General features: G+C 40.3%; 3 protein-coding genes and 2 long non-coding RNA genes across 8 annotated transcripts; 2 read left to right on the forward strand and 3 right to left on the reverse strand.

The window, feature by feature from the left end:
* Nucleotides 1-18,665: 18,665 nt before the first annotated feature.
* On the forward strand, nucleotides 18,666-24,701 carry LOC102722536 (leucine-rich repeat receptor-like serine/threonine-protein kinase BAM1). The gene is made up of 2 exons (XM_040529092.1): nucleotides 18,666-22,008; nucleotides 23,886-24,701. Exons 1-2 carry the CDS (start codon nucleotides 19,251-19,253, stop codon nucleotides 24,314-24,316), a joined length of 3,189 nt encoding a protein of 1,062 aa, XP_040385026.1. The 5' UTR covers nucleotides 18,666-19,250; the 3' UTR covers nucleotides 24,317-24,701.
* Nucleotides 24,702-26,090: 1,389 nt separating this feature from the next.
* Nucleotides 26,091-29,993, reverse strand: LOC102705473 (phosphoribosylamine--glycine ligase, chloroplastic-like). 2 transcript variants are annotated; one of them, XM_006662779.3, is made up of 5 exons: nucleotides 29,777-29,993; nucleotides 29,385-29,641; nucleotides 28,831-29,204; nucleotides 27,871-28,401; nucleotides 26,091-26,817 (listed from the first exon to the last, which is right to left on the reverse strand). In XM_006662779.3, exons 2-5 carry the CDS (start codon nucleotides 29,629-29,631, stop codon nucleotides 26,404-26,406), a joined length of 1,566 nt encoding a protein of 521 aa, XP_006662842.1. In that variant the 5' UTR covers nucleotides 29,632-29,641; nucleotides 29,777-29,993; the 3' UTR covers nucleotides 26,091-26,403. The 2 variants fall into 2 exon arrangements, with proteins under 2 accessions (XP_006662842.1, XP_015697757.1); XM_015842271.1 differs by lacking the exon at nucleotides 29,777-29,993 and having other exon boundaries at nucleotides 26,336-26,817; nucleotides 28,831-29,199; nucleotides 29,385-29,488.
* A 6,960-nt stretch (nucleotides 29,994-36,953) lies between these two features.
* On the forward strand, nucleotides 36,954-41,803 carry LOC107305337. 3 transcript variants are annotated; one of them, XR_001551497.1, is made up of 5 exons: nucleotides 36,954-37,120; nucleotides 38,863-38,970; nucleotides 39,512-39,555; nucleotides 41,377-41,606; nucleotides 41,712-41,803. It is a non-coding gene; the product is annotated as an uncharacterized LOC107305337 (long non-coding RNA). The 3 variants fall into 3 exon arrangements; XR_001551496.1 differs by having other exon boundaries at nucleotides 38,883-38,970; XR_001551498.1 differs by having other exon boundaries at nucleotides 38,907-38,970.
* Nucleotides 39,551-43,547, reverse strand: LOC102722812 (PHD finger protein At1g33420-like). The gene is made up of 5 exons (XM_040529023.1): nucleotides 42,956-43,547; nucleotides 41,698-41,818; nucleotides 41,356-41,574; nucleotides 40,601-41,239; nucleotides 39,551-40,515 (listed from the first exon to the last, which is right to left on the reverse strand). Exons 1-5 carry the CDS (start codon nucleotides 43,359-43,361, stop codon nucleotides 39,684-39,686), a joined length of 2,217 nt encoding a protein of 738 aa, XP_040384957.1. The 5' UTR covers nucleotides 43,362-43,547; the 3' UTR covers nucleotides 39,551-39,683.
* Nucleotides 43,548-45,045: 1,498 nt separating this feature from the next.
* On the reverse strand, nucleotides 45,046-47,576 carry LOC107305300. The gene is made up of 4 exons (XR_001551429.1): nucleotides 47,371-47,576; nucleotides 47,054-47,146; nucleotides 46,002-46,161; nucleotides 45,046-45,446 (listed from the first exon to the last, which is right to left on the reverse strand). It is a non-coding gene; the product is annotated as an uncharacterized LOC107305300 (long non-coding RNA).
* Nucleotides 47,577-55,616: the final 8,040 nt, after the last annotated feature.

Here is a 55,616-nt window from a genome sequence, read left to right on the forward strand (position 1 = left end):
TCTAAAGTGGTTTTCATATGCACTTGGTCTAAAGTGTTAAAGAGCTAGGCAGGTTTGTGTGTGCATGGATCAGAAGAAAAAGAAAATTATATACTTGACATTATTTTGCTTTAGCTTGCATTGCTCTTCACTTTAGATCTCCCTTTGTCCTTTCCCCTTTTGTCTTTTCTTTGCATGACTAGCTCACTTCCAAAGCTCCACTCTTTCTCAGCTGGTTTTACACCTAATAATTTCCATCTAATGAGCTCATGAAGTACACAGACCAGACATCATGCACAACAAAATAATTGAAAAAAGTCAGCATGGTCGATTTGATCTATTGAGTTGATCGAATAAAGCAAGCACTTACTGATGATCAATCAATCATGCATTTCCAAAAACTAATTTGATTATTCGGTTTCATTTCAGGCTGCAGATCGATCGAGATGCCCTATGTTCTTTACTTCACCTGGAAGTAATTCATGTGAATGAGCCCAGGAGTTTCTGCAGAGGAAAAGATAGAAGCATTGCATGCATGGCAGACTGAACAGTGCACATATACTGTCCATCTTTCGTTGTCTTGTTTGGCATCTATCTTTTGTTGTGTAGTCTACATTGATTTTGTGCATGGCAGGAAAAAAATTATTCATGCAATTTTTGTACTAAATGGTGCAAGAACAATGAGCATGTCCCCACAGACAGAAATTGCAGGAGAAATCCGGGAGATTTGCTCCTTCTGGGGAAGTCGAGTAGTGTAGCTATAGCAGACCAACTCCATTGCAGGGAAGGGTTTTTGGAATATATGTGACAAATGGAAGGATGTTTGCATAGTGGAGAAAATGCTAAAAACGGGTGAATATTTAACCTGATCTCTGTTCTTCATTTTTGGATTCTGAAACGGACAAGAATTCCCCATATATAATGGATATATAACGGATTAACGGTATAGGTAATCTTCCAAGATATGTCTTATTTACCGTCGAATTATATATATCTAGTTTAACCTCCAAAAATTTTACAATTTGTCCTTTGAGAAAACTTATTTTGAAACTGAACCACACGAAAACTTATTAAAAAATGAATCGAAACTCGGTGCTACTTATCGAGGCGCTGAGGTTGGGACCATCCATAGCATTGAGGTTGGTGCTACCATGAGCAGGTGAGGATATAGCTGGCAGCTGATGTGGAAAGCTCATCGCCAAGTCAGGTGGCGCTGAGATGGGAGACCTCATCACTCAAAATATGGTACATACTGCAACTAATATAAAAGTACTATAACCAAATGTGTACAGATACAAGTTTATGTAGAAAATCCCAAAGTTCGTTATCTTTCTTCTAGGTTCTTGTTAATTACTTTAATAAATTCACTACTAAATATTCAGGATTAAGAAATACTATACTTATATAACACTACCTTTTGTTTCACAACATTGCAAATTCATCCATTCAATCAAATCCATGTACTCCTAAAAATTTCATCACCACTTATTAACCTCGAAACAACTGCATCACATATATAACTCAAAATATTCATAAGAGAAACATTTATGGTCAGGGTTTAATTCATTCATCCCCTATGGTTAGCACCCCTATCAAAAAACAGGAGGAGTAGTAATTATCCAAAAACTCTTAACTAATTTAAGACCAGTAAGCTAGAGTTTGTAAAGATGTTCCATATGATCATCTCCACAATTAACTTGAAGGTGAACATACTATACTTCGTAATCACAAAAGAGAAGCGATTTTTCAAATTTCTGGAACTTGTGGTTAACTCTGATCTAAAGAGTCATTTTCAGATGCATTCATGCATGTTTACCCAATTAACCATCATCCAAAGCCATTTTAATTACGGAGCGTTATATAGATATGAACAGTATTTGAAAAGTTCGGGGTTACACATATATATGCATGCTCGGTGATATATAGCTATATATAAGTAAGAGATTTTTCATTCAAAGTTTTAAGGGTACATGGGTTTTTTTTTCCTTTGTACATAATTAATTGATTTAATAAAAAATGCATTTGTCTCTGACTGACCGGTGTACGTAATCAATTTCTCAAACCGTTAACCATATGTGTATATAATAATACGTACGTATATATGTGCTTCTAAAAAGAAAAAACTTTATGCGTACATCAAGCTAGCTTTAAGGATTATCAAACTGTACGTGGAGCCACACTTGGATCTGTCGTCACTTGATCAAAAATTACTTTCGTAAAAAAAAAATGATTGGCATGCATGGAGATAGCCGGGGTAATTACATATATAATTTGACAAAGCTTTGGGAGTTGGCATCACATGCCTAGACAGACCCACAGCAGAGAAAGCCCTCCAAAGGTTAAAAAAAAACAACCAAAAGATGGTAGGGACCGTGAATTAATGTTTATATGTGCATATATATGTGGCAGAGAGATGATGAAAAAGATGATTTACATGAAGTGTAGATCTGTCCTGGTTAATCTTATGCCATGTATATATTACGTGTGCATATGCATCCGAGATCGCCGTACGTGCAACCATCATGTCTTTAGCAAATTAAAGGTGCTAATTAACGTACTAATCACGCATATAAGATGTTTTGACCTATCTAAATTCAATCGATGGATCGATATATATGTTTTATATATGTGTGTCTAAATTTATTAGCATTCATATTATATATAATTAGCTTATTAATCGCATTGTTATTTAGTACGCCTTCGATCGGTATCATATTATATATATATAAGATGTTAATTTTGATCCTAGCTATCTCGATTCATCGATCTATATTTTATATATTCAAGTTTGTTAGCATCCATATAAATCCAGCGAACCAAATTACATTATAATATAAAACAAATATAATAAAAGAACCAATTATTTAAACGCTTAAACTAGCACGTAGTATCAATATATAGGCCATACATGCGCTGGTAAGTGTGTGAATGCATCATGGTTGCAGCCTTACAACTCAGAGAATTAAGATCTGATAGTGTGACCACCTATGTTTACTTTACTATACTAAATAGGTGAAAACTAGACGATCGATCGTCTGGCCTACAGCTCATATGTTATAAAACGGCGCATAAAATAACCAAAAAATAATAAACAGATAAAATTTTTATATCCATATTCCTTATGATATAAAAGTCAACGTAAAAATAATTAACATAAAAAATGAACAAGTTTTAAAATTCAAAATTTGGTAGCAGCTTATATATGTGAAGAAATTTTGATTTGCTTTTCATCATATAGCCAGCTTGGATCCTAATTCTTGATGATCTTGAGCCTAATCATTTCTAAATTGATCGGATCCTTGATCGGGATAATCATTTCTATCAGGTTTGGATCCAAATCTACGTACTATATACGAGACAGATTCTCCCTACTAGCCTAGCTACCATTCACATACTAAGCATTTTGCATGAACTCAAGCTCAACAACAAGATGAATGTGAGGAGACTGGCGGTAGTGAAGTGTTTGAGGGTTGCGGAACCAGATGGTAGACTTAGCGCGTGACCGGTGGTAGCGAGTTTGAGTAGGAACTAGGGTTTCTGGAGTATAAGTGACTGTCCATTCTCTTTTAGCAGTTTAAACTTTTGGGTTGAATAGACAGATGGATACAGCGTAATATTATTATTATTATTATTATTATTATTATTATTATCAAGAACTCGAGTTTGAATTGTAGTTGGTGCAATTAATATAAAAAATTGCTGACCACTTCTATTCTACCTAATGAAGCCTCCACGAGAGGAGAGTGTTGAAGTACAAATGAATTATTGATCACCTTCTCTCATCGGATTAATCTTTTGTGCTGAACTAACTAGCTAGCTGTTGATGTCAAAAATGTGATCTGACGTGTCAAGGCCTGGGAGTTAATCTTAGATAGCTTCAGTGCAGGACCTAAGTATTAAAAAAGGTGCGCGGGCGTGCCAGTCAGTTTGATCCTGCAACTGACAAGATAAACAGTAAAACAAATCGATCGTCTATCGAGCCGATAGGTAACTAAAAATCCAGTCGATCGAATGTTGATGCTGCAATGTTTAGCCGATAGGATAAACGATCGGCTATAAAAAGCTTGGATTGGCTAGAAACCTGATAAAAATATACTTTAATTAAATATTGGACCAACGTACTCCGCCAAGTTACTTATTAATCCTAGTTGATCGGACGAGCCCCTATAACCAGGTCGAACTAGACATACAGAGATTGGAATTAATTAGCCAAGATAGTATGCAGTCGAGCATAATATGATTATAGGAAACATGAAGATCGATGAGGCTAATAAATAAACCAACGAATTACTTAGAATAGATAATGAATCATATGTTACGATCGGCTAAAACCAATTTGCATGTAATTCTCATAAGCCGATGCAACATAAATAACTGTCGATCTAACTAAATCAAGCCGATTGGTATAGAAATAATGCAGTAAAGCAATCGGCTACTCTATTGATGTAAATATGATAAGCATGTAGATCGGCAGAAATCATCCGCTATAGATGGCGGACAAACAACCAAAATCTATAAAATACCTAGCCCAGATTGCTAAAAATAATCATAGAAGATCGGACCCGGCCAACCGAGATAGTTCAAGATTAAACCTAGCAATATCAGGATAGGTACTAAACAGATCTATATTGCTATCAAGTCAATGAGCCGATGACTGGCAACTTATCGGCTGGTACTCCAATAAAACGATAAACAAAATACATTGATCTGATATAAATCATCTGACAAACGCAATCTACTAGATCGGACCTAACCGAGACAGTACTAGATTGAATATGTCAAACAGCAAATATCAAACCCACGTAGATCGTCCAAAGTGGTCGACCAAATCAACTCAAGATACAAAAGTAACTCAAGTTGAAACTAATACGATAACTAGCAATCGCACGACCAAATTAGAAGATCGGACTGAACCAAGATAGTCCTAATCTAGCAGATGCGATTACCGTGGCACGGTGGAACAATGGACTTACCCCTCCGCCGGAGGTCGAAACGATTTAGCCCCGCGTCAGGTGCCAAGTTCTGCCGAGTTGAAACCTCGGAAGAGGGTGGCGATGCGCCGAAAGAAGTTGATCTAATTGATGTGTAGATGATCTACAATGACCCTGTGCATACATATTTATACCCTCGAGTAGACACTAGGCCGTGTTGGACACGATATACAACTCCTAGTAGATAAAAAGAAATAACAAACTCCTATTTAGATTCTATCTCTAACATACAAGTCCCGATCGGACTCTAACAACATTAGAGATAAAGGAAAAAAATCTAAACTAACTCTAATTAACAGATTGGAAATTAAATTACATGGACTCTGATTATTCCTGAATCTATCCATAACATTCAAGGCCTAATCGGACTCTATCTCTTATCTGATCCGGACTCCATCGACTGAATCTGAGTTGTATTCCGCCTGGTCTTCTATCCGATTGTCATGTTTCCTGTTCGATTCGGTCTCTAATCACAGTTTAATTTTCAACGGCAATTATCCAAATTCTGCCGTTAACACTAGTACAAACAACTCAATAGAGACCAGCAGCAGTAGGCTTTGGAACTGAAAGACTAAGCTCTAGCCTCTACGGTCAAAGGCTAGGGGTTTAAGAACGGGCAAGCTCGAGCTCTAACATGAGGGCGAGTTTAGGGACCGACCATAGCACTGGGCCATCGGTTGCATGTTCAAAGGGAGCCTTGTCTAGTACATGGGTAAATGTGTAATAAAGAGTAAGTCATTCTTATTGTGAGGGTAGCATTTAGATTGCTAGCCAAAAGCCTCTAGGACAAAAAATGATTCTGATTAATTATATCCTTTTTTAGGATGAAGAATATAATAGAACTCGTAATATGAAGGAGCTAATATATATTGTATAACACAATTTAGATCTCACATAATATTAACTACTTCCGTTGTACAAAAATATAAGGCGTATTTTAGAGGACCTCAAAGACCAAGGCGCAACCCGAGTTTACCAAAAGAACGCCCATTTAACTACTCATGCATGAATTCATTAATACAACTAATATTAATATGTCCGTGTGAATGAGAGACATCCATGCGTGCATCCTTTATGGCTTTGCAACACTCTGCAAACTATGTCGATCTCATCAGTGTCAGTATTCTGATTCGAAACCACTTAAATTTTCTACACTAATCAACCACGGCTTAATTTGGTATACTAGATAAATAGTTGAACATTGCATGTAGATATTTGATTTTATTTTACTTTATAAGTTAACTAGCGGATTTCCTTGTGCAATTTTGCATGTAGCTAGTTTTCTAATAGATGATTTGATTTGATATATAATTCTTAATTTTGTTTTAAATAAATACAACAAGATTTTGTATATGATAAGGCTTTAAAGTTAAAAGGTACTTTGGTATATCACTTTTAACTTCTACTATCTCTATTCCAAAATATAAGTTTTTCTAGGATTCAAAATTTGTACCACAATAAGTATTTCGACACTGATTCTCATGATTTCAATCATTCTAATGATTCTAGAGCCAATCATATACTTAAAAAGGAATCTAATTAATCAATTTAAAATTCGAAATTGACCACTAAAGTAACCAAAAAGAAATCTTTTGATATATGCTTAGTCTATGCTAAACAACTTTAAAAAGTTTATGTTTTGGAACGGAGGTAGTATGCCCATAGATGCAACTATATGACTATATAATTAATCTGCATCGTTATAATCTAGATCTACCACGAATCAATGATTTTGTGAAGTTAAGATCAGAAGCACATATCCTTGTTCAAGTTAAGATCACTCGGAATATCTAGGGAAGGATCACATATTTACTACTGGAAATGAATTAATAGCAAGCTAGATATATACTCCGATGAATAGAAAAGATCGATCACTGAAGGACTAAACCAAACCGGCCTACACCCACATGCAACAAGTGGATCCTGCCTGTGCAGTGCAGTGCAACGCAGTACGTACATGCAAAAGGTTAACCCTCTCTCTGCTCCAACTTTGAAGAGAGCCAAGAGCCAAGCAAGCATCGAGTTCAGAAAATTTCAGATCTTCAGACAAGGAAAGTGACGAGCTGCTGCAAAGCGGCTCCGGCCCCTTCTTCCTCCCTCCTCCCAGCTGGGACCAGATCGACCCAGCTACAAACTAAAGATCCAGAAGCACAGTTCCACACCTATCTACATCTTTTTGCTGATAGAGAGAAAGAGAAGAGAGAGAGCAAGAGAGAGAGAGAGAGAGCTATGGCTTTGCAAAAGCAGAAGAGCAGATGGAAAACTAAAGGGAAAGGATATATATATACGTACGTAGATACGAAGCCCATATGATACAAACGCACGCTTTCCGATGCAACGACGACATGGATGGCCAGCCCGCTCTTTACTACAACAATTTTTTTTTTCTTTCATTGTTTCGCTTTCCTTTTGATCAAGTGGTGGTCGACGGACGAGCTGCTGGCTAGGGCATCCAAACCTGCAAACCACCATTGATCTTTATCCTCTCTCCCACTGCTTTGTTGATGCATGGCCCTTTACCACTTCACTTTAGCATCCTTTGCTTTGGATTGATTAGCTAGCTAGGACACTTCATTAGCTGTAACTAAAATGGGTGTCTGGTGGCATGTACTAATAAGCTCATATATATGCAAGACAATTAAGTAGACAACCACATACCGGTCGATCTCTAGATATATATATATTATTGGTTGCTTTGATCTGCTCTCTGAATTCAAGAGAAGGGTTAGAAAGATGTTCAAATTTTAAATTTCACTGGGGATCAGAATGGCTGCATTTACAGCTTTTGTAGCTAAGTTTTGTTCTTGCTTGCTCACTAGCTAGCTCGATCACTCTATACTTGTGTCTTGCTTACGGAGTCGCTTTTGCACAAACCAAACGCTCCCTGGGATTCCCTTTTTGTTTTGTTTGAGTTCTGGACACTTTCGCAAGCATGCATATGCGCAAGATGAACTACATTCGTGCTGAAGCTGTCGGAAATTTCCTATAAAGATAGGGAAAAAAAGGCGTGCAAAGAGGTAGCGCATTACCTGTCGTTTGAATTCAACTCAGATCAATTTTGGTGAAAATCCAAATTGGTAAATGTGGAAAAATAAAATACTAGTACATCTTTATATATATGTTTAACCTTCATATTGACAAGGTTTATGCCTCCAAGATTTCTAAATTATATGTTTCAGAAAAAATGGGTGACTAATTAGGGTTTCGAGTTGGTGATCATGATAGGAGGGGCGATAAGGTGGCGCCGACACCATAGAAACACATAATCATAGATGAACAATGTGTAGAGTCATCAACTAGTACAAGTGGAGGAGTATTTTGGCTGAGAGGCACCATACATGACGGTAGATCCAACAATGAGATCTACTCCTACTATATATGCAGGAGGACAACACAAGGGCCACACCTCCTACAAAAGCTGAAGAAGGGGACGCCATGGGATGAAGCGATTTGATGTTTTGGCTATAAGCGGTGGTGAACAAGGAATTTGAGTGATGGGGATTTTCCACAAATTAATTTCATGCTAAATGGTATGCCAGCATATGTATAACACATGCTTAAAATGGAATAAAGCAAAGTAAAAGTGTTGTTGACTTTTGATATAGTTTATACAAGTTTAGTCTATGGACGTCGTGCATGCTTTTGTGTGCCAAAGTTAGAAAATCAATTTCAAGAAATTAAAAGCAACAAAAAAATGGCCAACCTTTAATTGTCTTCATTTTATTGCACTTGATCCATTGGTTTTTCTTTTTTTTTTCCTCCTTTAGCTAGCTACGTATGGATTGAGATACGTCGTAGTTAATAGCAACTACATGTAATTTGAGCCATCTATTTCTCAATCTAACAGCCCAAATCAATTGGTGTCGTACAAACATAATACTATAATAGTATCAATTTTTTTTTCAAGACTAGTATCAATTTGCAGTCACACTAGGCACGTACTACACCTGAAACCGATCCGCAACCGTACACAGGTACACTCCCTGATCATAAAATTGTCCTATTTTAGAATAATATGTATAATCAGCATAAGTTAACTTTGATTATAATTATTGTTTATGATATATATATATATAGCAAGACTAATGCGCGCACCTCTTAGGATAAGCTATTCTATTCACCCCTCTCTTCCTTGGCCTTTTAAGGCCCATCCCACATCCCACCCTACTCCCAAGGCTCAAAAAACACCCTCACCTTATTTAAAGGTTGGTCAAAGGGTTAACCCCATGGGTCAACCTTTTATGGGTCTCTCCTCATATCTATCTAAGCTCACCTCTCGCCTCACAGGAATTATGCAGTAATACGACGACAAAAATATAGTAACATGACAACTAATTAATTTGCAGTAACAACTTCGAAACATACCCATGAGAGATCTACTTTTTTAAACAATATGGTACAAAATTTCTTAAAAAATAATATATGAGGTGAGGAATAAAGTTGTTTAAAGTTCAAAATCTTAAGAAATATCTATAAGTGCAGAAACGATGTGCCTTCTATGTAGTAATAACACTATGTTGCTATAAAATATGTGTATTGTTACTGCACAATTACAGTAATGTCATGATATAAGCATAGTAACATCACGATATACGTGCAGTAACATGTGTGTTGCATAATTACAGTAACATCACGATAGAAATACAATAACATCACGATAGAAATATAGTAACATCATGACTGTATATTGTTGGTACAATACAACTAATGCATGTGAGAGAGCTAAAATATTGTATTCTCAATCTTTAGAGAGCAATATCACATGTGTTTTATATTATTTTTCAAAACCGTTTTCACTACATTAGTTAAAAAATATGATTTAGAAAACTAGATCCGTTATGACTATATTTTGATGTTGTTACTGTATTTTGTAAGACATGTTACTGTATTTTTACCGTCGTTTCAGATAGACGGGAGTTTACAAAGGTAGGGTGTGGAGGAAGATCAAAAGATGGGTTTAACCGGCGGGAGACAGAAAGTATAGACATTGTTAATTCTCATATGAATGATATAACTATATGTATATAGTTTGTACTTTCGGTTAAAAGAGAGCAGGAATATGTATGGAGGTGTTTATGCACCTTAGACATGAAGGAAGTAGCTACACCTGGTAATTGGATAGAGGCTTCCTATATATATATATATATATGAGAGAGAGAGGGGGGCAATGGCGTATCCAAGTTTTTAAAGCTAAAGCTTTCATAACATTATATTAATTGTGTAATTATATGTTTTAGTCTATATAAAATGTTGGTTAAAGTTGTGCATCATTGACTTTGGAAGTCAGAAACAATATTTCTTCAATTAAAGGGAGGAGTTGATAAGGCTAGCCATTGGAGTAGTTTGGTTTGAGGGCAACTTCGAATGGGACGTGCATATCTATGGTTTTAGGGTTAGTTTGGAGCACTTTGTGTTAGATGGTAGATTGAGTGTGTAAGGCTTAGCCATTAGGTTTTTTTGTTTGATTTGATGCATGCATGAGGCTGCATGGAATGAGAATGGTAAACCATTAAGTAGTAAAAAATATTTCAGTTAACACTAATCTTGCTAATAATTAACTCTAATCTTAACAATATGATTACTGATTAACAACAGAACAGGACTAATCAGATCGACCTACCTACCTTAAACCACAACAACAGTTACAAGAGAGTGTTAACAAATTAACAAGATGGAATATGATAATATTAACTCATAAATATGTGAGTTCAAATTCAACTTCTACAAGTTACTAGCATATTACTCATGTGTTATAATGGGATCTTATTAAAAATATCATTATCATGTTATTAAAGTAGAGTTATAAAAGTGATTTAATATATATGTCTTAATTATTTTTTGTTTCAAAAAATAGAAGGGAGATAGTGGTAGGGTAGGTGGCACATTCACCATGATCCATCACCTTATACCTTTTTACAGGAATATAGATAACAAAAGTAACAAATTTAATGTGCATACCAGTTTTAGTTTTATTTTTTCTTACATATAATTGTTAAATTTAAACTTAAATGTATGTCGAGTGATATAACTCATATTAATTAGGTGATACACAATAAAACTTGCGAATATCGAACCAAGTTCGAATCATCTCCCCATGCTAGGAGTACTACCATACACTAGTCTTCCTGTCTCCCTGCACCTGCTGCGTTCTTTATTCCTTTGTGCCTTGGCTCCAAGATATTCCACTCAGAGCAAGTTCAATAGTATAGTCAACTACTAGCTCCAATTCATCTATAGTCAATCTAGCTAATAGTCAATTCATACAATAGTTAACTACAAAATATTAGTACATGGTCCCACATGTCATACACACACTCTGTCTTGGAGTCCATATGCAGCTGGCTACAAATTAGTAACTTACATCTCTTCTCTCTCCCCTTTTATCTTTTTAAAATATATTTATAGTTGGCTTATAGCCTGCTATTGTACCTGCTCTCAAAACAACATCTGCCATCTGCCATGGAGATGCAGGCAGCCAAGCAATCACAAAGCCCAAATGATTCCCTTCTCTTCCCAAAGTTCTACATCGGAGCAGGTATAATAGCATGCTATAAGCTGGTTGTAAACATATTTTAATGAGATAAGAGAGGTGAGAGAAGAGCAGTGAGCTATAGATTTGTAGCCAACTGCAGCACGGACTATAAGACACAGTGTGTGTATAACAGGTGGGACATAGTAGTATATGTTTTGTAGATAACTATTGTAGGAATTAGCTATTAGATTAACTATAGATGAATTGGAGCTAGTAGTTGGCTATACTATTGAACTTGCTCTCAATGGAGTAAACTACTAGAGATAGGAGCCTCGGCAGTACTATAGAGAGTATGATACTGATACGTGAGCACTACCATAGAGGATCTGAACTCAAACTACTAGATCCCAGAATATAAATATTTTTATATTGTTCAATTAATAAGAAATAAATAAATTAAAAAAATAGAAAGGATTTTAAATAATAACTGATTGATAAGACAAGTAATAGTACTAATAGCATCATAAATTACTTACATTTTAGTATAAGATCCAAATCATATAAGTAGTTGCATCCAAATATAATGGCCAATCACCATCCTCTGAATTAGTCCTGAACATGACGACGTACAGAAGGTAGCCTGGAATCGACCAGGCCATCCATGGCATTGCTTGCTTGCTGCAAGCCGGCAATGGATCGGAACAGCCGCGCTCGCTGTACGCCCTGCGCCGGACACAATCATTCGCCCATGATATCGCGCCGCCGGCCCGCCCCCTCCCCCTCCCCCTCCGGCGCGACCACCGAGACGCCCTTGGACGTAGCGCTTGTTGCCACTCGCCGGCCGGCACCGGCAGGCATGCGCTCCGTTGGATGCATGGGTGGCTGTGTGGATGTCGTACCTCTCTCTCTCTCTCTCTCTCTCTCTGCAACGCGGGACCAATCGACCGATGCATCAGCTCAGAGTCTCAGACCACCAGAGATCAGATCATCATCGGCCGGCCTACTGCGAGCTGCAGCCACTGCTACGCCTACACCTACCCATGTCGTCGCAGTTACTGATGATGTAACGTAGTGCGGCAGTGGTCGCCGCCGGCCGGCCGGGCAGCCAGCCATTGGAGCTAGCTCCAGGTGATCAGGTCGACATGCATGGTGATCCTGCCAACACTCTGCTATAACATCAGCGTATCTCTCTCTCTCTATATATATATATATATTTATCGTTAAGATTGACCATGATCTGCATGCATATACATCTCCTCCTCCTGATCGCGACGCCTGACGGAATTTGTCGCTGTTTTCCTGTCACGGCACGCGCGCCATGGCGAGGCGCTGCACACACTGCATGCATGCGTGCAGAAGCAGAGAGCGAGCCGGGCAGAAACCCGACCACCTCAAAATTTCCACCGGCAACAGCCGCGCCGCGTGTTTGTGTGTACATAGTACTACTACTGCTACTGACCGGCCGGCCGGCTTGGGAGCTGTCCGAGAAAAGAGAAAGGGAAAGAAGAAAAGAAAAGCATGACAATGACACTGTGTGAAGAATTGTAGTAGCATATAGCTTCAGCAAAAAACACAGGAATATATGCATGTATGTGCAGCACCAAACGCCTGCATGCATTCGACTCTGTCAGGGGTTGTGTTATGCATCAATGTATGTATGTATGTATGTATGTATGTATGTATGTATGTATGTATGGTTGGTTGGTTTTTGTTTGAGAGGCATGCTTTGTTTGAGAGGCATGCCATTTAATTGGCAGCCATGACCGGCTCCTCTGACATCTTCATCTGAAACTTGACGCACACCAGCTTGGACCGTCGACATCGATCAGGCAGCGCATTGTATATGCATGCATGCCTGCAAACGATCAGTGCCTGTGGGTCATTGCAACCTAACCATCGACCGGGACAGACATGTATAAATGGTCAGCCAAATCGGACATGCATGCGCATTGCGACTAGGTTTCCAACGAATGCCGCTTCCGTTTCTGAAACATAACAATAGATTAGTATATGATTAATTAATTATTAATTATTAAAAAAATTAAATAAAATAATATTATTTTTTAAAACAACTTTTCTATAGAAATTTTTTTAAAAAAATACACCGTTTAGCAGTTCGGGAAGCGTGCGTGCAGAATACCAGAGGATAAGTTAACTTTAGGGGGGCAAACGAACGCGGCCAATGATGTGGCTGGTGGCCACAGGTCGTCTGAGGCCTTGTTTAGTTTGCAAAAACATCAAATCAAGTTTTTGGACACTCATTTGAAGTATTAAACGTACTCTAATTATAAAACAAATTTTAGATTCCGCCTGAAAACTGCGAGACGAATATTTTAAGTCTAATTAATCCATTATTAGTACATGTTGGTTACTGTAGCACTTATGGCTAATCACGTCCTAATTAGGCTTAAAAGATTTGTTTTACGATTTTCCGCATAACTGTGTAATTAGTTTTAATGTTCATGTAAATTTAATGCTTCATTTAAGTGCCCAAAGATTCGATGTGATGTTTTAGAGAAAAGTTTTTATAAACTAAACAAGGCCTGAGCTTACATGGGGAGGTCATGGTGTTGCGAGGGTCAGCGGAGCTATGTTGAAGTACTAGTATCTCATATGTGTTTCAGTTTTTTAAAATATGATAGTCATATAATTTTTTTTCTTCACTCCAAGGGCGGAGCTAGAGCAAAATAGAGGGGATGACACTTATTTATTTTTCAGTACTTTGAATTATATTTAGACTGCTACAGATTTCTAAATTTGGATTGAAAGAATACATATGTGGTGAAAATTGATAAACTATAGCCAATTTTTTTCAATTAGTAATTTTACCATTCTTGAGAAGATATCAGTAGGTACCACTGTTTTTTATATAAAATTTGGTACCTCTTGATAGCTTAGATACTAAAAGTTATCAAATTTTACATAGAAAACAATACTAACTCATTGTACCTTCACGAGAATAGAAAAAATGCTCTTTTTCAGTACATGCAGCTCCGCCCTGCTTGGCTCCCATTGTGACCATAAGTGGTATGCTACTGGCTTTATGGTCTGAGACTGCTAGTTAAGTCTACTAGGCTTGACGATGCTCTTACCAATCGTGGTTGTAAGCCCACTATATAAACTCATAGTTATCGATCCCTTACAGAGAGCGACAAGATTGCTCTTCCCCGATGGTAAGCCTGGTGACCACTGTTATTAAGCAAACTCAAGAAAGATTGGACATATTTTGCATAAATTTATTTTTTTATCTTAGTTGATATATGGTGTGATTTATATAACTACACCTCAGCTGGCCTGGTTAGCCCGATTGCTGTGGTAACCAACATTAGAGTAAGGGCAATAATATAGCCAGCAAGGCAATTGTAAGACTCTTTGTAGTCTTTTCTCAGCTCACCTATATAGTAGTCAGTTCTTTATCATTAATACATGTCAGTTATCTCTCTCACATATTTACTTATTCTTATGCCCGAGCTAGTTGTAAGCTTATAACCCGTTTCTTCTCTCATCTCTTCTTCACCTCACCATTTAGCCAGCTTATATCCTACTATTATACTTGCTCTTAAGAGTATGGATGGATGTAGGAGGCAGGGATGGATTTAACATCGGGGCTAGGTGGGCTTCAGCCCCCCTACCCGATTTGCGCCATTGAAGCCCCCTTAGCACCCCTCTCTAACAAAATTTTAGCATTACTGAATAGAAAGAATGGCTAGAAGCAGACATCGGTGTTCATGTGTCTCTAGTTCTCTTTTATCTAGCTTCTCCTAATATTTTTTCTGGATCCGCCACTGACAAGAGGGACAGTTAGGGCTGGTACCTACACGTGAGCCCTAATACCCATTCAAATTACACTTTAAATTTTGATAAAGTAGATCTTCTTCTTCCTTTTGTTAGTAATGGGCATGAAAGCCAATAACTGAAGAGTGCAGATTGGACTCGAAATGACCAAAACAAAACTCAAAGTGACCAATCTCTTAGTCATCAGCCGCTAGATCAGCCTCGTGTTATGCACGACTAAACCCTTTTTGTTTAGCTAATCGATTGAAGTAACCAGATAGACCAAAACTATATTGTCACCACGCATCGGCCCGTAAAACCAGCTCACGTCCAACCCTATCCGTTAAGGTGATATTTAATAATTGTCGCTCTTAGATATAGCAATTAATCTATATGTCTATGACATGTGAGTTATGGGTGATAAATCGTTAAATAAGCTATTGTAGCCAATGGCAAATAACTAAAAGCCCCACTGTCATTTAGTTGTCCATCTCAATCCTACACCATCAAAACTCTACGGGTCTATATTCATAAAGATGCTAATAAATCTAAACATATATATATATAAATTATATTTATTTATTAATGGATAAATATAGTTAAAAAAGAGTTATAATATAAAATAATGTGAGTAGAAGTCACCTCTTGTTCCTTGGCAGATCGGTTGTTGTGGAAAGAGGATCGGAGAATGACACCCTACTTGAGCAACAGGAGGATTGGGGAGAGGTATGCAGGATTGGAGAGCATGACAACTTGGCTAGTATCAACGCTAGTCAACTTTGTGGAAAACAAAAGAACAATCCCACAAATTGCATATGGTTGATTGTTTGACTTATTCAGAGAAAAAGTCAAATGATATATTAAAAATAAATTGTAAATAATATTTTTATATATGTTTTCTTCGTGATCTCAAGCTAAGGCTGAAAATTAAACTATGATTAGAAAACTCTAAATCTCTTCTAATTTTAAAGTTAAAATTTTAAATTTTGGCTTATAAGCAAGTAGAAGTGAAAATGGGGATTTATGTGAATTGTTGGTCAAGGTTTTCTTTTTAAAATGTTCAATTAGTAAATACACAAGATCGAAAGACCAGGCCAGATATTGAATACCCACTCTACCTAGGCCTGCCAATGGATTTGGATCCAATCTAAATCCACTCCAATCCATCTTTTACTAGCTAGTCTACCAAACCAATCCACCCCAATTATTTTTCATTAGGATCCAATCCAAACCAATTCAACTTCAATTATAGTCCAACCCGCACCAAACCATTTAGTTAAAATAGATTCAAGCCACTCTAGTAAAATGGATGCACACATTTGGTATGTATAAACTCGGACCTAAAATTTTTAAACTCGCGTTCGCACTATAAAAATTTATCAAATTTGACTAAAATTTGGTGGGATGATTTATTATGTATAAGAGCAACTTTGTGCAAATTTTAATCAATTTCTACATGTGGGTCTCATGTATGTCTATTCTCTTATCCATTAGCTACCCAATTAAAGGATACATTTGCCCTCCACAGGTAAATCCATTTAAAACCTAAAATCACCTAACCAAATCTAGCCCATACTAATCCATCTTTCTCTATGACCCAACCCAGCCCAATCCATTTGAAGTAACAATCCATTTGCACCCAACCAAAGACGATCCAAATTAAAATCCAACCAATTTAATCCATTTCCATCCAACCCATTAGCAGGCCTAACCCTACCCTTTTGTAATCAAGTATCTTATAACATTGGCTACCAAGGATGGTGTAAGTTCATAAGAATTTTGTAAACACACCACAAAATTTAGAAGAAAAAAAAATCACGTGTTTCGGAAGAGCCCTAATGCCTGACCAATCTTTTTCACATCCTCATTTCTAAAAGCAACATCTTGTGTTCACAGTTTTGATACAGTAGCACTATATTACAAGTAATCGCACCTACAACATTAACCTAAGACCAAATAATCATGATCAACCTTTTGCCGAACAAACTAAAACAAATCCAGAACCGGGGAGCACAGGTCGCAGCATCCTCGGACCAATCAGCTACCCCCTCCCGGCTCAAAGGTGAAGAGATCGATGGATGGATCGACATGATCTCCCCTTTGCGAGCTCCCTGCATCCATCTGCATCAATCATCCGCGGATTGATTGCTGATCCGTGATCAGAGAGACAGAGAGCCGCCACCACCACTGCACTGCACTGCGCGTATATATCGCGCCTGCTGCTTCGCCTTATTTGAGCCGGGGATCACCAAAGAAAGCGGTCTTCGTCGCCCGTGCCGGTGACGACGGCCGGTCAAGCCCCGCCTTTTGCTTCCGGCGACCCCCGCCATGCCACTTCACATTACATCCATAGGCTCCTCCTCTTTAGGCTGTTCGACAAAAAAAACCAAATGACATATTTACAAACAAAAAATAATTTATGAATAGAATTTGTGTTCTAAATCATCTAAATGTAAAGGTTGAAAATAAATGATGATATAAATCAGCTTTAAATTTATGTTTAAAAATTTAAATTTTGTTTTATAAGTATAAACAGAATCAAAAAGAAGAGTCTCCTCTCTGTCTCTGCGGTCTGGACTGGACATGTCCCAGCTGAGCTGGGTGGTGTGGCTTTGAACGCTTTTGTTTGCCACCTCACTTGCCTGCTGCGTTTTTTTGCATTCTGAAGCCTTGAACCCCATCCCTTGCTTGGCATCTAGCTCACTGCCTTTCTTTTTTTTTCTTCCCCTGTTTTTTTTCAAAAAAAAAACCAATTGATTGGATTCTTTTTTCCCCTGTTGAGAGCAACCCTTTTCATTCAGCATGATATTCCTTTGTTATTCACATTGGTTGCATGCCAACAGAATTGTCTAAACTGATCCCTGCTGCACCAACAAGATGAAGCAGGTGTTTGGTTATCGGCCACACATTATCGCCATATACTAACAAAAGTTGTCACATTTATCTACGTCGAGGTTAGCAAATTTTTAGCCATACTTAGTTTGTTGGAAATGAATTTTGTATAACTGTGGATGCAAACAAATAGGCTAAATTGGTTAAATTTGCCGAACTTTTAGGAGCCAAAGTGTAACTAGCAACCAAACAACCTTTTGTACCATTAGTTCCTGCGTTGTATACTTGTTTTTGCAGGACAAGAATGTACAGCAAATTGTAAACCAAATCTGAAATGGTTGATGGGAGGATATGGCCAAAACAGCTATGTTCTGTCCTCATATCATAAGCAACCAAAATGATCTTGTGCACTTACAATATTGAAACCACACATGCACTTATGCACATACTCAAATGAAGCAACAAACAAACACATTGATTTGCTGCCTCTTTTACTCATTGCCTAAATTCAGAGGGCAATGTACTTTGATGGAGACCGGAGTGCACCCCTCTTTTCCTGTCGGGGGCCGTTCGCCATGTTGGTCATGATTGAACAAAAACCCTTTCCAAATCGCCCCTCCACAACCAGTTGCACAATTTGAAATATAAAAAACACAGTTTGAAATCATTCAGTTTAAAAACGCTCAAAGAAATATTCAAAGCTACAAATACAATACAATACAATGCAATGCCCACTACAACAACAGTTTGCATGCATCCCTCTGGTCCAAAAGAAAAGCAAAAGCAAGGAGAAGAGAGATAAAGAACAAGGAAGCAGAGTGAGAGAGAGAAGAAAAGAACACAAATACAAACAGATGAACTGAGCCCAATGCACTGTAGGATAGTACTAGACACCCTTCCGCCACAAGGCATATATAGCTCAAAAGACAAAGCAGTTCTTGAGAACATATTCCTTAACCTCTTCCCATCTTCAGTGTGAAGCTTCATCTTCTCACCTCCATGATTTTCCTCTGAAGCTTCTCAAGATTCTTTCATGCCTTTACCCTTGTCTATCTATACATCCATCTCGATCTCACCCAGAGGCAGATAAGATAGCTCCAAATCTCCAGTGCCATTGCCAATGGCGGCAGCAGCAGCGGTGGTGGTGGTGGTGGTTGTGGTGTACATTTGATTAGCTTATCACCTCGGCTCATCCATCACCAATGGCGTCGTTAAGGATGAGGTCGTGTCGTCCTGCTCGTCCCGTGTCGCTTGTCCTGTTCTTGCTCGTCGTGTTGCTGCATTGCGCGTTCTTGCCCACCAATGGCGACGATGGCGGCGGCGGTGGCGGGGACGACGCGCTGCATGGCGACGCGCTGGCGTTGGTGAGGCTCAAGGCGACGCTGCGGTGCCACCCTCACGCGCTGCGTGACTGGTCGGTCGGCAATGTCGCCGCCGTGTGCGCGTGGAACGGGGTGCGGTGCGCCGGCGGCCGGGTGGTGGCGGTTGACATTGCCAACATGAATGTATCCACCGGCGTGCCGGTGGCGGTGGCGGTGGCGGGGCTTGACGCGCTGGCCAACCTCTCGCTCGCCGGGAACGGCATCGTGGGCGCAGTGACCGCGTCGGCGATGCCGGCGCTCCGGTTCGTCAATGTCTCCGGCAACCAGCTCGGCGGCGGCCTTGACGACTGGGACTTCGCGTCGCTGCCCAGCCTCGAGGTGTTCGACGCCTACGACAACAATTTCTCCTCCCCGCTCCCGGCCGGCGTCGTGGCGCTGCGGCGGCTCCGGTACCTCGACCTCGGCGGCAACTTCTTCACCGGCGAGATACCCGCGGCGTACGGCGGGATGGCGGCGCTGGAGTACCTGTCCCTCAACGGCAACAACCTGCAGGGCGCCATCCCGCCGGAGCTCGGCAACCTGACCAGCCTCAGGGAGCTCTACCTCGGGTACTACAACGTGTTCGACGGCGGCATCCCGCCGGAGTTCGGCCGCCTCCGCAACCTCACCATGCTGGACATCTCCAACTGCGGCCTCGGCGGCCGCATTCCGCCAGAGCTCGGCGCGCTCGCCGCCCTCGACACGCTGTTCCTCCACACCAACCAGCTGTCCGGCTACATCCCGCCGGAGCTCGGCAACCTCACGGCGCTCACCGCGCTCGACCTGTCCAACAACGCGCTCACCGGCGAGGTCCCCGGCTCGCTCGCCGCGCTCACCTCGCTCCGGTTGCTCAACCTCTTCCTCAACCGCCTCCACGGCCCCGTCCCCGACTTCGTCGCCGCGCTGCCGCGGCTGGAGACGGTGCAGCTCTTCATGAACAACTTCACCGGCCGCGTCCCCGCGGGCCTCGGCGCCAACGCGGCGCTCCGGCTGGTCGACCTGTCGTCGAACAGGCTGACCGGCATGGTGCCGGAGATGCTGTGCGCGTCAGGCGAGCTCCACACCGCCATCCTCATGAACAACTTCCTCTTCGGCCCCATCCCCGGCGCGCTCGGCTCGTGCTCGAGCCTCACCCGCGTCCGGCTCGGCCAGAACTACCTCAACGGCAGCGTCCCCGCCGGCTTGCTTTACCTGCCGCGGCTCAACCTGCTCGAGCTCCAGAACAACCTGCTCTCCGGCCAGGTCCCGGCGAACCCGAGCCCGGCCACGGCGGCCGGCTCGCAGCTGGCTCAGCTCAACCTGTCCAGCAACCAGCTGTCCGGGCCGCTTCCGAGCTCGCTGGCCAACCTCACCGCGCTGCAGACGCTGCTGGTCAGCAACAACCGGCTCGCCGGCGACGTGCCGCCTGAGATCGGGGAGCTCCGGCGGCTAGTGAAGCTCGATCTGAGCGGGAACACTCTGTCCGGCAAGATACCGGAGGCCATCGGCCGGTGCGGCGAGCTCACCTACCTCGACCTCAGCAAGAACAACCTGTCCGGCGCGATCCCCGAGGCGATCGCCGGGATACGCGTGCTGAATTACCTCAACCTGTCGAGGAACCAGCTCGAGGAGGCGATCCCGGCGGCGATCGGCGGGATGAGCAGCCTGACGGCGGCCGACTTCTCGTACAACGACCTGTCAGGGCAGCTACCCGACACGGGCCAGCTCGGCTACCTCAACGCGACGGCGTTCGCCGGCAACCCGAGGCTGTGCGGGCCATTGCTTAGCCGGCCGTGCGGCTACGGCGGCGCCGCCGCGGCAGGCGGGTCGCCGGTGGTGACGCGGCAGCGGGCGACAGCAGGGGACTTCAAGCTGGTGCTCGCGCTGGGGCTGCTGGTCTGCTCGGTGGTGTTCGCCGCGGCGGCCGTGCTCCGCGCGCGTTCCTGTCGCGGCGGCGGCGGTGGTCCCGACGGCGGCAGCGGCGCGTGGCGGTTCACGGCGTTCCACAAGGTCGACTTCGGCATCGACGAGGTGATCGAGTGCATGAAGGACGGGAACGTGGTGGGTCGCGGCGGCGCCGGCGTGGTGTACGTGGGCCGCACCCGGTCCGGCGGCTCGATCGCCGTGAAGCGCCTGAACACCTCCTCCACCGGCGGCGACGCCGCGCGGCACGACCACGGGTTCCGGGCGGAGATCCGCACCCTGGGCAGCATCCGCCACCGGAACATCGTCCGCCTCCTGGCCTTCTGCAGCCGCCGCGACGACGCGCCGGCGAGCGGCAGCAGCAGCAACGTGCTGGTCTACGAGTACATGGCGAACGGCAGCCTCGGCGAGGTGCTCCACGGCAAGGGCGGCGGGTTCCTGTCGTGGGAGCGGCGGTACCGGATCGCCGTGGAGGCGGCGCGCGGGCTCTGCTACCTCCACCACGACTGCTCCCCGATGATCGTCCACCGCGACGTCAAGTCCAACAACATCCTCCTCGGCGACAACTTCGAGGCCCACGTCGCCGACTTCGGCCTCGCCAAGTTCCTCCGCTCCTCCTCCTCCTCCGGCGCCGCCGCCGCTGCCTCCGACGAGTGCATGTCCGCCGTCGCCGGCTCGTACGGCTACATCGCCCCAGGTACGCGAAAACCTCGCACCATGCATCGCACGCACGCACGTAATCGTACAGCCAGGATTGACTTGCGGATGCATCAATCCTGATCCCACTCGTCGCTGTCGCATGCAGTCCAGGGTAGCAGCGGCCAGAGGCAGCACTGACCACTGACCGCCCTCGCTGTCACTGGGTAGTGGGTCCGACCGTTCAAAAGTCAAAGGAAGGATTTTATTTTTTTTCTCTACAGCACTTCACGTATAGCCGCAGGAGTCTGTGAATTTGAATTTAAACAAATTTCGAGTGAATTTTGGGAGAGCCAACGTAGGGCAAGGTTTGAACGGGAGGCAGGGAGACGCATCATGCGTGTAGTGTAGATCGCACAGGCAAATCTGATCTTGCTGTGCGTCGCGTGTTGGTACTGTACATGGCCGCAGATGCCGACGTGGCATGCAGCAGGGGAGTGGGGCCCACATTTGGGGGAGCTTCTGTAGCGCACAGACTGAGCGGTGGGCCCCGTGAGCGCAACCGGCCAAAAAGGGGTCCTCTGGTCAGGCATGCACGCACTCGAGAGCCCAATAATTTTCTGTGGGGCCCACCGGATAGTGACCCGACGAACGGGTGGGCCCGCGCTGCCAGTTGGACAAGGCCAGGCCATGCAGGTGTAGCGTGTAGTGTAGTAGTAGTAGCGTTTTTGTGTGGACGGCGTGGCAGTGGGCAGGCCGGTCCTGACACGTCAAACCAGAGCGCCATGGCTGCCGCAGAGTAGCAGCATTGGACTTGCCAAAAAGCCACCCATCCCCACCCTCAACAAATTACCTAAAAACGCCGAGACGAGCCAGTCATATTCATCTCGTTGTTTTTGATATTGTTGATAGTGTAAGTCTAAAACTGAAATTGTTAAACCGACATAAATTTGGAGACGATAGAAATTCGGTACAGTTGTTTACCGGATAGATGGTTACTTTACATTGGTCCCGGGTAGGATGAGGATGAGATGGGTGAGCCGTGAGCAAGCCAGTGGGAGCTTTAGGGTTCGGTTACGCCGCTGCTGCTGTATCTTTGACCGGCATGGGGGTTAACCCAGTAAAAAGGCCCCATCGATCATCCCCTCTCCTGGGGTTTCGCCAAAGCGGCTCATGCTTGCTGCTGCGTCGTCCCCAAAGCAAAAAACCGAACGGCCGGCGTTGCCACGGCACGCTGCTGAATGCTGCTTTTGAACGGCACTGTAGCTATACGGCCATGCCCTTTGCTTGCTTGCTTTTGTGTTAATTACTACTTTGTTTTTAGTTAATCTGAACGGCACTGTAGCTTGGATTAGTGTAAGGATCCTAGGTGAGCATGGGCTTGACAGAGACACAGATTTGGGCGTGGGATGGGGCTATGATCTCGATCTCTCTTGATCCAGGAGAAGAATTTTCCTTGGATTTGGGAGTGCTGTGTTGGTAGGATAAACAAAGGGTTTTTAGTTTTCTTTAGTGCAGTGTTATGGGGGGTGAGAGATTGAGATTTCAATGAATTTGATTATATGGGTGGGTTTTTTTTTTGTTGTACCAGCAACTAGAGTAGTATAGTACTATAGTAGTACTACTCCTGTAGGCATTTCTCTTGGGATTTGTTACAGAATGTTGCAGGCACTTGGTCTTGTCCTTGGTTTCTATGCTGAGGGGCACTACTAGGCTACTGTTGCTCTGTACTTAATCAAATCACCAACCAAGATACACTTAGATTTCGTTTTGCACGAGAGGGTTTAGTTTATCTCATGTGGTGTGTACTGCACGTTGGAACGGTCCTGAAATCTTCCACCTTCAAAATTGGTTTCATTTCATTGGATTTTATAGATATTCTTTTAAAACTTTTCGCGGCACAGCTAATTGTGATCATGACATTGCTGTTTTTCGCAGAGTATGCGTATACCCTAAGGGTGGATGAGAAGAGCGACGTGTACAGCTTCGGCGTGGTGCTCCTGGAGCTCATCACCGGGCGGCGGCCGGTGGGGGGCTTCGGGGAAGGGGTGGACATCGTGCAGTGGGCGAAGAGGGTAACCGACGGCGGGCGGAGGGAGAGCGTGCACCGGGTCGTGGACCGCCGGATCAGCACCGTGCCCATGGACGAGGTGGCGCACCTCTTCTTCGTGTCGATGCTGTGCGTCCACGAGAACAGCGTGGAGCGGCCGACGATGCGGGAGGTGGTGCAGATGCTATCGGAGTTCCCCCGCGGCCAGCCATCGCCGCCGTCGTCATCGTCGGCGCCGGAGACGACGACGGGGGAGGAGGAGAGCAGTCTGGAGAAGGAGCCAAACTGCTACAAACTGTTCCCGGACTTGCTCAACTAATTGAGTGCAAAACACAATTAAGTTGCCATTGTTACAAGACTTGGCAATGATAAGTGTGGAGGTGATCAGACAGGAGCTGGGGGAAGAAGATGAAATAACATGTAACCTTTTATTTTGTTTCATCTCCTCTTTCTTTCTTTTTCTTGTTTCTAATTCTTTTGCCATCAAAGGTGTATAGGGTTTGATCATATGCTACCCTTCTAGGGGATTGTGCTGTCCAATGTAATAGTCACTTCCATCATAGCTTTAGCCCTTTGTAATCTCCTGGTAATCTTGAGCCACCATCCATTGTCATCTCCTTTTTTACACCAGTTCTTCTTTATATGCTCATTATGTGTACTACCACTGGTTCCATATATACTATAGTTTCATGGCTTTTTGTATTATTCAAGCCAATTTTGTCATCAAGGGAGGTGAAGTAATCATCTGTTGGAAGATTCTTGACTGGAGCTTTGGGTTCAGGAAAAGTGAGAAAAAAGAAAAGAGGAGTACTTGACAGTCTTTGAAAAACATCCCGAGTCCCAAAGCTTAAAGCAAGATGGACAGTGACTAAATTGAACAACTTTATCAAAATAAAGGAACCAGGATAAAACATCAAGAGAGATTTTTTGAAGAAAATTATCATGATGGATGGATGATGCATTGTCTCAGTCTCTCAGAGTTTCAGGGCTTGCAGTGCTGGTAGCTTGAATTAGCTTCAGAATATTGAATTCATTTTTACTGATCAGGCATTGATGCAATGATGAAGGGAAGTCCAAAGCTGCATGTTCTAAGACAGCTTCTGTACACTGTTCATGTATCGACTGTTTTTGCTTTGGTTTTCGTCCATTCTACTGTGTCCTCTGATGACTGTAACGTTGAGCATTGATACTTTGCTGGAGCGGATGGAGCACACTTAACATGCAACTCAGTTCTTTAACATTTTACTCCAAATTCAGATGCAAGCCATTTCAGCCTTCTTAACTCTTGCCTTAATGTAAATCGTTTTACGAAATCTAAACACCTTTTAATCTTCTATATCTTCCATATTTTCTATTGCAAATAGTACTGTCTGTTTTTACAGACAATGATAAAATCACTGAAAAATAACTTTGACCATTACTTTTATTAAAAAACCATATATAGAAATATCAAAAATATATGGGTTTTATCAAATCACATTTCAAGATTAATCTATAGATATGACCTACACATTTTTAAGATAAATATTTTAAAAGTTATTCATGGCAAAGTTATAAAAGTTTGATGTTAGTCTTTTCCAAAACAACAATTATTATGTAACCTGATGAAGTATACGCTATCCTTCCCATAAATAAATGACTTATTATCAATTTCAGCGTGGCATAAATGGACAGCGAAGTCAAGTCTATAATGACTTGTATTTGCAATAAGATTAGGGCAGTCTCGATAGAGGTTTTATTTAGGTGTCATACATATTAATTAGCTGATACATCAGCACAAAAGAGAATATTTACATGAAACTATGAGAGAAAATAAATTAGTTTCATGGCCATGAAACGTTTAAGCACTGTTACTAAGTCCTCGGTAACATAGTGAAACTCAAGTTGAAGGGTTTAAGGCGTTTTAATCAAACATTATCTACATGCAATTAAACTTTCAACAGTAATTAAATATTTATTTAGTTTTGAAAATGGTACAATGAAACAATGCATTGCGAGTAGCTGTTTCATGCATCGTTTTATCGACTTAGTTATTTTAAAAACTGTATAGTAAAACTAGGCATTGAGACTGACCTTAGAGTAGATTAATGTCAGTGACCGACGGGAGTGGAGAAAAATAATTCGGTCACAGACTCTCGACTTGTTGGGACCATTCCCTTTTACCTTAAAATTGAGGACAATAAAGATGCTCGGAATTCAGTTATCGTTCACTCGATCAATATAAGAGCAGCTCAAAACTTTTACAGTGCTCCTAAAAAGAAATACTCAAATTTGAGCACTGCTAGTGCTGGTTTTCACCAGCTATGGTTCTTCCTCAACCACACTGGTGAATGTTAACACAAATTTCCTCTTTATTGTTCTTGACATTACAAGCTCACCACATTTGAGGTGTCTGAGGAATCCACATCAGAAATTGGCCACTTGCTTGTGTTTCAGTGCTCTCCAACCAATGTCACGTCTGAAGAATCCTTCAGGCCAGTCAACAACATCTACCGCATCGTATGCTCTTGTCCTTGCCTCTTCGACGTCTTTGCCTTTAGATGTGATCCCAAGCACCCGGCCTCCCACAGCGACAAGATTTCCATCCCCATCCAGTGCTGTTCCAGCATGGAATATTTTTACAGCGGGCGAGACCTGCTCAGCCTTCTCGATATTTCGTATCACAGTCCCCTTCTTGTAAGACCCAGGGTATCCTTGGCTTGCCATCACAACCACCATTGCCATTTCAGGTGACCAGGTGAGTGAAACATCGCCCAGTTCACCTCTGCATGCAGACAGCAGAACCTGCGCCAAATCAGACTCTAATCGCATCATAAGAACCTGAGGACAAGAGATGAAAAATATATTAGTAGTGAAAAGTATAACCAAAACTTGATGGTAAAACTATTAAACAATTCAACCAGATAGCCGAAACAAGTAAACAGCCAAAAATAAACACTATCTTATCTGGAAAATAGTATTCTATAGTTGTAAAATGTATTAGAAAAGCAAGATAAAGACTCCACATGACTGTCAATTATTCACAAAAATGTACTACTTCCGTTTTATATTATAAGACTTTTTAGCCTTGCCTAAATTCATCATTGATCAATGTATATAGTTTATATATATGTCTAGATTCATTAGCATCCATATGAATCTAGCCAATACTAGAAAGTCTTACATCGTGAAACGTAGGAAGTAGCATACAAGGGTTTTTGGATTATTAGGGCAGATGCTGGATGAGCAATTCAGACTTATGATCTGAGGTGAACAGCTACTACCTCTGGTCATAAAAATAGAATAATTCTATTGGCAATCTTCATGACCCAAAATTCCACATGACTGTCAATTATTTGCCAGTAATATCACCGTATATTTTATTGAAACTATGCAGTCTGAAAGTAATTTTACTTCAAAGACAAACATTTCAGTAGTCAGAATTGTTTGATCTGCGCTCATATAATTTCCAAAAATTTTAGAGCAGATAGCAAAAGGTTGGGCAATCACTAACAAACATGCCAAAGCAGATAAAAAAATTGGCCATCATTAAAATGACACAAAGTAGAGTGTGAACTGCTAGATGCAGACCTGTGTGTCAAAACTACAGGAGGAAAACTCTGTTGGCATGACATGGATGTTTGTTTCATTCTATTGTCCGACAAGAACACCTTTTTCATAATGTGACCAGAGAAACCAGAATCCAAATTTAGTGCAATTTTGTTTCATTCTAATGTCCAACAAGAGCACCTTTCAAGGTTACAGTTCGGCCGTAGTGTGATCAGAGAAACCAAAATATAAATTCTAATGATTCAAGTACACAGATATAAAAAAGAATTCCTAACATATAGTGTATCTTTGAAGGTTATAGTTTATAGATAGAGAACCACTAACCTGGCATTCTGGGTCACCAAACCGTACATTGTACTCAATAAGCTTAGGCAGACCAGATTTCTTCTCAATCATAAGTCCAGCATATAATACACCAACAAATTTGCATCCTTCAGCTGCCATACCTTTAACTGTTGGGATTATTATACGCTCCATAATTATGTGCTTAAGCTCTTCTGTCACTATTGGTGCAGGGGAGTATGCACCCATACCACCAGTATTTGGGCCTACATCACCATCACCAACTCTTTTGTGATCTTGTGCTGATTCAAGTGGCAACGCATTTTCGCCATCCACTAACGCAAAGAAAGAGGCTTCTTCACCCTCCAAATATTCTTCAATAATAACCCGTGAACCAGCAGAACCAAATGACCCTTGAACCAACATACAGTCTATGGCTTCAAATGCCTCATCCAAAGTCATAGCAACAACCACACCTTTTCCAGCTGCCAATCCATCAGCTTTAACAACAATAGGGGCCCCTTGATCCTTGACATATTGTTTAGCTTCTGTAGGATCTGTGAATGTGCGATACTGTAAAGAAATACAGTACTCATGTCACCATTATTAACATCTCAAGTTACACATAGATTTATGTAGAGGAACCCTGTTTATTCCGTCTTCCTTTTCTGATATCTTTACATGACAACACAATGACTTTATTTCGAAACTCAGCCTATCTCAAGGAAAATTTCAGGATATATGGGCAATGCTTAAGTATAGTTCACCTAGAAGGCTAGAAAGCTGAAGATATACCATTAACTCTGAGATGATTACTTCTATTGTCTATAACTGATACTATAAAAGAAAATTTGTTTTCTTATGCTTGAAATGATGCATCTTTTGTTCTTTTCTTAAACATGGATATCACAAACGAAATTTCGCCACCTTGTACTCTCATAAGAACAATTCCCCATTGTCCCAGAAAGATTAAACAAATTAAAGAAATGTAAAACAAGGTACCTTAGCTGTCGGAATATTATACTTATCACATAATTTCTTCATAAAGTCTTTTGATCCTTCTAAAGCTGCAGCTTCCGAGGAAGGACCAAATGCTGGTATCTTAGCTTTCACGAGGTCATTCACAAGACCGGCAACAAGAGGAGCTTCAGGACCTACTACAACCATTCCTACTCCCCTCTTGAGGCAGAACGCAATAACGGCATCACTATCGGAGATGTCTAAGTCCGATATACAGGTCGCATCCCCAGACTGAGCAATACCTATGTTCCCAGGGGCGCATAGGACTGCATCACAGGATGGAGAACGATTCAAGGCATAACAGAGAGCGTGCTCCCTTCCTCCACCTCCAATGACCAAAACAGTTATCCTCTGTTCTGAAATAAAACAGGAAGCAAAAAATTAAACCAGCTTGCCCTTGATTTTCACATCCAACTGTTCTCCTCTCGACTAGCTTGACAATAAAATTGATATAAAAATTTGACAATAAAGTTTCATCTCATAAACCATTTGAAGAAAGAACAAAAAGTAGCTGAACTAATCCAAGAGTCCTTTACCAGCAAGCAGGTTAGCATCAGCCAACGATGACTTCAAGCTTGAGTCACCATTCTTTGAAGCCTGAACGATCAATGGAGAACCAGAGGCGACCTTTCGCATCGCAACAGAAGAGCAAGTGCCCATCCACGCCTGAGAAACAGGCCAAGACACTGAAGATTTCCATCCAGCGCAGTGACGAGCAAATACCCCATGATGCCTTGCGGCGAGCTTGAGAGGAGCCCCGACACCGTAAGCAGCAGACGCCATGGTCTCTGACCTACCGAGGACCACAAGATTCACTCAGTCCAAGAACCTCTACATGCTCATAGCCACCCATAGCTTAAAAGTTATCTTTTTTTTTTTTGTGTGTGTGTCTCAGGGTTCCTCCCAAGAACTTGCAAGGGCGCCTCACCTGTCTGTGCAGCCTCAGAGCAGCACGACCTAGAAGGAGAAGCGGAAGTTTGCCGGCGACGCAGCTGCCGGACTGGTGCGCACCACCGCCTCACGGTCTCACCAGGCTCGGTAGGGCCCGCGGCGGCGCTGCTAAGAGAAAAAGCGCACCATGGTGGCCGCGGAGCAACAGGGGGCTCGCCGGAGAGCAGGCGGAGGTGCCAACGCGAGCGGAAAGGCGGCGGCGGCCGCGGGAGCAGTGGGAGAGAGCGGCGTCGATGGGAAATTGGGAAAAGCAACGCAACCGCAGCGTTGGTGGGCTGGGCCGGATCGCTTCCGGTGAAGGCCCAGGTACCACAAGCGCGGTGCCGGCCTGGCCCACCCAGGAAGGAATCTTTTTATTATTTAAGTATTTTTAATAAATAATTTTTATACTAGACTGTCCGATATTTTTTTTTGGCAAAATTGCTACATGGCATAAAAAACGTGTAATTAGCCGGTGGACACTGTAAGATCACGAATTTGCTGTAGGGCACCATAAAAATATGGTAATTAGCGGGTAGAAACTCCGCCCATTATTTTATTAATTTCGGAGTAAAAATGACGAAATTGCCCTCGGTGGCCAACCCATTATGCTGGCTGGGTCTGGTTCAGTCGGTTTAGGCGCCACACCACACCCGGACCCTAGCCTACAGGGCGACCGAGCAGACGGCGATAGCAGCGACCTAGCTGAGACGAGGGTGACGACGAACCGACCACCGAGGGCAATCTCGTCATTTTTAAAAATTTTGACTCCGAAGTTAATAAAACAATGGCTGGAGTGTCTACCAGCTAATTACCACATTTTTGTAGTGCCCTACAGCAAAATCGTGATCTTTCAATGTTCACCGGCTAATTACACGTTTTTCGATGCCCTGTAGCAAATTTTGCCTTTTTTTCGTCATTTGAACCTTTTAACCATAGTGAACGGACCTCTGTGCCAATACCTTGGGACGAAGATGAAGTACATGCCACCCTCAAAGACGCGAAGTAAATGGTTCATTTTTTAAATAGTTGTCAAACTGGTCAATTTCATAATCTGTTCTCTAAAAGGGTTAAATAGTGCAAAAATCGGTTGTTCTTGAGGGTTGTAGCTTAAATTTAGATTCTCAAAATGTTGTCTAAGACAAGGATGAAAGGAATGGTGGGGACGATGGGATTCTTACTCAGGAGACCTAAGTGCATGTGAACAACGATTCGGTGGTTGACCGAAATGAAATGTGGAGTTGTTAATGCTATGGAGATGGCTCTATGTGTTGATGGTGTCGATGAATGGAATAAGGCCATCTTCAATGCAAATTTCATGGATACGGTTACCTAGAGTGACATGTCATCTAAAAAGTTTGAAACTAGAATGAAACACCCCTCTCTCAATGCATAGTTTCATCTATTGTTGTTTTCTAGGTTACATGCAAGACACAAACTGTCTAGGTAACAGTGCATAGAAGGTTTCATCCCCATGAAACTTATTTCATCTCTCTCTTCATTAATACTTTGCCACATCATCAAAAATACCTACATGGTACCCTATTTATTGTCCATGAAACTCCTATTGAGATTGGCCTAATAGATCGACATTTTAGCAAGGTCCCAATATCGTACATAATGTAATAATTGCATTGAATGATGACATTGATGAGCGAAGCTTTAAGAACAATGGTTGTGATGTAGATGTTGACAATTGTTCATCAATTTCTTCCTCGGGCAATGAAGAGGCAACTTCGTTGTACACTGTGACATAGCCGCGTTCGGTAGGCCTTGGTAGTTAACTTATCTATCTTGTTTTTCACGCACACGCTTTCTGAACTGCTAAACGGTGTATTTTTTATAAAAAATTTTCTATAGGAAAGTTGTTTTAAAAAATCATATTAATTTATTTTATATTTTTAATAATTAATAATTAATTAATCATGTACTAATATATTACTACGTTTTCTGTGTCAGGGATAAGTTAACTTATAGCCATCACACCGAACGCGGCCATAGTTGGAGAAATTGAAGAGGGTGAAATGTGACGATCGGAGATGTACCTCATTTTGAATATATCACAAGGATAGGAGACGTTGTTTCTGAGAGTGGTCTTTTGCGAAGAGAGTGTCCATCAAGTGTCGAGGAAGCCATTATTAGGAAGGGATTGATGTTGATACAATGTAACAACTGAGAATTTTCCTTCAGGACTATGCAGACCATCATCACCGACCATATTTTTTGGAATAAAAGATTCACGGTGTATTGGCAGCGTGGATGTTTGTAGAAGTTATGTCCTTGTATTAAAGCGGGATCAAGATGGAAGATTGCAAATGTGAATCACCCTCACACTTGTAAAGCGCCAGTTCCATCTAGTGAATTGCAACTCACAATGTTGTACCTACCTAGCCAGATCGTTGGTATCGTGCAACATTACTTCGATGTGTTCCTCCCAACACTTATTGAGGCATTTTTTTTGGCTTAATTGAGTACTAGATGAAATATGGCGAAGCATGGAGGCAAAACAGAAGACGACTCACATAGGGCTCGTTCGAGAGACACTGTTGAGTTAAGCTTCTCCCTCCTTTTCCGCGCCCACGCTTCTCGAACTGTTAAATGGTATATTTTTTGTTAAAAAGGTTTATATGAAAGTTGTTGTAAAAAATAATATTAATCCATTTTTTAAGTTTTTAATAGCTAATACTTAATTAATCATATGCTAATAGTTTTTCTTGGTTTGCGTGCACTGATTATACTCCTCTGCACCCCTCCTGCAAACGAGCCCATAGTATGGGGCTATTGGAATGAGGATTAGGGTCCATGTTTATTGAATGCAATTGCGCATTTCAAGCATGGAACGAAGTATTTTATGTACCATGGAGGACAAATGGAGATGGATGGGTGTGTTATGAAGAATGTGTTTTGGTGTTTCCCGATGTGCTTGGAGGGTTCTAAGTACGACAAGCCCGTAGTGTTAGTTGATGCCACATTTCTAATTGGGAAGTACAGAGAAACATTTTTTTAGGGTTAATTTGATCCGTGCCATTGCAATTATACGTATTCAGATAAATGCCATTACAATTCGTCTATTCACAACCATGCCACTCAAATTTTACAAAATTAGAACGATGCCACCGCCGTTAAGTTTTCCATCCTTTTCTCCATCCATAGGTGGGACCCACATGTCATATTCATCTTCTTCCTCCTCTCCGTCGGTAGTCCGAACTCCCCTCCTGCCAACGCCCTCACCTAGGCATCAAGAACACCATCTAAAAAACCCAAAATATCACAGGACGGGGAGCAGGAGCTCTCGCACCCAACGGACGAGCTGCTTCATCTTCAACATTTACTCCTTTTTTTCTTTCTTCCTCCTTTCTTTCTTCTACTCATTTTCTTCTCTCTCCCTCACAGGGCGTCAGCAGGAGGAGAGATGAGGAGAAGCACGACCACCGGCGGGGAGGACGGCTCGACACGAGCTGGTATTTGAAGGAGGCATCGCAACTGTTCTACATCGACGGCGAGGCTGACCTGCGGCGCATCTTGGCCCATCACCGGCGGCGCCTGCTATGCAACAGTGGTGGCGGTGGCAGCAGCCGCTCAATGCGAGATTTCTCTGGTTTTGGATTTTGGTTTTGGGTTGTGAGTTTGCTTTGCTAGTTGTGTTCTCTACGCTTACACGTGGAAGAGGGAGCAGCTCGCCGCCGACGAGGAGTACGCCGGACACGTTTCTTTCCGGTGGTCGTGCATGCAGCTAGGGGAGGCGGCGGCCTAGGTGAGGGCGCTGGTAGGAGCGGAGTTGGGGAAAGGCGGATTGTCGGCGGAGAGGAGGAAGAAGATGAATATGACATGTGGGTCCCACCTATGGATGGAGAAAATGATGGAAAACGTTACAGCGGTGGCATCATTCTAATTTTGTAAAATTTGAGTGGCATGACTGTGAATAGATGAATTGTAATGTCATTTATCTGAATACGCATAGTTGCGATGGCACAGATCAAATTAACCCTTTTTTTTTATCACGATTGATGTTGACGCAAATGACTAGCTAGTACCAATTAATTGCTTTTGCACTAACAGGGAGAGAACGATAGTTGGTCTTGGTTGATGAGCAAAATCCGGTTGGAGGTGTTGTGTACTACAAGGCAAGTCTGTGTTATATCTAATCAACACACCGGGAGAACCAATGCATGCAAGGAGAAGCTTGATGAATATCCTAATTGGATCCATTGGTGGTCTATATGGCATTTCATTGCTAATCTATGCAGGAAGCATAGCAGTAAGGCATTGAATGGTAAGCTAAAGGGGGCTTACGAAAGAGTTCGAGAAAAAATTGCTTATGCAGTGGAAAAGAAGAATTCAAGGAAAAATTGGAGAAAGTTATGAAAGAGTTCAATGGACCTGGAAATGCTTGGCTTCAACAACAAATGCATGATTGACGTAAATGGGCACATGCATATGATCAGGGTGGTGCGAGATATGGCATGATGACTACTAATGTTGCTAAAGTCTTCAACACTATGGTGGTGTTTAGATTGAGAAAATTTTTGGAAGAAGTGTCACGTCAAATATTTGATCGGAAGTCGAAATGGGTTTTCGGACACGAATGAAAAAACGAATTTTACGGCTAGCCTAGAAACCACGAGACGAATCTTTTGAGCCTAATTAATCCGTCATTAGCACATGTTGGTTACTGTAGCACTTATAGCTAATCATGGACTAATTAGGCTCAAAAGATTCGTCTCAAGATTTCTTTCATAACTGTGCAATTAGTTTTTTAGTTCATCTATGTTTAATGCTTTATTTAGATGTCCAAAAATTCGATATGATGTTTTTGAAAAAAAATTTTGGGAACTAAACGAGGCCTATGTTGGGTGGAATCCAAACAATGCTGGTATATGCAATAGTCGAGTTTGACTTCAAGAAATGCAATAGTTATAGTAGATATTATGAGTCTTAGAAAGACATAATAGCGGCAACCAAAAAACATCTTGACATAGCAGAGGCTGAAAGTGCATCTAGGTGGAATGACGAGGGCCGCGTTCAGTAAGGGGCTTAGTTAACCGACACGCAAAACATAGTAATAGATTAGTATATAATTAATTAATTTTAAGTTATAAAAAATATAAAACAAATTAATATGATTTAAAGCATTTTTTTATAGAAAAATTCCGTAAAACAGACACTATTTAGCAGTTCGGGAAGTGTGCGTGCGAAAAAGAGGTAATCTTGGTAAATAAGAAGAGATGCCGAACGCAGCCTAGGTGACTGGAGCTAGAAATATTCTTATAAAAAATAACAAAGGGTGAGTAAATAAGAAAAAGAACAAGTGTCAAATATTTAGTTCAATTTGTATTAAAAAATATGAAGATTTCAAATAATAATGGTAAATTATTGATAAATGAGAGTATAACACATAATATTGTGAGCAATTTATCTAAGAAATATAGCTGGAGACTACCTTTCTATTTGTTTTTCTCTTAGCATGTTCGTCCTAGGAACGTTTTTCTTCGAATTGAATTAAAAGACAATTAAAGTAGATTATTTTTATACTAGTCCACTTATAGACAAAAATTTGTCAGGACAAGCTATACTTAAGCTATAGTATTTAGAGTAAATATTATCGAAGCTGCATAAAAGGACAACTAATATGGCTTATGACATGTGACCACATGTTCTATGGTCTATGGATTTTACATAACCCCACTTTGTCTAGATATCAAGTAAATTTAACATAAATAATATTATGCATAGGGAAGAATTAAGAGAACAATTTATATTAATAAATTAATAACTAAAACTTCCATGGACACTCCATAGGGTGAAATTTCTCGATGTAAATGTTTGCTCAAAATATATAGCGACAATGTTTTGTGAAGTTTTAGGACCATAACACCCGGATTATGTGAGTGACATTGGTCATAATACATGTGATTTTCTAAATTTACTTTATTATTTAAAAATAATAATCAAACCTTATATTATCACTTTTATATCTTACACTTTATATTCTATATATTTATACCGTAATTTTCAAAAATTTTATAATAACAACTACGCCTAAAATGGTTGACTTTGATTCCGAAGAAAAAAGTAGTTAGTCAACAAATAAGCAAAATAAATGATGAATCAATAAAAAAAATCGGAGGAGAATCCTTTTGTGGCTAGAAAAGAAAGAGGAAAATTGATATTCTCGAGTATGTTTTATCGTTCACCCAACGTTAAGAAATTTACCATTACACCACTACGCTCCTAACACGTAACTTATTAAAATCTTAACCAACTTAAATTCCATAGCCACCTCACTCGTGTGTCAACCACGTTCTCCATGCACTGTCTGCTTACCCAAAAAAAATACACATGCGGTGGAGAGAAGAGAACGACTCGACTAACTCGCGGAAAACATCATGGGGAATCTAAAATCAGGAAGAAATCCGTCGTCGTCCGACTCAACTCACGAAAGAAAAATGTAAGCAAGACGTTACGTCCGTCTCATGAAACATCAAGAAGTGAACAGTAAGGAATGGGGGGTAAAACAACCTTGGCCAGAACAACACGAGCAAACACAGAGTGATGACTTATTTGTGGTAACCAAGGGGCATAGAATTAGAACTACCTGGATCCAGTACTCTGTTTCTATTTTAACCGATGACGTAATTGGTTTTTTTATATATTTAATTATTCATCTTATTTATATTTTATTTAAATATACTTAAATATAAGTTATAATAAAAATAAATTTGGCAATAAGTTCAATCATACTAAAATAAATAATAACTCGTTTTTTTAATAAGACGAATAGTCAAACGTATGACGTTAAATCAACAACATTATCTATATAAATATGAAGGGAGTTTTTGTTTTCTCCTAGAAAAACGAAATACTCATATGTATTCCCACTGTTCCAAAATCATGTACTGCTGGTTGATTGTAAAACTAATATGTATAACTTTATACAATAATGAAATTTTAGATTTATAATTAATTGTGGGTCCAATCTTCAAAGTACGGCTTATATATACAAAATTAAAAAAACGATGGGACGACACTTTTTATCGTAATACATTTTTTTCTGGTAACGCACGGATTTTAAAGTATCAATTTTCAATTTGTACTAATCACAAAAAAATTTTCAGCCACCTTTTCTACTAAACGTAACCGGATCAATTTCCTCACCCAGTAATCCAGTATACATTACGGACTAGTATCCTTTTCTCCGTCGTCTCCCTTCCGTACGCGGCACGGACAGCCAGCCGGCCGGCCGGCGAGCTACTTCTCCGCCTCCGAGCTCTCCCTTGCGGTGGCCCAGGACCGCCGCCTGCGCTGATTCTCCCGCGAGCAGGGGGCGCTGCCGTCGTCACCGGTGAGCATCCATCCACATCCTTTTTTCTCATCTCTCTATTCACGCACTATTTTTCTCCGCCGGAATCTGCATCATGAACCCTAGATATGTTCTCTTCTGAATCTGGCGTAATTTGCCTTACTAATAACCTTAAGGGAGACTAATCACAGTTTTTTTTTTGTTCCCAACAAGTTTGGGGTTCGACACACCTAATTCCGCCGAAACTGTGCTAGTTTACCAAGCAACGGGTTGATTCCATGATACTCTAGGAACGAGCTGCTTCCTAATCATGTTGTTGTGTGTGTTGATATGGCTCATCTTTTTCGTCGCAATTTAGGAAATGTGTCTGAGGATTTCGTGCCATGAACTGTGATCGCGAAATACTAGTCTCATTTTCAACCATTTTGGTTATCCTGTTTGGAACCCATGAATTCCGTATTTCCAAAGGGAAAACGACCAGTTCTGTGAAAATTTTGCATTCTGAACAAAGCAATGTTCCTAATGTTTTAACATTATGCCTTCTTTATGTGCTCAGTTTCTTTAGGTGAACTAGAGTTTTATGTCCAATTTGTCTACACCAACTCTGAGATGTGTGCTACTTTTTTATTTTGTTTTGTTGGTTATTATTCTTTATGATCCGCCACTGACATGATATTTTATCTGTTTCCTGAACCTTCAACTTTGATGGTCTGAAAATTTCTGCTTTACAGCATATTCACTGTTTCAATATCAGAGGTTTACAGTCTAAGTGGTGAGTAGATAGGAGATAGGATCAGGGTCTATTTTATTGAATTCACAGTGTCTGAAGAAACACTTGATGGCTTGATCATTAATAGTTAAGTTTTGCTCATGTTTTTTTATATGGTTTATATTTGGTTAATGCTCGCAGTGCAAAGTTACTATCCTGTATTAATTTATTTCACTCTAAGAGTTGCTAGTGCAAGTACATGTCCAATTGTGTTTCATCCTATGTTAAATCCATTTTATTCTAGTATCTTTTAGTGCGTATGACACCAGCATCAATTTTCTGACAGAATCTTAGAGATCAAAATGCATGTCATTAAGCTTAATTGAGTATTACTTGTGTTTATAGCTCCTGGTTGTTGCTTATTTATATGTCAAATTCATCTTCTCTGGTTGGTACTTCCAAACACCACAATACATTATGCTTTCTTCAAGAATGGTGATTTGCACAACCATCCCATTGTATTCAGTTTGCTTTTTGAAAACTACAGCTTACCTGGATTGTCCATATTAACTTCTTACTTCGTTTGTTTCCAGTATACGTCCGTCTTTTTGTTGTAGTTGTTAGAAAATAGAGAATACACCCATTACTTCATTGATTGTACAGTTCAATCTGAGCAATTGTTGTAGCTGGAATTTTATGTCAGTCTGCTTTCATGTTTCTATATTTGCAGAACAAGGTAGTCTATAAACATAAGAGTATAATTGGGCTCAAAATTTTTCATTGCATTTTTTGGATCGGTGATATTTCTATTTTCTTTAATAGGTAGTAAAAATAATTTCTGAACATAGACTGCCGAATTCACCTAGGGGTATGAGCTAAGTGCAGTGCTATATGATTTGAACTGTTCCCATTGGTATTCTGATTGCAGCCACAGTACCATAAACCTAGTACCTTGTCGTGTTTGTTTATTGAGATATTTGCTGTTAGTTTTCTACCTCTTACTGCAATTATTTATTTGCATGGTAGAAGTAAATCAAAGTTGCAGAGTAGGTTTAACAGTTCCCACTCTTACCAGCACCATGTGACAAACTGCAGCAATGCTAATATGGATGGCATCAGTTACAGGAGGATGAAACCAGTCATGCAGCGTTCAATCATGGAACACATGCTATGGGTCATAATGGTAATTAATCCGATGTCTCATGATCTTAAGCAGAGCAAACTAGACAAACTCTATTTCACCATCAATTTTTTAGAGTATTTGGGCAGTTCAAGTAGAGGAACTTTTGTAGCTGAGTTTTATGTCAGTCTGCTTTCACGTTTCAATATTTACACAACACGGTAGTTTATAAACATGAAAGTATAAATAAAAAGATCGAGCTTATAATTTTTATGACATCTTTTTCATATCAGTGATAATTCTATTTTATTTATTAATAATTCTCAACAACTGGTTCATCTCATAGTATGAACTAAGTGCAGCGCATATTATTTGTATTGCTGTCATTGGCATTCCGATTGCAGCCACAGTACAATATGCCAAGCATCTTTTATTGTTTCTTTATTGAGATATTTTCTGTTAGTTTTCTACCTCTTGCTGCAATTATTTATTTGCATGGTAGAAGTAAATTAAATTTGAAGAGTAGGTTTAACAGTTCCCACTCCTTTTATCTGCACCATGTAACATGCTGCAGTAGTGCTAATCTGGATGACATCCGTTACAGGAGGACGAAGCCAGTCATGAAACAAGTGCTGCAGGGTCATAACGGTAAGTTACCTGATGTTTCGTGAATTTAAGTGAACAAACTACACAAACCAGTTATCAAATGTGTACAGTATTGCAGTCATTAATAGCTGGCATTCCTCAAATTAAACCTTGTTATTGTCATGTACATGTTAGTGGATGTGAGGCCTCAGTAATCCTTTAGCTGCATTGCTAAAGGAACCTGTGCTAGTCTTGCATCTTTTGTAAGGTGCAGTACTACTATACATTAGCCTGGAACCACTGCTCTTTGGCTTGTGGGTTAGTTTACATGATGTACATACATATCTCTTTGGAACCCTATCAAAATCACTGATTCCAGCACACCTAGTGTGCATCCACACATGGCAAGAGTCACAGGATAGCATTCTCTCACCATCGTCGTCCTTTGCTCCACATGGGCAAATAACCGTCCATTTGTCCACACCCCTCTCCATTCTGTAAACTGCAAACCGTCGTTCACCTCCAATGCACCTGCCTTTGATGTGAACAACTCCCTTAGATCCAAACAAGAGATTGATTTGTGTGGTCTCGCTTGCAGTTGCACAATCAAGAAGTTGGTCAGCTACAAAGCTCTGAAACATTAAGTAGATGTCTCGAAATGCTCTAACAGCCTCCGCTTTTAGATCGCCAACAGTTGCTGTTTGTGGAAGTGTTAAGAGCTCCACTGGAATACAAGGTGGATCATCAACCTGTTCAGCTAGTTCCACTTGGCACCAAATGTGCAACTGTGATGGGTTTTGAGGCAAGAAGTCTTCTTCCAGATCATAATGCTTGATGAATTGCTTGCAGTCCAAAAGGATCATCGCAGACCTCCTGGTTTGCTCATAATTTTCTTCTGGTCTACAAGGATGCATTGTATATGGGTAGAGGAGTGCATCATACAAGAACTTGATGTCACGAGATAGATGATCTTGGGTTAGGGTGCATATGTTATTTGCTGGGAAGAGGGTTTCAGCTGTAAGCCTGCAGTGAAAAAATAGTTAGAATTTGGATTCTGAAACAAGCAATTAGATAGCATGCAAGCCATAACCAGATATGAGCCACCAACCTGTACTCTAATGTGTTCATCTCACTGTTGCATCGAACTGCGACAACCATCCCATCATTGGTTCTTGTACCACCCAGCGTCTTGATGCAGTAATCGACTAGCTGTGGCGAACCAATTGGATGGGATGTAACTGCCTTTAATGTCCGTGTAGCAACCCATCTACCTGCAGCACGGAGAATTTTAAGAGCAACATCTGTTGTTCGCTGTAATTCCTCTTCAGGCCATTTCTCCTCTTGATAATGGGCCGCACATGCCATCTCTTGACAATGGACAGCATCTGCCTGTTTCTTTTTGTGCACTGGGTGGGTATGGTGCTGCACACTGTTGCTGGTGGCAAGTCCCATCATGTAGAGGAAGAGTTCACGGATTGTTCTGAGAGGGTAACTTGAGAGAGATTGGTAGAAGGCAATGGTATTCTGTAACTGGTTTCGAGGAGACCGGGAGTGGGGGAAGAAGTTAGATAGTGGCACTGAGGATATACTGTCTACAGCTTTGCAGTAAGCTTCAGGTGTGATTCCAAAGCTTCCGCTGCTTAGTTTGAATCCCCAAAGGCCATACCAAGAACAGCCAGTGGCAACAGCATGGAGGCTTCGATAGTCAACACCATACTTCTTTGAAACATCCATCACTGAAACTTTTCTGCAATTTATTAGGTGTTTTTACATGTTAGTATGGTCTGCTGAAAAACTACAGATGCTGAATGCAAATAAGCCTTGTTATGCTGGGTTCATAATAATCATTAGCCATCACTTTACCTAACCCTGAGGTTTCTGCAGAGCTGATCCCAGAAGTCCATCAGTTGGGATCCTGTCATGACACTGGATCCTCCCTCACGGCCATTGACCCGGACAAGGTGGCCAAAGCCGTTTTCATGGACTATGCCATGCAGCAAATGACCTGGACTCTCCAGCTGCACATAGTCCCAATCTTCCGGATCGTCACGAGAGAGGCTGACGTGGTTGCAGGATGGGCATCTGATGACAACACCACGAGATGAGGCCACACAGTTGAGTATATTTTCTTTCCGTAATCATGTAAACCTGGAGATCCTGATTGATGTGAACTGGCAATGGAATTTAGAAGCAGATTAAACAAACCTTGTTTCATGCAGTGCCACCATGAACCCACAACACCTGCAGGTTTTGGAGGTGCCAATTTCGTTCTCATTGCGAATTATGAAGTGGTACCTCTTGGAGCAAACAGGGTGCTTGCTCCAGCCTATGTAACAGTAAGGCAAGGCAAGTGATATTTAGATTTCGTCCAGAATTGTATTGATCTAATAATATCTTATATTAATATCAATTGATCTAGCTCATTTTATAGCGCTGGAATAGTTTGTAATAACATCGAGATTGGTTTGGCTTCCAACTGATATAACATGCAAACATTATAGTATATACAAAGCGAATTTGGATTAAGTAAAGTGAAATATGGATACTAATAATGGGAGGGGGTCTTCACCTCCAGCAAAACTACTTGTTTCATATTGTAAGACTTTTTAACCTTATATAAATTCATTAATTGATAAATATATATAATCTATATATATATATATATATATGTCTAGATTTATTAGCATCTATATAAATCTAGGCAAGAATAGAAAGTCTTATATTATGAAATAGAATACTTTTTTTCTCCTCTTAGATTCTTATCATGTTTTCTCCTTCCCCTTAATTCTTACTTTTTTTTCTCCTCTTCGATTCTTATCATTTTTTCTCCTTCCCCTTGAATTCTTACCTTTTTTTTCTCCTATCTCCCCTTCGATTCTTATCATTTTTTTCTCCTCCCCCTTGAATTCTTATCTTTTTTTCTCGTGTATCATTTTCTCCTCTTTCCTCTCAAATGCAGCGCACGTCTCCGTCAAAATTTATTTTTTTTCTTCACCTCAATTCTTATCAATTTTTTTCGTCATTCCATGGACAAACACATAATTTTCTTGCAGAGGGAATCAAATTTTTCATTCAAATTTATACAACATCATCTCTATTATTTCAGAGAAGGTCAATAAAATTTTGCTACTTTGAATTAACTGCACCTACAAGCTATAACATCGCAAGAAAAGAGCTTCACAAACATGCAAATACTCATATTCTACCTCTCCTCTCCCACAAACATGCAAATATTGATTCCTCATGGTCTACCTCTCGTTGTAAACTACAAAAGACGCCACCAGAATTGGAAACTCTCTTCCTTATCACCATGAATCTTACCAGATCGAGCATTCCAAACATGAATCTTATCAATTCGACCGACAAAAAACAAAGGCAAAAGAGGAACTCCCCAAGGTAATCCTAATGTAGGTCACAAGAAAACCACTGAGATGCATGTGAAACTAGTGACTCGCTCACTCACCAGCAACAGTGCAGTGCTCGCAGTGGACCCGCCGGGCCTTGGCCACCTCCTCCTCCACCACCTCCATCACCGCCGCCGCCGCCTCGCCGCCGCCGTCGCCGCAGGCAAACGCGACCTGCCACGACGACGTGCCCGGCCAAGACAGCCCTTCCATCTCCGGCGACGGCACCGCGCACCGCGCCAGGAACTCCCGCACCCGGGCTCGGAACGACGACGACGACTGCGCCGGCGCTGGCGCCGGCGCCGGCCTCGGCTTCTCCCCGTCCGCCGCCTCCGCGGGGAACGCCCCCATGTCGTCGAGCAGCGACGGCCCCGGCGCCGTCACCCGCGCCCGCTTCGGCGCCCTCCCGCCGCCGCAGCCGCGCACCGCCATCGCCACCGCCGACGCCCGCCTCCGCACCGCCATCTTCTCTCTCCACCCCCCCACCCGGAACCGAACCGAATCGCGTTGACGCGCGCGGCGCGGGGGCGGCCCTGAGTGGTTTGAATACCGGAACGCGACTTCGAATGAGGCACAGCAAGAGGAGCCTGGCGGGAAAAAAGGATCGGCGAAACTTTTGGCGCGCGCGCGCGCGGGGGAAAAAAATTTCGGGTTATGGATCTGGACGCGGGAGGGGGATGATGCTGCGGGTGTTATTTATAAACACGAGGCGGATTTATTTGCGGCATATCCGGATCCACGTATGGTAATCCAATGGTAGGTCGGTTCGCTTCGCGTGGGGGGAAATTACGAGTCTGCCCCTGCCCCTCCCCCCTGCCTGCGCGCGTGTCGGTTCGTTCCCCGACGCGATCGAACACGTCAGCAGCGAGCGGGCGTGGGAGCCTCCGAGGCGTGGGGTGGTGGGGCCCACTGGGCCGCCTACCTTCGAGGTGTGGGCCCATGGATGTTTTGTTAATTGGGTTGGGCCGTGGATTTGGTAGAGTAAATGGGCTTAGTGTACATATTTGTCTCTACAACTTTCTAAATTTGTTTTAGCAAAGAATGTTCCCTTCTTTAGCCGATACGGATGTAGTAATATCTACTATACCATACTCGTTTTTTGGAACTTTTAGCCAGATATAGGGAAACATTGGAATTAACAAACTACGCATTAAGATTTTTTCAACATATAAATAAGGATTGGATATAAATGTGGAAACATTATAAAACCATGCTTTGGTGATTTTTGTTTATAGTAATGGAAAATTGGCAATCGTGTTAAACCGGTTGAGTGTGTGCGAGTAGATGGCAGGGTGAAAATGGTACTGAAGTTTTTCGACGGTACCGATACGTGCTTTGAGCATGTATGATATATATATACACACACACACACACATTCTGTCTGTGTTAAATATAAGGTTAGTTAAATTCATAAATATGAAAAAATATCCCAACCATACCGAGTCAATTTCTATAAAAATAATATAAAAGTAATAACCTTTTTATATGTAAGTAGATCCTGGGGCGGTCTAATGCGCGTGCTATGGCGTGCGGTTGGTTTAGGTTGCTACACGCATACGTATACATATTCTCATATATATTTATAAATTTTAGGCATACAAAACATAGAAACTATCTATATGAAGAATACTATATATACACAGAACATTATAGATATAAACATATATACATAAATTTATACATACAAACTTTATACACATAAATTAAAAAAATCTCTTTCATACACACATATATAAATAATTTACCACTACTTTTTCTTCTATATTGTGTCAGTCGAATGATAGTTTTAATGGTATTTTTTAATTTTTCAAGTAACAGTTTTGTAATATCAAGTGTAAATTTGTAATTGCCCTTTTGATTAATGACGGGTTAGGTTCGTGATACATGTTTCAAAAAAACATTTTGTTTGATCTCCGAATGTGAAAATGACTTTCGGTCCATACTTCTCAAAGACAGAAAAGAGCTACTCCCTCCGTTTTCACAGTATAAGACTTTTTAGTCTTGGCTAAACTTATATAAATATTAATTAATCTAGACATGTATATAAATTATATATATTTATCAATTGATAAATTTAGACATCGCTAGAAAATCCTATAATATGAACGAAGGCAGTATCTAGCACGGCTAAAGCATGCCGACTGGAACAAGATGCTATGTTGATGCAACGATGCATCTTGGAATGGCAACTTGATTTGGTACTTGGATCTTTATTCACAATGATGCCACACACAGATTTATGCTCATTCTAGCTTGCAGTGCAGATTGGAGCTCTCCTTTACAGGCGGAGCTCGCAGGCATTTGGGCGGGCGTATAAACATAACAACAGGACTGCAAATCAGCAGTGTTTCTGACAAGTTCACTTTAGTGGACACAATTAGCAAACATGATTTTGAATCTAACCCAAAACATTAGAGCTTGAGAGCACTGATGTCCAAATTCCATCGTCATATGCAAGACCACCCATCAACTTCAAATGGATATCAAGAAGTCTGAAAGGTGCAGCAGATAAAATGTCCAGAGCATGCAGAAGAAGGCCAACTCAAGCACCTACAAGAAGGAAGTGTCACAATCTACGCTCCATCTTGTCCGTCGATCGACAAAATCGATACACACACTTCCGGGGTTCAAAACAAACATTACATGTAAAGTTCTTTCAATTATAATTAAAGCCATGAGTTTTCAAAAAAAAAAAAGCTTCAAAGCAAACACACACCGCGCGAGTTCCTTGCAACGAGCTTTACAAGGGAAAAAAGTTCACCGGAGGTGCCTTAACCCCAAAATTAGAAATATATATAGCCTGTGCTTCGCCCTTCACACACCGCCGTGTACCAGTGTGGGAGAGAGAGAGGAGAGCACCGGAGAGAAGGGAAAAGAAGAAAAGAAGGAAAGAGAAAAAAAACCTGACATGTGAGACCCATTGTATGCCACTTCAGCAAAATCAGGCAAAAATAAAGTCAATGCTATCATGAGACCTTGTTTAAACGGCTTATGTGAGTTTAGGAGGTATATATTTCTGGTTTTAGGGTTAAAAAACCTCAGACAAACTCGACGTTAGGTTAAGGGACCTCTGGTAAACTTATTCTTGAATGTGCAAGCCTGTACCTTCCTCTCCCTCCACCAGCTGGCCCAGGCTGAATTCCAAGCTGGAGTGAAAGAGGCCCAGGCCCAGGGGGCGCAAGCAAACCCTGGGTGGGCCAGGTAGCCCAACAGGGAGTACGGCCCAAATGGAGAGGACGAACCCAACCAGGCCTTGACCTCTCTACTGGTTAGAAAAAAGGAAATCAAATCACACGTCAGTTCTTCGCGAAATAAATTGACGGGAAATTACAAAAAAGAAACTTTAGATTTTTTATACCAGTTGACCGCCAAAATAAATAAATAAATAAATTGAAGCTGTCATTATCATGCAAACTGAACTTTAGCTTGTTCTAGATATGAAAGCGAGTATTGAAAAATAAACAGGTAACCTGTACGCAGAACCTAACAAATTTTTAGCCTGTCCGTAGCACTTACAAAATACATTTATACTTATCTAATTAATTTCAGAATTTCAGAGGTAGCTCGCAAAATGAATTGGAAAGAAAAAAAATAGCATGGCCTTCTTATGTAATGTAAACAATCAATAAATTACATGGACGACGAAGGTTTATTGTTGCTAATTAATTCAAGAACTTTTTTTCATAAATATGCTGTAAAACAAACCGTACTTAAAGTTTTACTGTACTTGCCTAACTATTTAATTTGTTTTTGAAAGAAACCGACAAATCATACGCAGATAGATATCCTTCGTTAATGTTATATGTTCTTCGACCATAACACACGCAGAGTCAGACGAACATTGATCATCGATGATCAATATATAGATGATTGATAGACACCACTCTTGCTAATTAATACGCGACCACGCGTTTAGGGCGACCCAGTGGTGGAACCAGAAAATAAAAACAGATGGGGCGGAGTCGACAAGAATACATGAACATAATCCATGCCATATAACTATAATCATTTATAATTCACCATACACTTAAAGATATATATAATTCATCATATGCTAAAAGATAGTAGAAAAACCACAATTTGAAAAAAAAATATCAATTTGATAGTCAACTAGTTAAATATCAATTTCATATTGTTAATGGTTAGAGAAGACATACCGCAAGTAAATCACTTTGTATTTTTACGGACTCTACGAGGCTTCGGCAAATCTATTCTCCGATTACCCATGGCTTGAAACCTTTTCTTAACCTCTTCAAAATCAAAATCAAGTACTCAAAAAATATTCTTCTCGATATAGCACAATATCAAGTCATTAAGCCACTCATCAGACATTCTATTGCATAAAATATAGTAAATTAGTAATCTATTAGTATGTACTATTCTAGTATTCTACTACAGTACTACTAGATGTCTAAATACAATCTAATTGAGTAAATTAATTGTGCAGATAAAATAAGCACACTTATTGACTTACACAGCACAGGCAATGGCGCAAGGCAATCAACACCTGGTCGCAGGAAATTAGCCCTCAGCGGCTTAGCCGGAGCAGCGGAGCAGAAAAAATCTGGTGGCCGACGGCGTCACGGACGGGCTCACGGCGATCAGACAATCAGCAGCGGACAGCGGCAGCCGCCGACCGGCAAGGCGACGACCTTGTGGGCAGAGGGCAGGAAGACGAGAAGTTGGAGAACGGCAGAAGAGAAGCCGACCGAGAGATGAGAGGGAGAGATAGGGCATCGGTGCGTTGAAGCGGCGCCGAGCAACCGAGAAATCGTGTGCGTGCGTGACTTCCTTCCACTTGGGCTGCCTCTGTCTCCCAATGGGCTGTAGCTGGGCCGGTCGCCCCACCCTGCCCAATGGGCCGGTCCGCCCCTGAGGCGACCATAACACACATATTTTCCAAATTTCGATGTTGGTGCACCTTTAGTTTTCTATAATTCTCTGCCACAAAATAAACGATCATTTTGGTTTAAAAAGTTAGTTCAAAATAAATGATTACTTTAGGGCTTACGAGGAAAAATAAATAAATAAACTAGAGTAAATAGGGGCATGCAGAACTGTTCCACATCTTTACATCACTAAAGATGGTAAATTGATGTGGACATGAAGGTCATTTTATGCGAATTGTCCAGAATTGATCAAAGCAATTACTTATTTTGCAGCGGAGGTAGCAGCACCTTTTGGCGTTTTATGATTCTTTATCTTCTTTTTTTTTTCATTTTTTTTGTTATTTTGTTCTCCGTCCGCTCTTTTTGTTGTTTTAATGGTACACAAATAGAGCACTTGCTACACAAACAAATTCCACTCAAATTAAAATTGTTGACCAAAATATATGAATATTTCAAAATATCTAATAAGACTTCGAATCTTTATACTCAAAATAATTCTAATATAAAAATCCACTGTAAATTTGAGAAGCTCTACTCAAAATTGTAAAATATTCTATCAAAAATTAAAAATAGTACTCAAATTTGAAACATTCAACTCAAACTTAAAACTTTTAACTCATACTAAAAAGAAAAAAATACGAATTACACCCCTCAACTATTGCGATCTTCCGAAATACCCCACCCCAAAGCACAAAGCTAGATATGATAACTAGATTGTGCCATATAGAGCACTGTGTTGGGTGGATTCTAACACCCCAAACTCTTCAAATTAGATGAGCAACCCCTAGAGCACTGTGTTGGGTGGATTTAGGCTAAGCTGGTATACATGGCACAATCTAGTCACCATACCTAGAGCACAATCTGGACCATTAACATCAAATCTCAATAATCAATCCCACCATACCTTTTGAAAAATCTGGACCCTAGTTCCTCATCATGTTCCACCTTTTCCATCAGCATACTCGTGTTCACCAACACACCGTTTTTTCTCTCCACATATCTAGAATTTATAGTAGTTTAAATTCTATATTCCGTTTACAACAGAAATAAAATGATTTATCCACGTATTACCGACATAATTCTAGACCCAAACCCATGGATACATGGAGGAATACCCAACCCCAAAACATCTTGGATCCGGGTAGGGTTTGTGTGCATGCGTGCATTCTTAGGAAAGAGTATACGTGCGTTGTGAGCGTCTGCGTTGTACTGTGTTCTAAAAGAAAAAAAAAACATGTTGGATCCAAAGCTGTGTAAAGCAGGGTCTATCCAGACTGAGAACAGAAGAACAGTGTCCATCACTCGCCCAAGGCGTTTACACAGGACAGAGAGAAAAGGATTAGAAAAGAAACCCAGCAGAACACATGATGGTCTGGTCTCAGTCCCAAAGACAGTCGTCTTCCTGCACAAGCGCAGCAACATGAGGCTCTGTCGCCATTGCTGCTGCCCAACAGTAGTGACCATCAAGGGTTCATCCAGGCTCAGTCCCCCTGCTCGATCGATCGCTTTACAGCTGATTAAGGTTCGATCTGATCGAGCAGAGCCACTGCGCCGACCGATCGGTCGGCGTCGGCTCGTCCAGATGAATGGATCATGGATTGGATGGATGAGTCGTTCGCCGTCTCCTCCTTTGTTCTCCTTCCACCCTTGTCGATCTTTTCGCTTCAACTTATGCTTACGGACGGCTAAAATTTGGATTTGATTTTGATTTTTTTTCATCGTAGTTTATTTTTCAGCTAATGCTTTTAGTATATATAAAAGTTTTATTTAGAGATTATTTTATTTTATTAATATATATATCGTTTAGCTTTTTCATAAAAAAGATAAACAATGACCCTCTTGATTTGCTTTTGCTGATAGTGCCCATTGGGTTGTTTTCACACCATGACGACGAGGGGTCCTGTGTCACTCGCTTGCTGTTAGGGAGCGATGTGTTCTTCTTCGGTTCTTCTCCTGCTGCGATTGGCACTCAGGATGGATGGATATCGAGCCGGCTCCGCTTTTTTATTTTTTTGGTCGAGTTTGGTTTCAAATTTATTTTCTATAATTTATTATCATCTCTTTTATCATTTAAGATTATTTTTCTTAACATGAGCCTTACCGAGCCTGGTGAATCGAACTTCTGTTCAAACTTGAATAATTTTAGTTTGAAACAAAAACGGGCCCAATCAGTCTCGATCTATATAATTAGGTGAATTAATGCAAACAAAAGAAAAATAAAAAGTGAGCACAAAACATTTCTATTAGTTGCATTTGTTCAAACAAACATCTAGTAAAAAATTACTCCATTAGTTCTCACTTCAAAATTAGTTTTAAAGCAATAACTCGATTTTAAGTGTCAGGAGTTTGCTGAAGTCTATTTAGTGGAATTCAACTATAAAACCAGTCATTTAACACCGATAAACTTATAAATAATCAATATTTTGCATGCTATGAATGCTAGGACAGTTTGTTAAAATTGACAAGATCAAAACTCAAGGTAATTTTGTCACCTTGGTAAATGGGTAACTATGCCATCTCAAGGATATTGACATCCAAATATTTCTCCTTTTAAGGTCCCTTTGGAGCACACTAATGGATAACATGTGAATAAGACGAACATATATTTATTTTGGTAGGAGTGCATAGGAAAAAATGACAGAAAAACATAGAAATATATATATATATATATATATATATATATATATATATATATATATATATATATATATATATATATATATATATATTGAAGAAACAACATTTTGGACATCCTATAGGAAAAGCACATGGATTAGATGAGACAAGTGAGATGTCTCCAGTGGAAAACGGGAGTAAAAAAATATATGGTTATAATGTTATTACATGTTGAACCTCACAAGAAATAAAAACATAAGAATTAGAAGTTATTCCCCTGTCCCAAAATATAGCCCATCTCTTTGAATTTGGTTTATTTGTATCTCTCTACCCTCCTTTCTCTTATTTGGATTATTGTTTAAAAAAATCAATGACAGAGTTTCCTACGTGGAAATATATTTGAATTTGATCCTTTTAAGTAAAATCACAATCCAAAACAATTATGTGCAAATTCAAGAAGTATTATAAGTCTAGGGGTGTTAAAATAACTGGTTTTGTAATATAGGGTGCAGAATAGAGTTTTAAGCTAAGTTCATGGATACACAAATGGGTTCATTCATTGTTTAATGTAGAAAAATATACGTAAAATTGTTCTAGTAAAATGTAGTTGACCAAGTGATCAGCATCATTGTCAGCCACAAATAAAAAGAGTTCCTGAAATAAAAAATGTTTTATTACTTTTTGAATTTTTTTTAATTTTAAAATTAAGCTCTCCCACAACTTATTTTCAGATTTAAAAGCAAGTTGTGGAAGGGTTTAGCTATATATGTACTTTGGTTCATGCATGTAGTACCATTAGATTTATGGTTGAAAATGTTTTCACATGATGCTAACTTTATAGTTGTTGATAATAGATTATAAAAGAAATTAAGAGTACAACAATAATGGAGACTGTGTACATACTCTTGTCTAATCCATGTCAGCAATAAACATATATTTTATAATGATACACTGTAGAGTCAGATATGATTTGCTAATTAATATAACAAATTATTTTTTTATTATACTATCCTTTTTATCTATTCTCGTACAACAATTTTTTAATAAATACTAAGAGTCGACTCTAAACCGTTGTCATGCATAACAACGACTTTCCTCTCTCATTCTCTCTTTTTTCTCTATGTCACCAAATTTATTTGTGTGAGGAGGAAGAGAGTCGGCCAATAAAAACCTTTATACGCACCCTTATATTTTCAAACATGGAGAAATAATTTAGTTAAAGCAGAGCATGGGTGTGTTAATATTTATAACATCACTTTTTTCAGTGCGGTCATGTGTACTGTCTGTTCATTGTATATAGGAAACACTTTGTCCAAAGCACAGCATATCTGATTTTTTTTAAAAAAACAAAACAAAGAAGAGATACAATCCCACGTTCTGATACTTTACATTGCTTTCTCTGCTAATTTCATGAAGTCTTGAGAAGGCATAGCACATCCTAAAACACAAAACAAAAAAGAAAACAAATCAAAACTCTAGGATTGCAGGTAGAAATGCCATGAACCATGAGCCCTGCCACTTTATGGAAAGAGATTTGTTTCAGACCAACAAAAAGTAATAAAAATACCTCGAGGTACCGGTGGTACCAAATCATTTCTGATAGTTAGATCTAACAGTGCACATCCTACACAGCTAGATTCAATGATGATAAATAATTTGATATCTCGAGATATTTTTTTGTTGGACCAGAAAAAAACTATTATGGAAAACCAACCTTGCTTTCTGGGGACAGGAACGCATGGTTATCTCCTTCCTGCTGCCCACAAAGCATGCTTTCGTGTGTCCAATCACCAAGCCAATAATGCCCATCCTTTGGCATGTTACTCCTACAGGGAATCACCGGAATCATGTGTGTGTATATATATACTATTTACTCCACATGTTTAGCCTGCTTCATGCGACACGAATGCAATATTCTTTAGTTCGTGTGACTGTACCAAAATATTCTCCATAATTATGTTGTCGATGTAATTACCTACTCCGACACAAAGCACTCTGAAAGGCAAAAAAAAAAAAACAACACTTGTTGAGAATACTTTCTCAATGATCGTATCTTCATTATTGAAGAGGTAACATTGGAGACAAAAATCTGCATCTAGTTATCTACTACTCCCCCTGTTGTTGATATAATTACCTACTACTTCTTCCCTTGTAGTTTAATAAATAGCATCATTGACTTTTTTGTTATATATTTGTTCATTTATCTTATCAAAAAATTATGTAAATATGTGAAAAATATAAGTTATAATTGAAATACATCTAATAATAAATCCAATTACAACAAAATAAATGATACTTACATAGTTTTTTTAATAAAAAATAGTAAAACGCATGATAAAAAGTCAATCAACATCATCTATTAAAGTATGGATACGGAGGAAGTAGATGCAAAAATCCATGGTTTTGTAGAGCCTCTGATTTCTAACTAACTATGATCTTGATGCTAGTAGCTAGGTGGCACAACTAAAGGTGAGTAGCTAGCTGGGGGACAAGGTGATGGATGCTATCACCTAAGCTTGCTTTCCTAGAAGCACCTTAGATTTAGATTGAATGACAGGCTTGGCATCCAGAGTGCAGCATCCATGCCCTCTTTCCAGCTATCCCATATCCAGACAAAAGAGGGGAGGGCAAAGGAAGGGCTAAAGACTGGCCTGTCTTTTAGGAGCAAAAATTTGTGATTTCTTTAATCAATGTTACTCTATTATAACTTGCACATATCTAATAGAGATCACTTTTAGGGTAAGTGGATCAAACTCAAATTTTGTAATATTCCTTACTTCGAAAAAGTGTTACACATATATTCCCTGAGGGATTTGTATTCCATTCGATTTGCAGTAAAATTTGCAACAATATTTCTTAAAAGGTGGTGTATCACTGGTTTTGTCCATATATTAGATGTGCCTATGAAGCAATGATTATAAAATCTACAACTATATATTGTTTTTACAAGAAGCAATCCACCAAAATAGCACTTAACAATTTAATGGTTCAAGTTGCGTTGTAGAGATTATACCAGTCCAAAAAAAAGGGAACACAAGCAGAAACCATTAGAGTGGTGGCACCAGCTAAATTTAGTGCTTTGTTTATGGTGAATTCTTTTGTATTTACATGACAACTATATATGATTGCGTACTATCTCGTCTCGATTGAAGATGGATTATAATTGCTCATGGGTCTCCTTACTTCTTAAATACAATGTAAATAGTCACGAGAAATGATGAATATAACTGATAGTATATAGAGCATAGTAACATACGCCATTCCGCAAAAAAATAAAATAAAAAAAATCAAACTATAGTACTCCCCCCATTCTTTTATGTTTGACGTTGGTTAGTGTAAAATTACACTAACCAACGTCATGTAAATAAAGATGAAGGTAATATTACTATTCCAACTGAATTTGTTTTGATTTTGTTTCGGAATATATGTGTGAGTTCAGTTTATGATCCAAAATTTCGGGGATGACAGCTAGATAATATATCAGCGTCATCAAATATTTTGAGAATTTCGCATAAATATTAATTTATTTACTTTGGGAGACCACGCTCAGGAGATCTCCTTTATAAAATGGACCAGAAGAGTTATCCCCTTTTATTAAAGGAAAGAACTAGATACTTTGTTCGATTCGAATACTACTAACTTGATCTGGCTTTAAACTATTATAACTACCTTTAAACTTGATCTGGCTTGGGTATAATTATTACTCTCTAGTTACGTGCGTATTTCTGCTTTGAAGTGTTTTATGGGTTAAAAGAAAATTTATTTCGTTGGAGAGATTAGTGAATGTTTCAGACGAGATTACCTTAGTAGTTAATGCTCTTGTGGTTTTCAACATGAGAGAAACTGAGTTCAAAAGTATTTAGTATATATGAGCATAACAGGAATTAGACATCATAATTAATTACTCCTTCGTAAGAAATATGATTATTAGCCGATTCTCTCCATCACCATGCAAATAAATATGATGACACAAAGGAAAGAGAGGAAAGAAAAAAAAGAAAAAATACTGTTACGCATGATAATGACTTAGAATCCACAACTCTTAGTATTTATTAAATAAAAATTTGTTACATAAGGTGGATAAAAAGAAAATGAGTGTAATAAAATATTTCATTGTATTGATTCAGAGATCACTCCTAACTCTATATTTATATTATGCCCTTATAAAATGAGTTATTATTGCTAATGTGGATAAGAGAATTACTAAACATGCCCTTAGGTTCAGCATGACATAAATATATGTGGAACTGGAGGGGAAAGCAATAACCTAAAACCTTTATAATTATTAATTTATCTGTCACACTTTCTCTCAATCATGTGGAAACCCATATGACCATTAGTTCTGATCGTCTGCAAAGAGGGCTTCTGATGTATTGATCCACCCTTGCACATTTTTCCAATAGTATGGAAAAACCAAAAAATAGAGAAACAACAAGGGAAGAGGGAAAGACGAAGTTAAACAATTAATCCACTAATATACTTTATGGTGTGGGTTGGCATGCCAGAGACCATTATTCACATAAGAAAAAGTATAATAGCAGACTATAAGCCAACTAAATGTTAAGATAGAGAAGAGATAAGAGGAGAGAAATAAGAAACGTGCTATAAGCGTATAGCCAACTCTAGCACAAAAACCAATAAACTCTGTAAGAGAGACAAATGAGTTATGTATTAATTATAAATAGCTAACTACTATATAAGTGGACTGAAAGAAGAATACAAGAATTTTTATAGCTAACTTGTTGGCTATATTATTAGCCTTGCTCTAAGCTTGCTTTATGTTGGAACTGTTAGATTGAAAGACAGGTTTGGCTCTGAACTCTAGAGACGAGAGTGCATCATTAATGGCTTTCTTTGCTGCATGCCTACAGAGGAGGGGAGTAGGGCAAAGCAGGGGCTAAATATTGGCCTGTCTTTTAGGAGCAGGAAAATCTCATTTTCTTTAATCAATATTACTCTAGTATGCCTTGCACATATCTAATAGGGATCACTTTTATGGTATGGTGATCGAACTCAAAATTTGAAATATTCCCCACATGGAAAAAGGTGCTATATATTCCAAAAATTGTAATGTTTGGAATAGTGCCCATAGAGATTGGATTGCTCACTGTTTGCCACCAAAAATTGTAATATTCCAAAGAAGCGTGTCACTAGTTCCCTCTCACATTGATTAGTTGCACCTGTAAACAAGCGTTCAGTTTATGTACACATTTTG

The sequence above is a fragment of the Oryza brachyantha genome, chromosome 11, assembly GCF_000231095.2.
Source record: "Oryza brachyantha chromosome 11, ObraRS2, whole genome shotgun sequence".
In the NCBI taxonomy this organism is placed as follows: Eukaryota; Viridiplantae; Streptophyta; class Magnoliopsida; order Poales; family Poaceae; genus Oryza; species Oryza brachyantha.

Bases quoted from the DNA above. Each gene is read 5' to 3' on its own strand.
- LOC102722536 (XM_040529092.1), top strand. From the start codon at position 19,251: ATGGCGTCGTTAAGGATGAGGTCGTGTCGTCCTGCTCGTCCCGTGTCG. The intron at 22,009-23,885 runs GTACGCGAAAAC...TGTTTTTCGCAG, and splicing joins GTACGGCTACATCGCCCCAG to AGTATGCGTATACCCTAAGG.
- LOC102705473 (XM_006662779.3), bottom strand. From the start codon at position 29,631: ATGGCGTCTGCTGCTTACGGTGTCGGGGCTCCTCTCAAGCTCGCCGCA. The intron at 29,205-29,384 runs GTAAAGGACTCT...GTTTTATTTCAG, and splicing joins TGATGCTAACCTGCTTGCTG to AACAGAGGATAACTGTTTTG. The intron at 26,818-27,870 runs GTTAGTGGTTCT...TCTTGTCCTCAG, and splicing joins TTGGTGACCCAGAATGCCAG to GTTCTTATGATGCGATTAGA.
- LOC102722812 (XM_040529023.1), bottom strand. From the start codon at position 43,361: ATGGCGGTGCGGAGGCGGGCGTCGGCGGTGGCGATGGCGGTGCGCGGC. The intron at 41,819-42,955 runs GTGAGTGAGCGA...ACTGTTACATAG, and splicing joins CGAGCACTGCACTGTTGCTG to GCTGGAGCAAGCACCCTGTT. The intron at 40,516-40,600 runs GTTGGTGGCTCA...TTTTCACTGCAG, and splicing joins ATGAACACATTAGAGTACAG to GCTTACAGCTGAAACCCTCT.